Source organism: Amphiprion ocellaris, chromosome 5 (assembly GCF_022539595.1).
Source record: "Amphiprion ocellaris isolate individual 3 ecotype Okinawa chromosome 5, ASM2253959v1, whole genome shotgun sequence".
In the NCBI taxonomy this organism is placed as follows: domain Eukaryota; kingdom Metazoa; phylum Chordata; class Actinopteri; family Pomacentridae; genus Amphiprion; species Amphiprion ocellaris.
The window spans coordinates 18,712,180-18,784,268 of NC_072770.1; the positions used below are offsets into that span (position 1 = coordinate 18,712,180).

A 72,089-nucleotide genomic window follows, 5' to 3' on the forward strand; every position below is an offset into this window, starting at 1 on the left:
GTTTTCCATCCCGACTTTTTCAACAGGTTTGCTTGAGTTGCCATATTGTGTTATGTGCAGGCCTAATGATGATTTTGTTAGCCTGGAAATGTGGAATTACGTCACTTCTTTTTGGTTTTGCCCTTAGAGCGTCAGAACAGAAAGGCTGATTACAAAGGTTTAAGCTGTGACCAAAGTCATGAGATCACGTCTGAGCCGCCATTTACACTTCAAAACTAAGGAGTTGATACGCAGCCGTTTTTAGTGAGTTCCCCCAACATCTATTTTTTTTCATGAGTATTATTTATTTATCTTCTGCCATTTTCACTGGTATTGCCATATTGGCAGTTAAACCCTGAGCTTTCTGTGTCATTATTTACACCGCGAAGTCTCCCAGATACTGAGTCGATGTACTCCATTATTACCCAAGGCTGATCTTACAGTCATTTCTCTTTGTGCTTTACATGATCATTAGCATAATCTAATTTATCTCATAAGGCAAATATTTCTCACCGCTGAAGTCAGACAGATCAATTACAATGCGCTCATCTTACCTTGGCCACTTTTCCAGGCGTCCCCACACCAGAAAAACGGTGCCTTTCAGGGGGGGATTAATGCAGGAATATCGATCCATGAGGAAGAAATATTCCTCAAGTTATGAACAGATATTTCCCTAATGTTTTTCTCCCATGGGTGACAGTTATTGGGGGAATAATTCCAGATGAGATCTTATAACTCCTGTCCCTGTTACATGACACGCCAAGAGGCCTTCAGCATATACTCTTACCTTTCCCACAATACCGCAATATGTAAGGGCAATTCTGCAACCTTTAACATGCCATTTGTGCTTAGGACGAATGAAAAGAGTGAAATACGTTTTAAAAAACAGATGGCTCTGCGAAAACAACTAGAAGCGTAATAGGAGCTATAAGGCAGGTAAATTAAATTTCACACCGTTTAGCTATGTTCTGAAAAGCGTTTGCATCACATGATGTGGTTTCCTCTGATACTATCTGGCCCCTCTGACGAGGGATAGATCAGATCGGCTGAGTGCAGTGGGCTGTTGCATCCATTAGTTGCCTCACTTTAAGATAAAAGGCCTCCGATCTCCATTGGGACACACAGGTTCAGTACTGTAGATACAAACACTTGCCCGTGCAGACAGGATAAATTATGTTTTATCAACTTTCTGGTGTTTTTCTTCCTTCATATACAGTTTACACAGTTAAACTCTGTCTGCAAACCGGCTGAAGGTGAAGAAAAGCTCATGCAGCGTCTGGCGCTGTCTGTGGTGCTGAAACCAGGATCTTTACTTCATGTTTTTATCTGGATCTCGCAACTAAAAAGCTGCAAGTACCTCACTCCTGGCAAACCTACATCAATGTCTAATCTGTTCTCAGTTCAAAGCCAGACAGATCGATTTGTAATAGATTCAAGCAAAGATTAATCGGCTGAAAACAACATGCTGCACTTTCTCACTCCATGCACAGGTGGCAAAAAAAATGGTCCAAAGGCGTTGAGGGCAGTGCCAGACAAGGATGCTCGAGATTACTCCATGCTGTGGTGCTGGATTCCATTATAGTGCACGGTGCATGACTCTTTTTGAGTTAAAGCCACTTATCTTTGTAACGCTCCCAACAGAAATGCCTCCACTGACACAGAGTCCATCGCATGGGCCGGGAACGCTGGCAACGGGATAGCAAGGAAGACATCTGAACGAATCGGATACCCCTCACCTTGGGTCGTTAGCAGACATCGACCTCCCCTAAGTCTTAACGACTGCAAATACAGCGCAAAGCAATCAATCGCCATCAACACACTAGAATATTCTAGGGATGGAATAATTGATAGGCTGTCTCCTGGTGCGTAACGGAGAGGCTGCGGTGATTAAATTCTGTTTAACGTCTTGGTGGGTTGAGGAGGATGGGATGGGGTGGGGGTGGGGGAGTAGGAGGAGGAAGAAGAGGAGGAGGAGGGTTAGATTTACACCATTCGTGCGTAAAACCGAGCACAGAACGCCAAAGTATTGATATCCACAACAGCACCTGTAACATGACCGAAGTGTAGAGGCAAGGTGGGCTGTTACTTGACGAGGAGGGGGGTCATCGACTCATGCACCTGTCAGTCAGGAACAATGGCAGCCTCCCCAAAACACACACACACACACACGTGCAAACACACACGTGTACACAAATAATGAAGTGGTGATAATTGAAGTGGCAGCTATGACCTCCAGCGCTATTAGGCAAACTCTTGCGAATCAATAATGGGCCTATACTTTCAGAGCAGGTTTTTAAAAGCCTTCCTTTTGGGGTCTATATTGCAAATTTCTCGTTATATAGATAATTATTTTTGTCCCCTTTCAACTTTTATGATCAATATCTATTTGCAGGGAAACTTGTTAAGATTAACTATTTGCAGTCTAAAAACAAGGCTGCCGTTCATTCCATCTCTCCTTGAACCTATAGGTGTTGTTCTGGCTACTTGTAAACTACATGACATCAGTGAGGAGGAAGAAGGGGGTGTACGAGGGGAGCTGCTGAACTGGGCGGGCGCTGGTGCACGTGTTCTGAATGGGGAAGACGGGCTCGCATCGCATCATGTCCAATCGATCCCTGCTCGGGAGGAGCGACGGGAGAGCAACTATCACTCCTGCATCACTACACCATCACTCTCATCAGCATCTCTCCGGCGACTGTAACGCCTCTGTGTGACAGACTCACGCAAAGGGGGGATAAACTTGTGTGGAGTGTTCGCCAAAAACATCAGCCCGCTGCCGTTTTGGGGGGAATTACGCACTTCTGATCACTTTCTCCTCAGTCTGATTTTCAGATGGGACTCAGCGAGATCATGACAAATAGGACCACGTCGCTATTGCGCGAACCCTGTTTTCTCACCCGGTTCCGGAGGGCTGGTTCTCCGGCGTGGCAGTAGCCCTCCTCACTCCTGGTGGTGCTCTGGCTCCGGGACCTGGACGAGGAGGCTCTAAAGGATTTGCCCCGTTTAGTCTGGAAAACAAACCAAAAATCCGTGGAGTTGGAACAGAGTGTGGCAAAGCGCTCCATTATCTCACCTGGATCCTTTACAGTTGCCAGTAATCATGCCATCGATGTTATAGATTTGGGTAAGGGGCTGTTTCGTTCTTCAGATTCAGTCAGTGTAAATGCATGTTTTAATTCTTCATGTGATTTCGTGGCACACGGTCAATACATATGGGGTCAGAGGGGGACTTTGTAAGTATGTGGAACATTTTTCCATGGGCAGCAGGGAGAGAAGGGGTGGTGACTGGTTGACTGACTCACTAAATGACTGGCGAACTGAAAGCAACTTTGATGTTCTTGGCTCAGAGCGCAGCGCACACATTTGTTTTATGCTGAGGAACGCTTTCCTAAAAGAACAGTGAAGATTTCCAGAGAGATCTCCAAGTGGCTCCTCTCAGTGCGTGATTGCTTTGCGTAAAGAAAAACGGAACACATGATGAGCCGATTGAAACGGCCGTCGGTTCCGCTGACCGTGTGCCGCCACTGAAAGCACGGAAGATTGAGGTGAGATTGATGCGGTGTTTCATCATTGTGAGGTTAAATAAGCGATCGGTCGGAGCTCGCCGCTGCTTAGCACCTATTGAGTGATCTGATGCGCTGACCGGGCTCTTTTCACGCACCTTCTAATCGCTTTGCATGGACTGCGATCGGCTGGGGAAACACGGAGAGGAGAGCGCACAGAGCTCTGACATATGGGAGAGAGAGATGAGGTGCCGCCGGGTTCTCCGGGCAGATTGCGCACGGAGTCAGGGAGGTGTGTTGCAGAACCTAATGGCCACACTCCATTGGGCACTTGCACGCACTGGAGCACTCTCTCTCTCTCTCTCTCTCTCGCACACACACACACACACACACACACACACACACACACACACACACACACACACACTGAGAGAGGGGCGAAAATTACTTGGTGCATGTTAATGGGTGCAGTAATGAGACCCAGCCCCTATCGTGTTGTAATTGTTAGTCATCCTTGTCTCCACCCCTCCCTCTCCCACTCCCCTCGCCTCCCCTCTCCCTCCTCGCTTATATCTCTCGCCGTCCCGCAGCTCGGCTCTGTAATTTGTACTGTATTGAGAGAGTGTAATTATTTCCCCATTGTTTTTTAGCGCGCGGCGCAGGCACTCCACAGAAAGTGGTGTCATTAGTGTGACAGGGCGGACAGGAGAGGAGAGGGGAGGCAGGGGGGGAGAGCCCAGCGGAGGGGATCGGTCCAGGGGACTTAATTCTCATTGACAGTCACATTAACACAGGAGCAGCACTCTTAATCCTGGGGAGATTACTCTGTCCAGCCTGACCCCCTGTCACCCAGCCGTCCTCCTCACCCACTGTGACAAACACCTGTATGAGGGTGGTACTCTGATATCTGTGCTGCGTTTCCTGTCCGCAGTAGATGGCTTCTCCTCTGTCTTTGTCACCCCCTTTTCCCCCCTCCTCGGCCCCCACCTCACTTTTTCACAGATCCAAACACACACACTTTGCAATTACTCTTCACTCCAGGCTTTCTCTCTCGTCTGAACCCTTCGTCTTTCAGCCCCCAGTCCTCCTATAGCAACTCCCAGTGGTGGGGCAGCCGGTATCCTCAGAAGGCTATTCGGCTCTACATGTCTCAACAGCCTCCTATCTACTTACCCCACAGAGGGCTGTTCGGGATGACTGGCTGTGAATGAGGAGGGGGAACGGATTGTGTGCATTTGTGATTGTGCATGAGGACACAGCCAAGCAAGACAGGCGACGGACGGCAGTCAGGAGGAAAAAGGGAGAGCAAGGGGAGGCGAGAGAAATGAGCTGGAGAGACAGAATATTTGAAAGGTGTGTGTGTGTGTGTGAGAGAGAGAGAAACCGACAGCCTATATGTGAAATGAGGTGTTTGTCTGTGTAAGTAATAGCTGGAACTCTGCACAATGGAATCTTGTTCCTCTGCATGTGCTTGTTTGAAATAACACTGCACATGTGAGATGATGAGAATTTGTTTCTGGGTGGTATGAATAAGCAGGAATTAAACTTGTGGGACTGGTGAGGTGACAGCTGCGTGGCAGATTGGAGATCACCTCCACACACACACACACACACACACACACACTGGTATTAACAGACTGACTGTGATGAGTGGATACTTCCCATCTAAGAGGAGGAGGAGGAGCGAGAAAAAAAAGCGACCAGAGAGGAACGAGAGGAGAGGCATTCTTTCATGTCATGGGCAGAAGAGATGGAGAAAGGCCTCTCTCATTTGTAAACGACAGTGTCCTGGACAGCTTTTCATCTCGGGGAGCTTCTGGGTGTATCGAGTCAGAGAGCATGAATAGGCTTCACGCAGCAGCGGATAACACCTTCACTCATCCTCATGAAGCCAGGCTGAGAGAAAACCCACACTGGGACTGGTGTGTCTTCTCAAACTGGAGCTCCATGACTCTAATGGAGGACGGAGAGATATTAGATCAGGGAGTTTGAGCGTAGTGTGTATCTCTTTCTAGCCTCAGCTACAAAACCACAATTGGACAGAGGTCATGACCTGTGTGAGTGAGAGTAAAGTTCAGTGGTTGCTGACAGGCCAGAGTGGTATCATACCTTATTAACTGTGTGTGAATGTTGGGACTATATACACAGAGTTTTAGCCTCTGTGAATATAATATCCATCCATCCATCCATCCATCCATCATTATATAATATCGACAATTTAATTGCCCCTTACACTAAAATAACTAAAACCACACAAGAGTTCTTGTAATTAAAAAAGCTTATATAAATATTCCTTCATGTATTTTTTTTACAATGGCTTTCTAGTGTTTTACAGTATTTTTGTGCACGCCAGCTGCTAGAATACTACCTTTATTCTTTCTTTCTTTTTTTTTTTTACTGAGTACCAGTGTAAAACCGTGAGAGTGGTATATCACTTCTCATCATACAATCATTTAATTTAATTTAATTTAATTTCAGTTCAACTTCATTACTCAACCACTACACCTCTACGAGAGTTGTTCCTGTCTCCATTAGTTCGTAGAAGCAGTCCCCAGGTGTTCATGTCTTGGTAAACAATCTACTCATTTCTAACTTTTTCTTCCAAGCAACATTTTACAGTAGCAGGTAACTAGAACTCTCATGTTGGATCTCCACACCTGTGGGCTCTGTCCTCCATTCTCTCTTTTGTCAGTCAGTCATTCAGTCAGTGGCAGCAAGGCATCAGTTTCCCATGTGCCGCTGTTCCATCTAACAGGTCTTTCTCTGACTGACAGCTCAGACTTCCACATGGCCTCCTCCTGGTCCATCCTGAGCAGACCCAGCAGCACGTATCACGCTGCTCCTGTGTCTTGAAAATAGCCAGCAGATTGAGGGTTAGTGGATTATTGTTCATTATGTGTCAAGTGCTTTTAAAGGATCAGTCGTGTACCATTGAGGGATTATTTTTTTTTGAAACATCTGCTGGAGCCTTAGAGTAATTAATTTACATTCAATCTGAGTCATTTCCAATCGGAGGGGAGTTTTGAGGATGTCGTAATCCTTTTGCGAAAACTGAAAATAACACCACTTCACAGGCCTCAAGGTGATTTTCTCCGCAGCTCCGACTCACTTTGACCATGACAAATCTCCCTAAGTGATAGTAATGATTGTAATTGAACAGGCACAGTTCCTTCCCACAGTGCTCTATCTATCACCTTGGACGCAGTCTGCCGCTTCCACTTGTGTGTGTGTGTGTGTGTTCCTTTTTTTTAAGTGTGTGTGTGTCTCTTCAACAGACAGTATGTCCCCCGTTCACGCCCCTCTGGCAGCTGGCAGATGTGCCGTTACCCGTGAGTGACAGTGTGAGTGTGTTTGTGGGATTATGAGAAGCTCCCACCGTGCTCTGCTGTGTGGGTCCACTGTGAAGCCGTGGTGCAGTGGTGCCAGAGCCTGGGGCGGCCATCACAGCAGCCCTCAAACAACGCTGCAGCTCATGAGGTGGGGGGGGGTTTAACCCTGCGGGATGCAGAGCATAAAAGAAGGGACGTTTGTGGACAGACAGAGAAGGAAGGGACTGAAGAAAAAAAACACAACAGAGAGTGGAAGGAGAGGAAGTCGGGGCCTGATGTGGGGAAAAGGCTTCAGCAGGGAGCAGTGTTCAGGGCTGAGGTGGAATCTGTCAGAGCAGTGAGTGAGTGTGTGTGAATGTGTGTGTCCGTACACACAGTTTATGTGTGTGTGCTGCAGGTGATGGCTTTGTAATGAAAACAGCAGGCAGCCAGCGGTCAAGGGTCCCTCTTGGCGGCTGACTGATGTCAGTCACCAGCAGACAATAGCCTCCCTCAGGGATGGCTGCTCTGATGAGGATGAATGATTGTTATCTGTATATGTGAGTACGAACCCTAAATCGATTCAACTTAACTGTAATTTACAGTAAATCATCCAGGAAGTGCATTAGATTTTTTGATTTTTTTGCACAAGTCTGTTGCAAAAATGACATATTCATTATGAGTATTACTATGAAGCAGTTATTTACATTTCAGTTAAACTTAATATATTCTTGTGTAAATTGGATTCACTTAATCACATTTTCTCGGCTCATTTTCACTTTGAGAACAAAAAGCTAAACACCACAAAGAAAACTCATTAAATTTTCTGTCAATATTTGTTTGTTTTCTTTCTTCTTTTCGGTCATGATTATATTTAGGATTCAGGTAAGTCATATAGAGGTAAGTTAGGATGAGTATCGAAGTAGCAAATAGATAGATGTTCCTTGTTGACCATAAAGGTAAAGTCATTCTGCTTTGGTCAGTGCTAAATAAGTAAATAAATAAACACCAGAATACAAATTCTCTTCCCAATAGACAAGATTGTAGAAAACTTGTAAAAGTAGAGCGATGCCTTTTACTAATTCTGTCAATGTGTGTGTGTGTGTGTGTGTGTGAGAGTTAATCTAAATTCCTCCCAACTGATAAAGAAGTGATCTGTGTGTATGGTGGAACTATGCATCTACAAGCAGCCCTGGAATAATTGTATGAAAATGTTTCTGTGTCAGCAGATCTGTTCCTGATACCTGTGTATGATCCCCGTATGGAGCGGCTTTGTCGGAGTGTGTTAGAAGGTTAGAGGCCCTGCTTGTCTCAGGGGAGCCGAGTGATATGGTGTCATGCTCCGGAGACTCACAGACAAATTAATTCACTTATTGACACTGCTGACACGTCTCAGTGACTTTGTAAAATGAACAATTGATCAGGCATCCCTTCTCTCCCCGCTCTCTGTCTTTGTCTCTCTCTTGCTCACTCACACTCCATTTTCCTGACATCTTTCTTTCTTTTCTTTCTCCTTTCCCTTCTTTTCTCTGCAGTTTCCCCTCTCTGTCCACCATCTTCAACTCTTTCAGGTTTCTTCCTTTCCCTTCCTTTCCCGTTTCTGCTTGCATCAAGCTCTCATTTTCATTTGACTGGCCAATTGACAGGCGTGGCACGTACGGTAATTAATATAATTACGCGCAAGCTGGTCATTAGCAGCAGAGGGGACTGATATAATCAAGACGTCAGTTTGTCTGCATATATGAGTTTCTGTGGATGTGCAGAGACAGCAAAAGAGAGACAGTGTGTGTGTCTGTGTGTGTGTGTGTGTGTGACAGAAAGTGAAGAAGACAGTGTGTTTCTTAACCTGTGTGTGTGTTAAACTAAAGCAGCTGTGCAAAAATGTCATTAGGCCCAGAGTTGGGCTTCAGAGAGTTTGTCCACTGCTTTTGTCTGGGTCAAAGGAGTAGCTACAACTATAGAGCTCATAGAAAATCAAAGCAGGCTTCACATCAAGGTTGTTTATTTTCCATTAATCATAATTTGGGCACAAAACAAAATGAATGGCTGCTGCTCTCTGGAGACTTTCTGTCAGGGCCTTGGTCTGTTTTTGTTTGGCTTCAGGCCGCCATTCGATACCAGCAGCTGCGAAAGGAAGGGTCCAGTCAGAATTGGCAATAGACTTCTGCACACACACACACACACACACACACACACACACACACACACACACACACTGACTGTTTCTTTTGCTTTTCCTTTGTACAGAAAGGTGGACAGATCACTTGCAGGGTGTGTAGAAACAATATTTTATTACTGGGCTGGGTTGTGCTGTCTCTCTCCTGCCCTGCTGTGGTTCACCAGTTCTCTCCTCCATACATGTCCTTGTTTTGATCCTTTGACAGGTTGGGAAGTGGAACTGGAGAGAAGAACCAATGCTCACAGTGAAAGACTTGAAAGAGATAGAAAAAAAGCACACTCAAGACAAAACAATCGGCTTCCAATCACTTCGATAATGTTCCCTTATGTTACAAAAAAAACCATTACATTCTGCTTTATTGTTCTGTTCTAATCCTCACACTACATGTACGATTAGTGTTTTGGTCCTGGTAACAAATAACAACAAGATGTGAAAAGTGACTTTGCATTTGTTTATGCGCATGATAGTGTGGATAAAATGCGTAAGTGTGCATGTGCTGGTGTGCACATGGGTTAGCATGAAATCAGTCAAGCGGGAGAGTGAATCAGTAGCGGAGATGGAGAGCTGAGTGAGTGAGCAGAACAGCGCATAAAGAGTGCGCCTCACCATTCTAAATCACAGTGTTTACTTGTTCTTTTTTTTTTTATCATAAAAGCAAGCTACAACCAGCGAGAATAAAAGAGTAACAACAGGAGACAGACATCAATATTGTAGATACCTAGTTTGTCTGGAGTGCAGGAGGGAAGAAAACCTGCCAAAACGCAAGTGGGTGTGTACAGTCATCTAAAAGTACCTCTTTTTCTTTCCATCTCTCCATCCATCTTCCATTGCTGAGGGACACTGACTTTTAATGGCCTTTTATTGCTTTATTAGAGTGCGGCAGATTTACGGGCCGGGTCGGGTCGGGCCTCTGTCTGTCAGCGGCTCTGAGGAGGGTTTCTCTGATCTATGTCTGACCAAGCTGGCTGTCTGGGTTGTAAACGACGAACTTGTAAAGAGGAAGCCAGGGACTTGGCCTCGGCTGCAGACTTGTGTTAGCGAACTAACGTTTTTTAGCCTGTTAGTGCCTGTATTTTTTCCCCCTTCATAAAACAGCCTACACCTCCCTCTTCCCCTCCTCCTCAGCTTTAGTGGAAGAGGTTGTTAAAGCACTTTAATAAGACTTGCTAGCAATGTTTGAATGTGGCAGGTACATTCAGCAAAGCCCAGCCATTCATCAAACACTCCTGTTCAGCCTATATCAACTGTATAACACCTACAGTATGCAGTGATCTGTGTGGGTAAGTGGCAGTTTGTGTCTATACAGGCAGACGAAACTGAACTGTATGTGTGAATGGACTCTGCTATTGTGTTTGCATGTGTGTAGCAGCTGAAGAGGTGAATACAGACTCCCTGGAGTGACCGGTCGCCTGCTTCGACACATGAAACATGCATTGGCGCTCTGATCATTTCTGATTTTTATCTATGAAAGTGTGAGAGGAGAAGAGAGATGGATGGTGTAGAAATGTTGAGAAAAGCCAGCGGAGGGAAGCTTGATAGAGAGACAAGGAGAGGAGTGACAAAGTGCAACCTCGGAAAAGACCAAAAAATAGACACACAAAAATAGAGACATTTTCTAGGCTGCTGCCCATGCTGCCTCCCCCACCTCTCTAAAACACACATATATTTCTTGGTCACCGGATCCTGAGACGATGGCTTGTGCAACAAGGTGGGATTTAGACTTAAGTGCAGGCCGATCAATTGAGCTGTAATGGTACCTTAGTGCCAAGGCCATTCTCTGAACTCTGCAGTCAATACCAGAGCCAGGTAATGGTCCTGAATTCTGACTTTCCCTCACAACTCTCTTTCCTCTCTTTCTCCCCACCTGGCCATTTCAGCAAACAGAGGATCTTCCACTTAATTGCTATTTGGTTTATGGAAGGAAACACTACAGTGAAGGAGGTGTGACGGTCCGTATGAAAGGTGGTAAACAGGCCCACTGTTGTTTCTCGCTTAACTTCTGACCTCTTTCTCATCTAAAACACATAAATATTTTTGACATTTTTTTGGCATTCTACCTTTCTTTTACAGTGAGAAGAAACAGGAAATCTTGAGATGGAGAATTAGCCAGTAATATGCAACATATTGCAGTCGGCCGAGTCTTAAACTGGGGACTTGATGCAAAGACCGAGTGCTCCCATGTGTTCCGAACACTTGGCTATTGGGTTGTTCCATTAAAAAATATTAACGTAAAGTTGCTATGTTGCTATGCTGAGAACACAAGACAGCTTCTTTTTTTTTAACAGAATCGTGTCACTTGCAATTGATTGTACCAATATATTATACATAAATATTTGTTTATAATAACTTAAGAGTACATGTTGAAGGCATGCATGTCAGTAAAAATACCAAAGTGCAACCAAACCATCATGAGCAGCGATAAGTGGTAAGAAGTGTTAGTATAATGTTGTATGATAGCAGAAAAACCGTCATAACCATATGCATAAAATACACTAAAACACAGGATTCTATGTTAAATGTAGGAATCATTTAAAGTAAATTTTTGTGTTGCATGCAACAGCTCAAATTTTTAAGATATTCTACTCCCACATTGAACTGTGGTTTGGTTTTATGCCTGTCATGAGTCTGATTCCATGAAGTGTGTCTTCTTTGTTTCTAAGTTGAAAAATTGTTGGGATGTGATTAGAATTTGCTATTGGGGGTATTGGCTTTGTAGCAGACAGAAAACAGTAGGAGAAGAAGAGAGAGCAGAGATACATATCTACACACTGACAGAGGACCGACACAGAGACATAAATGCACACACAGATGTATGGAGGTGTGGAAACTGTAGAGAGCAATAGTGAGAGACATAAGGAGGAGCAAACAAGTACCAGGAAAATAGCAGGATGGACATAAGGGGATAGAGAAATGTAAGGGGCCTTATGAATACATACCGCTGTGTTAATTTACCTTTGTACACTGTGTCTCTGTTTGTAATACAGAGCATTTGTGTGTGGGCACACACCCGCTCCGTCTGCCCGGCAACCCAAAGGGAAAGACAAGGAGCAACATGCTCTACTGCTTTGGAGCTGGAAGCAGGCAAATATACACAAGCAGAACATTACACACCCTAACTGAATGTTAATACTGTGCATATCGGCAGAAATATGAAACGCTTCACAAAAGATTCCATTGGGCTTTGTGCTTTTGCCCGTTTCATTTTCAGTATCTTTCCGCCTTGGGGAGATGCACTTTGTTTTACACTGATATGCTTTTTGTCTGCTTGGTCTCTGTCTGGGCCGAGAAAATCAGCATACTGACATACTGGTGTGATGCTTGTGCGCTCTTCAATCTCACCGATTCTTTCTTTTTTTTCACACATGCACTCTGGAGTTCATCTAGAGACAATCTTGCATGTGTCTCGGATCTATACATGCCTTTCTTGCTTGATTTTATTTCAGTTGTTTTATTTTCTAATTTAAATTAAGTCACCTTTATTTATATAGTGAATTTAAAACAACAGAAATTGACCCAGCGAGCTTTCCATTCACACTTTACATGTTAAGGCAGACACCATAGAATATGATAGAAAGAAGCCCAAAGATTCCCTATGAGGAAACACAGTGGGAATGAAAAACTCAATTTTAACTTAAGAAACCTCCAGCATAACCAGGCTCAAGGTGTTTCAGCTGTCTGCCTCAGCTGGTCGGTGTGAGGAGAGGGCAGAGAGAAAAAAAAATGAGAGAAACACCAACAAGATTACAATAGATCCTGTGCAGGTTGGTGAGGTCAGTAACTGCAGATCAGAAATGCAGAGAGGTAGAAGGGGAGAGGAGACAGAGGAGACAAAATAAACTACAGGAGAGAGAAGATACTCAGTACATGACCTGCAATAGTGCTTAAAAATGCATTAGATTGAAAGATTATATGAAATATATACTATGGTAACTATATATCATTACTAATGAAGTAAGAAGAACGAGACAAAAGCACATAAGACAACCACACGAACAGCACAGCCAAGGTAAAGCATACTGGTCAAAATTAAATGAAAAATGAATTAAACTTTTAAATCAAAGTTATAATAATGGTAAACAATTAAAAGAGGAAACTGAGGAAAACCACCAACAGATCAATGCAAAATAACGGACTGTTAGGAAGAAACTAAGAGTAGACTTGAGCCTCAGGCTGAACCAAAAACAAGGCAAGGAAAGATAAGTCTTTCATTTTGAGGAAAATTATCAATGATGAGATGATTTATTGTGGAACCAGAAAAGCCCATTTGTTTTTTGAGGTGTGAGTAGGAGAAGAAAGAAATAATTGACCAAAATGACCAAGAGGCAGAGAACGGCGGTAACATATCAGTAGAGCTAAACCATTAAAGGCTTTTAAAACAAATACAAGGATTTAAAAATCAGTTCTGTATTTTACTGTACCTGTGAAAATGAGCCAAAGTCCAAATAAAACCATCAGTATTCAGCACAGAAACCTGGTGCTGTCCAATTAAAAAGAATCCTAAACAGCATTTAGAGTCTGACAACACAGACTTAGCTCCGGTTCCGGGTAGATGCTCCACTGCGTTGGTTTAATAATAGTAGAAAATAGGCATAACATTGTGTTTGGTTAATTAATTCATAATCATTAACAAGATTACTATGAAAAACTAAAATTAAAATGCCCAGCGAAGATTTTTGCAGGTTTACTGAAGCGTCTCAGTCATGACATGACCCAGCTTTGCAGTAAGACAGCGTTAAATATCAACATTATCAGCCTAATAAAGCCAAAGTATCAGTCTGACTGTTAAACATATTCATAGAAGGAGAGTGCGTGACACAGACAAAGCATCGAAGCCTATAGGAGTACAGTGTCAGAAGCATCCCACAGTGTTGGGCAGAGAAACAGCAGAAGATGTGCTCTCGGAGCTGCGTCAGTACTGGAACTACAAATGTTTTCAGCGAAGCACAAGAGGAACGGCCCCGGGGTCATAAAAATTTAAAAGAGCTCATTATAATGTGAGTGTAAATATGCTCAGTTAATTTTTATGTTAATTTCATCCTGCTCATTTTGACTGTGTTCTTTTTTTGTGTGTCAGTGAAATATGTGAAACAATGGGAAAGCCCAGTAGATCACGAATGACTACAAGGACTGTAGTAATTTGGCCTGTAGCGTGTTGTGAATCAAAGTGTTGAATGGATCATCACTGTCGTAGGTTGACTGGACTGTCTTGTCGAACAATCTGGCTTTAACAGATACGAATCCCATTCTTATTTTTCACATCAAATCTGATAATCAGCACTTTTTCCATTTGAGAGAGAGAGATATTCACAAAAAGCCTGGTGAAAAACACTGACACTGAGGTTATGAAGTAATGGCATAGTTTCTATTCCTCGCAGTTCTACTGAACAGGATCTTCCTGTGCTTCCCTGACAAATGATATAATCTCTGTGAGTGACAAACAGAACAGTGTCAGTAACGGCCCCATCATGCAGAAACCGTCTCCCTGTTTTATTCCTGATGCACAGCAAACATGTTTCCTGATGCGGCAGACGAGGTCAGACACTGTTTGCACAAGTCTAATTTTGCAAATTCACCTGTGTGTGTGTGTGTTTGCGATGGTGCGTGTGCGCTCGGCAAGTGCTGGCAGATGATGCTGTTTGGATGCAGGGCACACAGATATATTTGTGGCAGAGGTGGGATTGTCTCGTTGCATGTCAATGAGGCCCTGTGTCGCCGCTGTGTGATTACTGCAAGAAATGACACGACTCAGCCCTTCAGCCCACAGAGACACACAAGTGAGAGAGGAGGTGGAGAGGGTGATATTGAAGGAGGGATAATTTTAGAAAGACTGAGACTTGATGTTCTCAGATAATCTTGAGCATGTCCGTGCACTATTTGCTAATATGTGTGTGTGTTTGTGTGTATGTGAGTGTCCTTACTGCTGCCAATGACTCCTCACAGCCATGATGACCAGCTGAGGCCCCCACACACCTCTGCTTCTCTCAACACTATGCCCCCAGGGAGTTGTGCCTTTCTGGTGATCTTTTGAATCGAAATGTGTATGTATGAGATTGTGTCTTTATGAACGTTAGCACAGACTGTTATTCTTTTTTTTTCTTATTTTACATATTTATTACTCTGCTATCCGGCCACAATCTGTGACATGTGTGAGACCCGGTAAAGGTGACAATGCTGCAGTGAATGATGGGGCATTTTGTCCCCGGAGTCCAAATGAGCTGCATCTGGAGACCACACACACACACACACACACACACACACACACACACACACACACACACACACACACACACGCACACACACACGCACAATTGTGCTCTTTTAATGAGGGTATCAGAGAACAAAGCTGATAAAAATGCATGCCATGGCCCAGCCTTTAAAAAGGGAATAAGAAATGGGCTTCTGTGCAGCCATGCAGCATGCCTAATCACTCCACGCAGCACATGCTTCCATGCATACTTTCACATACTGTACTGGAATGAAACACACATACTCACTAACACATACATTAACACCCATCTACGCTTTGCATAGATTCGAGTAAGCAAATCTAAAACACACAAATATGTAAATATTGTTCATGTTAATGTGGGTGCAACGGTCAGTTACTGTACAGGAGTGTTTCTGTGTTTGCGTTGCACTTCTCGCTGCAGACTTATGAGCAGAGAGGCCTTCACAAAATATATCTGGTAACAATATAGTTACAGTATATGCTTATATTTCCTTACCACCTGTAACATTCTCTATTTTTTTACATGAACTGTCTGTTTTCTAGCCTCTCAATCTCTCTTCTTTTCTCCGTTTCACTCTGTCTTCCTCCCACTTGAAGGATTATTTATCTTTGTTAATAGACACAAACATTAACATCGTCTCACTTTCACTGCCCTGCTCATTTCTGTAGAAAAAGTTCTTGTTCCTGGGGTGTCTTTTCCCGATCTCCGACAAGATTTGTGGCACTTGCTGTTGGCTTCTTCCCCACTAGGGGGCAGTGGAGCTACACAGATGGATGAGGAGAGGTATCAGGTTTGGTGGGAGCTCAAACCTTCCCTGGAAGTTTCTCAGTATATTAGCAGACTGAGCTGCATATCAATGAGTTCTGATGAATAATGGAGGTTCGAGGAGGGGAGAACATTTTGCTATTAATGTGAATCTGTTGTCTTTCATTTAGATTGCACAGTTAGTCCCTTTGTAAAGAGAGGTGTGTTGACACACTCTTACAGTGGGATGGTAATTTACTCTGTGTGTGTGTGAGAGTGTGTAGAAGTGCACATGCATCAGAAGCTGTCACTCTGCTGTAATTAGGGAGAGTCTCTCCAGCTGTCCCCCGATAGGCTTTGAGTTTACCTTGCAAACACTGTGCAAATGTACCGTACGTGTGTGTTTGTGTGTGCAGTGGCAACTTGTGTTTATGGCTTGTTTGATCATCTGATTTGTTTCTGGTGACTGATTTAGCTGAGAGGCTATTCTGTGGGTTTCTCTTACATACACCCATTTTGGAGTCAGTTTAATTTTTTTGTTTGTTGCGTGCACACTGTTGTGTAGTGTGTCCATCTGTGTGTCTGTCTGTCTGTGTGTGTGTGTGTGTGTGTGTGTGTGTGTGTGTGTGTGTGTGTGTGTGTGTGTGTGTGTGTGTGTGTGTGTGTGTGTGTGTGTGTGTGTGTGTGTGTCCGTCCATGACAGAGTGTGTGAGTGTTTGTGTGAGAGAGGGGGAGAGTTATGTGTGATGTCTAGAGTGGGGATCACATTCAGCCTGGGGGTAGGTGAACCTATTGTAAACAATGGATCTGACAGAATCTAGGCCTTCACATCTCCACCCCTCTCTCTCTCTCTGTGTGTGTGTGTGTGTGTGTGTGTGTATTTTGTGTGTAGACCTTCATACAAGGCCATCGGAGGCCACTGAGGAAGCGTAGGGCAGACTGGCCTCCCTGACAGAGTGTCTTTGTACCTCCTTTCTCCAGAGGCTTCTTCTGTTTGAGGTGAGGAAGAGGAGAAGCAGAAGGAAGACGAGGAGGTGTGTGTGAATGCAACCATGGCCTGTGCCCTCTGTCCATAAAGAAGCTGCACATCGGAGAAGACACCAAAGGAGACAGAGACGACCAACAGGTGCAATGACCTCCTATGTAGCTGCACATGAAAGCAAGAGAAAAAAATACAGGAAAAAAAAACATCTAATCATGCAACTAATTATCGATTTCATCATTTGTTACTGTTTTGTCTGTTTGTTTTTCATTGTGTTTCATCTATAAAACAACAATTTGGTGTCTCCAAGTGGCTTGATTTATCCAAACAGCAGATTAAAACCAAAAGATTTTGGATTTGTAATAATATAAAACAGGAAATTCACATTTTTAGATCTGGAATCAGTGAACCAAAAATAATTAACTGATTATCACAATCTTTTAATTTTTATATGAAGGATAGAGAAATAATCGTTGCCACTCTGTCTAGCTTTTTCTCTTCTTTGTATCAATCAATCAATCAATCAATCAATCAATCAATCAATCAATCAATCAATCAATCAATCAATCAATCAATCAATCAATCAATCAATCAATCAATCAATCAATCAATCAATCAATCAATCAATCAATCAATCAATCAGTCAGTCATTCAGACTTTTTGTAGCACTTTTTGTATAAAGACAAATAGAAATACACAAAGTGTAACAGAAACAGAACAAAAGCGAAAAATAATTGAATGAATACAAAGGACTAAGACCCTTAAGAGTTTTATAAACTAATTAAAGGATCTTATAATCAATTGTAGAAATATATGACGTCATCTTTTAGATGTTTGAACTGTTGGTCGGAGAAAACAAGCACTTTTGTGATAGATGTTTTTTACTTTTATCTGACATTAAGATTTCTCAATTAATGAAGAAGTAATGATCAGAATCACTGAAAATGAAAACAATGATTAGTGAAGTCCATTACCATATGTTATTATGTTTGCCATGTTATATTTACCAGTAGGGTCAACTCTTTGGTGATTTGGTAACTTGAGGAGTTAATCCCAATGCAATACTATTAAAGAAGGCTGATGAGTTAACTGTACCTCCTACTCCTGCTGTGTATGTGCATACTGCAAGATTTTTCCTCATCTGTTCCTCATTTCCTTCTGTTGACCTTTGCCTGGTCGCCCCTCACATTGTTTCTGCTTGCTATAAAAGCAATATTGTTAGTTTGCTGTGCTGTCCTGCCTTTTGTTTTTCTCTGCGTGTTTGTGCTGGTGGTTTGTGCTGGGGTTCTAACCTCTCCTCATGCCCTCTCTCGGCCCCTCTCCCTTCTTTGCTCCCTCTTGCCTCTCTCTCCCTCTCCCAGGATGAAACTGTGGGGGAGGTCAGCTTGGCCTTGGCAGGTGGCCTTTCTTGTTACCTTGGTGATGCTCTGCGTTGACCCGGCGTCTGCCGCCAACCGTAACCATCGGGGACCGACAGGTACACTAAGCCTTGCTCCGAAACTCCCCTTCCAACACCACGAGAGGTTAATTACACTGTCACTTCAGAGGTGTAACACATGTTCCCCGAGCATGTCCCTGACTGAGCCATCCACATCCTGCAGGAGGGGGCTGAGTGGGGACAATTTGCTCTGTTCCTCAGTATGACAGAATGTAATCTAGACAAGACCTCGTTTTGGGCCTGGATGCAAACACACCTCTGTCTGAGTGATCCCGCCCGTACAGATACAAATGGCACTTAAGCTGTCAGGAGCTGTCAACACAAATGGATCAGTGTGGCTGAGATCGGATCTGTTCAGAGTGCAAACATCCAGAATTTCAGGGCCGATGCTGTTGCTCTCCAGCGGCCTGACTCTTAGTAGTTTAGTGTTGCTGTAAAATAGGGTCTGTGTCCCCTATAGAAAAGGCCACAGGCTCATGACTTCTAATCCTCAGACTCATAATTGTCATTAATATGCATAGCTCTACAGCCACCCCTTTGAACTGAAACAGCACATTGGTTATTCTCCACAAGAAATCCGCGAGAAAAGATAGAAACCGTATCTGGCACTGACTTAATTCAGGCCTGCGAGCTAAATCTATTCACTGTTTTTAATTTCCATAAGTCATGCAGACAAAACACCCGCAGCCAAAACTCACCAACACGGTCTTATTAATATTTCATTAAGGCTGACCACAGGGACAGTTGTGCTGAGTCACAGCTTCTCGCGCAACAACTTGTTGGTGGCAGCCTCCCATGTCACCTCTTCCTCGCACTTCATTAAGACAATTTCCTTAATTATCTCTCAGTTTCTTCACTTCTTTACTGCTCATGTTTTGCAAAGTGACCTTTATGTGCCACAGGAATGCTACCAGCATCCAGCCTGTTCAGAGAGTGATGGTATTAGTTTCCTTTTGGAAGAGAGGAGGCTGCTTGCTTACGGCAGGGACATTACTAATTGCAGGCGCCGTGTATTGTGAAGGTCAGCTTAGCTGGCTGCCCCCTTCTTATTTCAGTCTCACTGTGAAACAAGATGTCTCCCTCCCAAACTGACTGGTGCTTTTTATTTGAGGGTTTACTCTAATTGGTGGAAGTTTAGGAGTTGTCGCCTGTGAATACGAACAACACAAACACACACATGTGAGGCAGTTTGAGGCTGAAAAATAATTGGGTGTATGTGGTTTCTTCTTAAGTGCTGTTACTGCTGTTTTGTTGGCTGGTCAGACAGACAATTGTCTGATCAGTGTTTCTGGTGATGTACCATTTTCTACCACATGGTGGCTCTATAGGTCAAAAAATACTGCACTGGAAGCATGTGTGTGTGTGTGTGTGTGTGTGTGTGTGTGTGTGTGTGTGTGTGTGTGTGTGTGTGTGTGTGTGTGTGTTTTAAATCCTAATTTCATTTACTCAAAGTCATTCTCAGAGGCAGGCTGTAATTTTACAACAAACCACCTTAAAAATAAATCTATAAGGGGAATTAATGGAATGAATGCCAAATAAGCCTGCAGACCTTAACCTGTGCACATCTCATCTGGGAATAAAGTGTTCCTCATTCCACAAAGTTACCGTGTCTCAGTAATCTCTGCAGTGACCCACTTGGCAGGTGTTGTATAAACTGTCTAACAACCAGTTTATGTCAGGATATGTTGCTTTGCTTCTGTTATGTAGGAATCCATTGCACAGGACATAATAGTCCCTGTTTGTTCATCTCTTTCAGTCAGACTGCCCACATAACAGCAGTTAATAGCACAAAGTGCATATCATTACCTTGGCCCAGGTAGGAGTCAAATCTGACTGAAACATTCAGCCCACTAATGTATTTATCATTCTCCCTGCCGTTCTCACTGTTTGCCCTCTCACAAACAGAACACGGCTGCATAGAAGATTATTAAACCTATTGTGAAACATGGAGCAACAAATATTACAACACACCCATCAGATCTTTAATGTTATTCATTTAGTCCTGTATTGTTTTTCATAACAGCGAGGCTACACGAAGTAATTCATAAGCAGGTCGTACAATAAATTGCATTCCGGGAGCTGTCAAGGTAATCCAGCGTTATGTATTCTTGAAACATCAGACTCTGTTGCTGGTTAGAAATCATAGACTGTGCTTTCACAGCTCTGCATCCCACCAAGTTATTCCTGTGTTCTGACGATGAAATATGCGGAACTGAAATTCTCATATGCCCCTTTGCTTTTCTTGTTTGAATGCTTGAAATTAGATTATTTGAAATTAAATACAGTCAACACCTTCCAGAGCTGCAATCTTTTCACAGCTCGTTATTGCATGCTTGGCAAACCGAACATGTTGGTGTCTCGGAACAATCACTAATCTCGTCCCACATAATTGTAATAACATTTATTTTGACAAATTCATGGAATGTTTGAGGGCTCTTGCTTGCCCTCCTTTGTTCACGTGAGAGCATGTAGTTGATATTTTTGTGCATACTTGACAAAGCTTGCACCGCCTTGCACTGTTTTTCCGTTTATTTGAGCAAGCTATACACCAGTTTCCGTCCTCCTCCACGGCTGCTTGTAATATGTCCCCTTTAAAAGACAGAGCTGGCAAGGTCAAGTGAACAGCTTTTATTGGGGACAGATTTGTTGCTCAGCAGCACTCAGCTGTGCCAGAGACCTGCTATGATAATTAGCATAAATCTGGGTGAGGTCTGATGTGGGCCTGTAAAACACTGATAAGACGGGAGGATTGATGGGCTGTGCAGGACCAGGGTGAGGAGGAGCTGGAGCAACGAAGAGTAATGAGTGATCAAAGGGCTTGAAGAGGGCAAATGGATATTTTTAAAGGAAAGAAAAGTCAGAAATAAAAAGAAAACAGCATTAGGAGATTTGCTGTAATGTAAATATAAAGTAGATTTTGGACACGAGAAGATGTTTGACATTGCTCTCACCTTGTTTCAGGCCGCTGATAATTGTAATCTTGCTCTCTTAGAACTTTCCCGTGTGTTCCTACAGAGATACACAGTAAGTCACCTCTACGGCGACTTTGCTCCCTCTGACAGATTTGCTAGATACCTGCTCTTTCATAGCGATGGACATGCTTGTCAGGTATTGACAGGGGAAAGACACAGCTTTTTGATGAATTGTACAATGCTCCTGCTTGCCTGTGTCTGTCAGAATACATCAATCGCCTGGCTAACCCATCAGTTCAAGGTATCGTGGATTGTTGGCTGCCCAGCTACTGTTGCCTCCCTCCTTCTCCTCTTCCACCACCACCCCACCTCCACCTCCCGTCTGCCTGCCGCAGGAATAGAAGCATTTAGCCATGCTTGAGAAGTCTTTTCATCTCAGCGTGTGTTGGGCTCTATTACACCGAGATGGCCATAACAGAAATGGTTTAAAAGTCAACATTGAGACATTAGATACACTGTTATTATGTGTATATAGCCAGAAGTCGACTGCTCAACACATGAATCTTAAGCAGATGAAGGCCGAGAGGCAACAGAGCTGTGAACAACAGCTGATAGAGAAGCAAAAACTGTTTGGGCTCACAGAAGAGCTGCGGTGCTTTTCTCATGTCTGGGGTTTGTTTTGTACTTTTTCAATTCAGACTTCCTGGTTTTTTGGCCCAACTTTATTCTGTTTACTTCTGAAACCCTGAATACCCTCTGAACATCTACTTCTCGGTGACTTTCCACTACAGAAAATAACATCTTCTTTAAAGGAAAACTGTGTTCTTTGTGGCTAGTAGAGTTGCATTAAACATGAAACAGCATAGGTGGTTTTCTTTTCTCAAATTAAGGAAATAAATATGGCCTATGCAGCAATGTAGTAACATTTACACAAATTACATAGATTCCAGTTAAACATGAGCATGTTTGCATTGTCAGTGTGAGCTTGGAAATTTACATTTACTCAAGTCCTGTACTTTATTTGAATATTTTTACTTCATGCTATTTCCACTTCACTACATTTCAGAGGGAAATATTCTACTTTTTACCCCACTACATTTATCTGACAGCTTAAGTTACTTTTAACATGAGGATTTAACACAGTTAATAATAGAATAAGCTTTTAAAATGTGACACATTGTTAAAGATTAAACCTGTGGTTTCCAACCTTTTTGACTTCTTCCAGAAAGCAGCGTGTAGCCAGGCTCACATTTCAGATGTCTATGAATTGTTAACAGCTCCATCACACAGTGGCTTTACCCTCTAAACTTCTCACATGGTTTCATTTCAATAAATGTTCATATAATCCAGTATCTCACTAAAGATTCAAGAAACCTGAAGCAGATTTGTGTGTGTTTTTTCTCCTGTAAGTCATCTGATGATTCATCTGCTATCTCTCTCTGTATATAACTGTATATAACTGTATATAAAGTAGTTCAAACTTCCAGCAACTCCAACAATAAGTTTGCGTCAATACTTTAACACATTTAGCTGCTAACTCTAATATATGTCTACCACTTCATGCAGGACTTTTATGTGTAATGAAGTACTTTTACTTTGTTTTTTGGGTGCTTTACTTCTTCTACCACTACATGCTACATTGAAAGTGAAAGTGTTTCCTGTACCTCACCACAGACATTATATGGACATATATTTAATATTACACTATATGAACTATGGGAGATCGAAAACGAGATTGCTTGCTATGAAAATAATAAAAAACTTAACACCTCTATGTCTAGGCAACAGAAGTGGATGCTTTTGAGTTGATTTCTCCCACGTTAGAGTTGGGTGTTAAAATCTATGTGACTTCACCCCTATTATTGATTAAATACCTTGAGGTCTCACCTGCAACACTCACAAGCTCACAAACATATCAGACAAACGTACCCATAAATTCATGTATGTATTGACTCATCTGCCTACTTTTATTGTATTTTTCAGAAATCTGTTTAGTAGTTTGCCCTTTCCCAGCCAGCATGAAAAAAAAAAACTTTCCTCTGCATGGGAGAAAATGCCAGCTGTCCATTATTAAAACAGAAAACTATTTTACAAGGCAGCCAGGGTGCTACTGATAGAAAAGACTGTTAAAACTAATAATTCTATAACTACCATTATTTTGAACCAGGCTTAATTCAATTTTTCACATAAAATTCCTTTAATATCCTTTTTGTTCTTTTTTTGTATCCTTTAGTCCGCAGATTGTAGTTTATTAGCACTGATCAGGCTGATATTAATTATAATGACAATGAGTTACAACAAACCAGTATCACTGTAAAAAAAAAAAAAAAAAAAAAGCATTTCTGCATGCAGTATGTTGTGCGTTTCCCCGATGAAGGCTGCACTGGCAACATCTGAAACATACTGAAGTGTCCTTTTGAGCCGGCCATGAAAGAAAGCCTTTTAAAGTATTTGGTTGAAGAGCACCTTGGTCTCTATTTTTTCATTTAGCTGCATCTGAAAACCCAATGAAGGCTCTCTGTGCTGTCTTCATTAAATAACAAAAATCCCTTTCAGAGAAGCATGTGGGCCGTCCTCATACCTTGCACCAGCCTGAACTTACCTCACTTTGTATTAATATATACTTTTTATTAGATTTAATTAGGTACAAACCATGGACAGTCTCAAAAAATGGTGCATCGATGAAGTTCAAGTGAGTTTATCATCCATTGCTCACACACATCCTCAAAGCTTTCCAGTTTTAAAATACAAACATCCTCTGCCCAGGTCTGATATGGGAAATAAAGAGAGGAGAGCAGTGCACCTTCTGACCTCATTATGCCAGCGGAAGGCGAGCTGCTCTTGGTTCTCTCAGCTACCTGTGACACCACTTTTCCTTCTCGTGGTTGACTCTCTCTCACTCCTTCTTTCTTCCTTTCTCGCTAACAAGCTGCTTTTTTTCTGAGATGGGGCCAGCAGATTGAGCAATTTCACCCAGTTACACCTTGGCAATAGTACTGGAACTAATTTCCAATACATAGCAATTATAATGAGGGATTAAACAAGGGAACCTGATTGTGCCAGAATTAGACTTTTATTTATTTTTTTTACATTACAGCCTTGTGCTTTTAATTGCGGTTATTACTGTTGTAATTATGGCTGCGCTCAAAGTTCTCATCCCATTCGGTCCTGTCCAATTTTATTTTTCTATTCTCGATTTCTACCAGTAGATAGAGGCTGTATGTGTTGGTGTGCACGAGTGCATGTGTGTGCACGGGGGTAATCCGGCAGCTGCTCCAGCCTCAGGAGAGCCTGAGACAGAGGAGTGAGGGAAATGAAAGTGGAGGGATGATAGCGGAGGGGTGCCCTTAGAGAGCCAGGGATCATTGATGGGGCTCTCTGGAGAAGAGAACAAACAAACTTTAAATCAGAAAGGATGAGAGGGGCCATGGCCTGCAGAAATGGAAGCCTCTACAGCGTGTGTGTGTGTGTGTGTGTGCGTAGGTCTGCTGTGTGTGTGTCTGCTGTGTGTGCGTAGGTCTGCTGTGTGTGTGTCTGCTGTGTGTGCGTAGGTCTGCTGTGTGTGTGCGCGCACTTTTGTGTCTGCCTGCAAAGCTCATTCAGCTGAGCATGAAAACTTTTTGAGTCTGGGTAAAATCACGTACATAAATGAAATCTGGGCTTATGGTACAGTATAACCAAGGTTTTTCCAGGGCTGTAAAGAGGCTTATAGGTAGTAATGTCGCCAGCAGGGTTTGCTGTGCTCGGGAAATGGTGCCAGAGGCTCTCAAGAGTGCACAACAAGCTTTGGGAGGGAAGATAAGGCAGCTGGAATCCATTCAGAAGCCATAAGCAAAGATTAGATTCACTAAACATTTTTCCCAACAGTTGTAGTCGGCATATTTTCCTTTAGGTGGGCGCAGAAGCCCTCCTCTTGAGGGATTCATGGTTTAATGTAGTGAGTGAAATGTAACATTAACGCACCTCTAAACATTAGCATACAACGTAAGCCTGTTTACATATTAACCTTGCAGCTTTGTGACATACATGTGGTAGATGTAATGAAGTTAGGATATAAACTGCTTACATGACTGTCCTTGTACATGTTTATATGCAATGAAGCCATCTTTTAGCACGTAGAGACGGCTGATCTGTTGAACTAAACACCATTTCTGTGTATCATCGGGGGATAGATTTGTATCTATTTGCCTGAACAGATTGATTTCTGTTTAAAAATGTAACATCACACACACACCTAGCGACACATTTTGCCACGAGGCAAGACGATGTTACAATTAAGGAAACTAAGGGAGGTGTGAAGATAATCAGGAGAGATGAGATGCTGTTTGTGTGCTGGAGGTGTCAGGTAAAAAGCAATTATCCTCATATAAATCATGACTTTCAGGAACACACACAAAGACATAAACATGAATGCAGATGCAGACTTAACAGTGATGGCCAGAACTAATGATTTTACCTGTCAGTGGGGTCAGTCCATCACACGACTCCCTCGTGAAATGTGCATGTCTGAACTTTGATCAAGTGGTTTATTTTGTCTGAAGGGAGTCAAAGGAAACTATTATTTTTTCAGTGTTTCCTGCTCTCTCTCTCTCTCTCTCTCTCTCTCTCTAAATTATTTTTTATTCCTGCACCCAGTGACAACAACAGAGCCACCTCTGTGACAAAGTTAATGAGGGCACAGGGCTGAGAATAAAAGCAAAGTATCACTAAAGAGTGTTTATTCATGAATCAAACACAGCGAGACTGGAATAAATTGAGGAGTTTAAACAAAAGCAAATTATTCAGCAGATTTGTTTAATCCTCAGAGAAAGCTGCTGTATATTTGCTATTTGCAGCACAAATTTATTAGAATTTAAACTCGATTATTTGCAACAATAAACCAATAAAATGCCCTTTAAAGTCTATGAATTTTTAGCGAATAAATCCCCTCTTTCTCTCTCTCTTTCTCAGTATCCTACCAGGTGAAGCAGGGGACATGTGAGGTGGTGGCTGTTCATCGCTGCTGCAATAAGAATAAGATCGAGGAGCGCTCTCAAACCGTCAAGTGTTCCTGTTTCCCAGGGCAGGTCGCCGGCACCACCAGAGCCAGACCCTCCTGTGTGGAAGGTAAAAAGCCATTGTCTAAAAGCTTGTGTGAGTCTATGACTTCAATCAGCTTTTCCGAATGCTGAAAAGGTTTCCACGCAACCAGACGTCACAATGTCCTCAAAAAGAAATGGAGCCAGCATGTGGGTTCATTTTATGTAAAAAATAAAAAAGCAATTTGTATAAATCAGTTTCCCACTGATTCTTGTAGAGCTCAGACGTCAGAGTCATTCAGCTGATTTGTTACTGTACAAAAACTTTATTGTATTTAGTGAAGCCATGGAAAGTTTTACCTTCATATTACAAATATTTTCAGAGTTACAGTCCCTCAAAGTACTCAAGGGTGAGTTGAAATTTTGTTCTTTTTGATTTATTGTATCTTTTTCCAGCCTTTTTGAACCCTAAAGGAGATAGAGACATAAAAATTTGGAGAATGAAAAAACACATTTAAGTTCTGTTAGAAACTGCAACCATATCCATTTGACCTCCACTCCAGGTGTTACAATCTAAAGACAAAATGTTGTTTTTGTTCAACATGATTTTTTTCTGTAACCCACGTTAAGCATCAGTATCATGGGAAATACCATAGTTCCAGCAGCAAAACTTCAAAACTATTAAGTCTATTAATAAGAGTCATAGAAACAAGCATTGGTACTCTGGATGTGTTAGCTTTTTTCTGATGATTCACTGCACTAAACTTTAAAAAGTGCCTTTTTTCAAGTGTCATATCACCATGTGGGATAAGTGGTTGGTCAAATAAATATAAAGTACCTATGAAAGATCTCTTCTGTAATTAAATTTTGATATCAACCTACCCAGCTTTCTATACACAGTTCCGTCTCTGACAACCTAATTTGTGTATTTTTCTTTTAATTTTATCATGTGAAGGAACAGAAGGTATATTAAAGTCATTGTGCAATAAAAAAAATCTGCTGATTCTGAGTGGGTCAGATGGGACCTTTTTTGATTTGGTTGATTTTTATAAGTTACAACCCCTGTGTTAAAACAGCACAAATGGTCAACTGTGCCATCTTGTTAATCTGCAGCTCCAGTCATCTCTTGAACCCATAATTTCTCCCTGAGTGCATCCTTAAGTAACTGTAAAGCTAATTTCCAGACTGTATGGAAGTATGCTGCATATTCTATATGCTTTATTTAAGTGATCTGACACTTAGAGTCAGGAGAACATTCAACCAAGCATGCAGCAAAGTAGTGAGTCTTTCCCTTGTGCATCATTTTGTAGACATCTCCCCCCAACACTTCAGCAGGGCCGTTTCTGCCAGACTTATTTGGTATCTATCAGAAACCCTAGGAACATGACTGGAATTCCAAATTAAGGTTTTGTAGGTTTGGACAGTGCTTGGCTGCACAACATGTTTTTTGTAATAATTGACGCACTGCTGAATCTGACAGGGTCACGGATGCTCAAAATGTTTTTAATCATCGTGCATCATTAAAGTTGCTACATGAAGCTTCTCACCTAAAACAAATCATTACCAGAATCATTTTGAAATATTAGGAACATAAATAAATGAGTCAGTTGCAGCAAAGATTAATAGGTTGTGCTTTATTTTAAATTGCCGCCAGGTTGGATTCTGTGTGAAAATTACTTTTTTATGGCACACTGCTGCTGCATTGAAGCCACTGCTCTTCTTCTAACACAGAGCTACATCTTTCAAACGTAGTTGAAAGCATGAAAGGCTGATTGAAAAATGGCATTGTGTCTTCCTATTCTCCTTTGTAAAGCCACACAATGAAGAAAAATATGGAGTGAAACCAGGAACAAATCTCCACTGTAGTCTCTTTTGCTTACAGAAACCAATAATTGAAAGCTGAGGGAAGTTATTATAATGTTTCATATACACTGGAGAGCTGTTAAAATGGTGTTAAATAATCTGTTTTTCAGTGTGTAATGGGGGAAAGTAAAACTGCACATCTCAGTGCGCCAACAGTTGTGGTTCATTTTGTCCCAAGGAGATTGTGTAAAATGAATGGTTTAAGCCACTAATAAGGTAATCCAAGTCACCAGTGTCTCCTTGCCATTCTTATTCCTTTTTATTCTTACGAAAGGAAAAGCAAATATATGACATCAGACTGTAAATTTAATTTTCAGTTTTAAAGTTCTAATATTATTTGGGACAGCGTTCCATTTTATATCTAGTGAGGCCACTCGAGTATACGACAGATGGTGATAGAGAAAGTATTTTCTTCTGGTGTGTTTCATGGTTCCAGACATAACATTTGGGTGATTAGCAAGAGAGAAGTTCTGGGAATGAAAGGCGGATAAAATCAAGACAATAAGTCATTATGTTGGTCTTGACAGTGAGTCAGTCATTAAAAAACAAACAAACATGTATTCGGAGTCAAAACGTCTAGCTAATTAATAATCCATAGGATGCTGCTCACACATACGCAACAAGCATGTTCATGTTTAACTGTGCCTGTTTATACATGCTGTGTATGCGTGCTTGTAGAGATGACAGACATATGAAAGCTCTTGTTTTCATAGACCTCTGTTGCACCCGTTTGTCCGCTCCGAGAGCTTCAACCCAGCAAGAAACAAGCAGTGTCACCGACCCCTATCATCCGCAGACGCTCCGCTGAGATCAAATACACACACACAGTGTCAGCCAAGCTGATCCAATCACGCTGTATTAGCCCTCCACCAGAAGGAAATACATGGCTGTCTCATACGTGAGCAGAGCCAGTGACTCTCCAAAGCATGCGGGTTAACTGTTGAGGTCATGCTGGGGGTTGGAAAATGAATCCACACTCACATGCGAATGACTAATAAATCTGCAGAAAAATAGACTTTGATGTGAGATCTGTGAACAAAACATGTTTCTCTGACTTGGATATAGATCAGATGTTTAGTTTTTGGTTTGTTTATTTGCCATGAAAATAGAGTATCAGCACATTATTGTTCTAATGCGGTAAATGAACGAGTCCAAAAGACACCTCATTCACCCCGACCTGCTGTTTGTTGAGTTCTTTTGATAGATAATATAATACACTAAGAGAAAGTAATTAACTCACCTGGTTTGGTAAATCAAACATTTTAGTAAAATACAGGACATTCTGACACTCAAGAAGCACATCCTTTGTGTATTCAAACTTTTTTTGTTGACATTGGATTTACTGCCGCATTGTTCCTACCTACTGCTGTGTGTGTCTAATAAATAATAGCGAGAATTTCTAGATTATACTGAAAATAAGCAAAATTCTTCTGATGCCACTAAAAGCCAATATGTGGAAAAGCACTGCAATAGTATTCCTTTTCTTTGCCACATCTGTACACATTTCTATGGGAGACAAAATACAGAAAATAACAAACATAGTTAATAAGGACAAATAAGGACATATTTAAAAATAAGTGCTTTTTATGAACTATGTGGGAAAAATATATAGTTCTTTAATCAAAGTCAAAGACAAGACATTTAATGAGATCGAAACATTGCTCACATCTGATTATCTGAGAGGTTTAACTCCCCGTTAAACTTCTTACAAATAGCTTATTACAAATCAAAGGATAAGAATATGGCAGAAACATTAGGGTTAATGAGCTTCTGTTTGGTCTTGTTTTTCGTTGGTGTCTTAATTTGCTTGCTATTGCTTGCTTATTAGTTTTGTAATTTTATTCCTTGGTTAAACAAATACAAAAAACAAGTCCGCTTTGTTCATATTTCCATGTGCTTTACATCTGGCTTCCTGTGCTGCACGCAAATGTTGTAAATCCCAACCAAACACCATCCACATTTATTAATCTTTACTGTCTGCATTGCTGATCTTCAACCTGAAGTGTTGCTGTTGCTGCATGTGACCAGTAGACGGTGCTTTTCCCATTGAAATGACTCCGTCACAAACATACCTGCTACTTCATTTCAGCACTACTTTCACCCAATAAAAAAGTAGATTTGTTTTCTAACCTCTTTGATGAGTTCCTAGATGGGAACTATTGGTTGATAATGATAAAATCAGGCAACCATAGCAAAGATGATTGGCTTTGTAATGGAAATCAGGATAAATAAGGAATCATGTGAAACTTTGCTAACCTTTTGGAATAGGCACTGCCCTGATGTCTTGCTTTTATTTGCTCACATCAAAGGCTTGGTATAGTTTACCAAAAGGAAGAAATGATACTGATGAGGAGCTGATAGACTGATTGTGTGACTTAAAGTCGTTCAATAATGACTTTGTTTTTTTTTAAATTGTCTTATTCACTTATTTGTCCTTCTAACTCACAAAACACGCACGCACACAACACACAGTTCCACGTTCACACCAGTCATGAGGTTTCTAATTTCCTATTCACATCTCACCTCCGAGTCTCACCACCTCTCACTTCCAAATCCCGCTCTTAGCAGCACTTATCTCATGAGTCATGCTTGACCTCTGATTCACAGTTACAAAAGATCTCACCTCATCCAAGATTTTCACACACACACATACATACACAGACACACGCACGCACGCACATCCGCACACGCTGCTGTCACCTTTTTAGGCTTGAGCACAGATGGATGAAGAGGTAAGCCCCTTCTCAGTAGACAGCCTTTGTAGAAAAGCCATAGTGTAAATGGAGTTACATTATTGATGCTGACTGAAAGAGGAGTAAATGGTTAGAAGTCCCATTACTGGCTGCTGCACAGCGGGGCACGCTTTTTTAAGTGAACTCTATTCTTCACAGTAACCCTGAAACCTGTGTGTTTTTGTTCTTATTTCTATTAGAATTAGTAGTGCCGATGGCGGTGTGTGAGAATGAAGAGTGTGTGCTGTGAATGGGGAGGTCATTCGGAAATGTCTAAGGAGTGTGTAGAGGTAGAATTGATAACTGACAATAAACTGAGGTCAAGAGGTTCATCTGCTCTCTATGAGAGAAATGTGCTGGGTCCAGGTGCTTGCCTGCATCTCACAGGTATTATGTTTTGGGGAAGGAGAGAAAACTCTCGCCTGTCTAAGTGAAGACAACATGTGGAGCAGCATTCAGAATAAATAAAATGCTATTTTTCTTTTATCTCAGCTGAGGTTCTGCCAAATTTAGTTAAGCTCATAAGCTCGCGGGGTTAGTTAGGGAAGCACTGGGCATGATTTGAGGTTGTTTGCACCATCAGGGAGTAAACGCAAGTCGGTGTAATATCCTAAAAGAAAGCTATATTCAAACACAACATGTGGGTAATCCCTCTTGGGTTGTTGTACACCTGTGCAGCATCGCACATATATCCTTTGCAAAAGTCAGTGTCAATAGAATCGTCTAAGAAAAAGACTCAAGTAATAGTCCTGCATTCACATTTTCTGTGAAAGTGAAAAAATAATGGAAGCATTGGGATCATAGCAATCAAAAGGAAAGGTACTCATTATGAGGTATGACCCCTTACAGCATGTCAATGACTAATGCATTAACATGTAAGGAGCATTTAAATACTACAGCTGATACATGCAGAGCTAAATGGAACCAGAGTAGTAATCATAACCATCCGATTGTTATAATGAGGTAAAAATGATAATATTATCTGTAAAATCCAGTCGAGTAAAAGTAAAAAACACTCAAATAAACTGTATTTGTGTGACAGGGAGGCTTATTTTTCTTTGGTGCCAAAAACTAGGACTTCAAATCTCTCCACAGCCACTGTCATTAAAAGTGTGTTTGCTGGTGGAGAAAGAAAGAGAGCACGGTGACCTGATAAAAACGGTGGATGAGTGGATTTTGTTTGGTGTGTGATATGGTGTCAGACAAACTGGGTTTCATTTCTGCACCACGAAATTTAGTTTAGTGTTTCAGCACACATCCACCTGCTGTTGTTTACTATAATATCTGCCTCGTAATGTCATGCTTTTGTCATTTTATCTGCCTGTTCCCTGCGTATATGCGCAACTCTTCGGCATGTATAATCTTTTTTTTGACAGTTTTTTTTTCTCAGTGCACTTTCCACTTGTGTTTTGGCATCATGCATGCCTGGGTGTGCTGGCGTGGCTGCGTGAGCTGGGCCAAGAGAGATACAGTGTGTTAGTAAATCATTGCAAAAAGAGACGGATGCCGTTCTCCAACTGCGTCGGCACGCCAGGATCACTGAGTGGAACAGTTACAAAGCCTGAGGGTATTCATACCTCTGGGTGCATCCCCAACCTCTCTGTGTGTGTGTGTGTTTGCGTGCATATGTGTGTGTGTGTGTGTGTGTGTGTGTGTGTGTGTGTGTGTGTGTGTGTGTGTGTGTGTGTGTGTGTGTGTGTGTGTGTGGAGGTACATCATATTCCCTTTAAATAGTAATGACCTGGGAGCGAGGCCTGCTTGTGATTGTGTATTACGTCTTACACTTCCTGCACTGTGGGGACTGCATACATGTGCATATATATATAAAAAAAACACACACACACACACACACACACAAAGACATTTCTAGCATACAAAAGGCATACCCACCCAGCGATGCACACGTAGACACAAAGTAAAACTCCCTGTTGGAGTTTCTACTCCCAGCTGCTCCACTGAGTGAGTTCAGGCGGTGCCTTTGTAAAGTATTAATGGGGAAACACTCCAACAGCCTGAGTGCACATATTGTATTAGCATGCCCTGCCTTACATCAAACAGACCACACTGGAATCATACAATGGGATGTGTAGTGATTGAATTAGTTTTGTTATATCAAAGGCTAATCTATTATTCCTTGTCATGTGACTTAGATGACTTTGGATGAAAGGGTTACACATGAAGGAAGTCCCTTTGAACTTATAGTTCATTTCATGAAATACGTTTTTCTATTGTAGCGTGGTGGAGTAAATTGAACTCATGTCATGTTTTCTACTTATAGTGATTCCTAAGAAAAAATTATGTGAAAACAATGAATAACGAGATAAAGTAGAATGTATATTATATATGCATATATGCACATGTATGAACTATAAATGCCTTGTTTTGTTCTTATTTCCTAGGAGTATTTTTTAACTATTGGTGAAAATCAGAGCAGTTTCTTCCAGCCAGAGCAACGCTACATATCAAGTTTTGGCATGGTGCTCCCTGTTTGTCAGTAAACACATTTGTTAAATACCTGCAGAGGTGGAGCTCCACATTTCAACGTCTTAACTGGCAAGTCACATGTTACTGCCTACAATAATTGAGCATTTAAAAAAACAAACAAACAAGTTGACCACAGGAATCTGACTTCAGTTTTGTTTCCATGTGAAGCCGGGAACCTGCAATTTCAACTTTGTCCACTTGATGTCACAAACATTACAATGACAATGCAAGCGGTGGAACAGGAAGAAATGAGCAGAAGCTGTGAAGGGATCAATGATCATACAGCAGGCACACTTGTTCACACACGCAAAAAATGAACCTAATGTTGAGTGACATTTATCAAGTCTGTGCTGGAGTGATGTGTTGTGATCAGTAGGAGGAGAGACGGAGCTGTAGGCTGCCTCATAGCGTGAAACCTCCACAGACCCTATTTAGAGAACCCCAAAGACTAGGCGAGAACATTGGGAATAACATGGCCTCAGTGCCTTGTGTTGCCTAATCACCTGCACCTTGAGCAAAGCACTGTCTAGACGTTTGCCCTCAGCCGATCCCGTGCTGAAAGTTTGCAAGAGAACTTGAAAGGGAGCCATTTTGAGTGCAGATGCCATTGTAATGAGCTGAGAGGAACTGTGATGAAATGTATGCCTGAGCTGAAAACCTTTTTAATTATCATAGGCACCTGTTTTGAATTCAAATCTCAACTCACAGTGAGACGAATGCAATCAGTATAGGTAATCTCACAGGAACTCTGTGTTATACTCACCTCAGCTGAAAAGTATATGTCTTCTTTTGTACTTCAACAACTTGACAGAGATTAGTTTTCACTCTGATGTGTCATATGTTCCAAGAATAATGTGACGGGATCGTGTGTAAAATGTTGTCAATGTCAAATTAGCACAATCACTTTTAAAAACAATAGTTTTTTTTTTTTTTTTTTGAAAGTCAGCCAGTGTGACTGTACGAGGAGCTAACTGTGAAACCAAAGAAACTTCTGCATATGAGTCGTGGCAAAGTGTTGGTGAGATCACACAGAATAATTGGCATATGTATGTTTAAAGAAAGTTCGACTCTATTTGTATATCTCTGTACAGTAAAGTGACGCTACGAGCAGCTGGTTAGCTTGGCTTAGCATATCAACATATATAGTGCATGCAAAAGGGTGAGAAACAGCTACACTCAGCTCTGTTTGGGTTCATCAAGCTTACATGTTGTATTGTATTTGTTGTACAGATAACAAAATGCTAAAAATATGTATTGTTTCACAGGACAGTTATGAGGAGGCTCTGCTGTTTTCTTGGAGCTCTGAAGTCACCACAGTGGAGCTAGAAGTTAACCAGAGTCCAATGTTAAATTACAGTGTTATAATCTTGGCTGAGAAATAGTCCAGTACAGTACACAATACATTATGGGCTTTGTACAGATACAACAACGTTATAATAAAGCATAACAACATAGGAAGTTAATTGGAGATTTTTGCATATTCTAGTAAATGGAGTTTGTTACTTCTGGACTTACAATCTGTTACACCCTGTTTCTGACCTTTATGTTAAGCTTGAATTTAAGTTCGGCAGCTTTTAAAGAAACAAGAAAATTCTTTTCATGTCAATTTTTTTTTAAAATTATCTCTAAAAAATCATGATTGTTCACAGACTCTGAATAAGAAAGGTTTAACTGCTAAGTAAGTTTTCACATACAAGGAATATGACTTGGTGTTTTATTGCATAAACATAGACAATAACATACAGATTAAACAGTGCTGCCAGTCGTTGACATAAAAACACTTTAATGGCCACAATTACATGTTTGTAGCATTACTCAACATTAGACGTGTAAATTCACAGTCTGTTTTTTATTGATGTTTTTGTTCTTGTTTAAAAATCTAAAAAAAAGTTTAAAAAATAGTTTAAAAAAATTTAAAATTCCAGATTTTTTATTTTTTCTGTCTTCCAGTGTAGTTGGTGACTGGGTGTGGCTTCACATTTACTGTACAGACAGGAGAACTGGTACTACTGTTTTCCTTTGACTCCAAACAAGTCAGCAAATTTGCTAATTTTCCCAAAAACTAAAGTAAAATTCAAGATGTTCATAAGAAGAAAAATATGGTTTTAATGTGAATTGAGAATTTATTGGCCATCCATGCACTACACATGCACGGAAGGAAAAATGTGGTCCCAGAGGTGATGATCACAGTGGTGTACTTGTCTAATCTTTTTTATCACTGACCTGGTGAGTCCCATCCAACATGTGAATCATCCCTGACATCACAGGCCATGTTGCTGCCACTGTCCATTTTCTGACTTGACAGCCGGGCTCTTAAGTGTCACGCCTGCCCCACCCTCCTAATGATAGCATGAGATAAGGTGCGGGGAATGCTAACTCCATAATAGCACTCAAAGGCCATGCCTATTAGCTCCATATAACACTCTAACAGTGCAAGGCAGTGTCGCCGATACTGTAATGGCCACATTAACGAGCATTACACAGCCATTGGTTTTTAGAACCGCTTGCTGCCACTGAACTCATGCATCATAATAGTGTGTTCAACATTATGCCCAGTTATTGCTGTGAGTTTTTTTTTTTTTTTTTTTGTGGTGACTTGGCAGCTTGGATTTGTTGCTCTCCTTCTTTGTGTTTTCTGCGTTTAATCTGCGCCTTTCACTGCTCGACTCAGTGATAGTCATCCTCAAACAGCCGCTTTCCTTCCCACCCTTCTCTCTGCTTCTCTGAGTTCCTCTCACTGCTCATTTTCCCACTATAAAGATGTTTTCTCAGTGAACACCTATTATTTAGCCTTGTCTTCCTCCCTCCTCTCTCTTTCTCTTAGACACAGTATTTTCTTCTTACAAGATGCTTGAGAGGATTTTTCTATGCTCCTTTGCATTATGCAGTTGAAAGCCCATTTTCCTGACAGTCCCACCATATCTCCTTCCTTTGCTGGAAACAAGTCATCACAGATCAGAACTTCTCTCTAGACATCATCGGCCCAGCACTGTAATGAAGTTAGAAAATAGGTGTGTCCTTTGATCCCTCTCACCATGCACACTTGAAGCAGGAGGATGGATGGATGATGAGTTAGGAGAGAAGGAATTGAGTTATTCTCAGCTGACAAGCTGCCTCCCGTCTAGACAGTGGATCAGATGATCTGGAAGATTTGAGTGTCAGCTGTTAAGACATGAGAAAACTTTGGGTTTTGACACTAGATTAACTATAGATCAGGCCAAACTTTATTTTCTTGCACATACAGTGGGGTCCAAAAGTCTGAGACCACATTAAAAATCTGTTATATTTCCATGTAAACCTGGAAAAAAAAGTAGACAGTTGAGGATGTAGGAACATTTAAAAATGTGTACAATGAAGATGAAATACTTAGGGTTTGCACTACTTCCAGGTGACCATTCAAGCAGATGTTTTCTTTTCTATAAAAACACATACCCAGATGGCTCTCAGATGAGTTTGATCGACTCGTCAGAGGCTTGTTCATGAAAATCAGCTTCACCTGTTTTAAACATTGCTGTGCTTATCCATCAGAACATTGCTCACTATATAGCATTGTGCTGGTGAGAAACATGGCATCAGAACTAAGTGAAAGTGTCAGAGGTCATTTTGCAGCAAAGAGCAGCCTTTCTCAGCATCAAATCATAGCTAGATTTGATGCTGAGGGTTTCTAATGGTCCTGTGCACAGCATTTTAAATCACTCTACGGAAACTACAGTTTCATCACAGATACAGAATTTGCTAAACAGAGAACACAAGTCTCCAATCAACAAAAGAACTGTCAAAAGGAGGCTTTGTAGTGGTGGTCTCAGAGGATGAGCAGCAGTCTCTAAAGCATTTCTCAGGAGGGGAACAAGGCTAAATGCTCAGGGTGGGCTGAGACGCAGAAGCATTTCAGACGGAAGACTGGAAAAAAAAGTCCTATTTACTCAACTGATGAATCCAAGTTTGAGATTTTGCAACAGTAACAGAAGGGTGTACGTAAGGAGACCAACAGGAGATTGAGAATGATCCCACCATGGATCAAACTGTGAAACATGGTGGAGAGGATATTTTGGTCAAAGGGTGCGTGACTACTGCACCGAATCGAGGAGTGCTGACTGTCATTTATGGGACACTTGAAGACAAAAAAGTCAAGCATTCCTGACATCTCAAGAAGCTCTCTGGAATGCTGTCAGATAATGTGAAATTATCAGATCCAGCATAAATATATGAGATTCAAGTGCGGCTATCCTTAAAGAAAAAGTCAGATTAACATTGTCTGAAATTCATTTTCAGAGATTTCATTTTTATTTATTCAAACTGTTAAGCTGATATTGTCATTTGAAATGAAAAATTGTGTGTGTAGTCAATTAAATAAAAGCCCTTGCCATTTTGTTTTCCACAGCTTTGCCTGAAATGCAGGAGAAATGTTTCACAGAGCTCTTTCATACCTGCAAAAATCCTGAAATAGATCATAAACAGCAGTGTTTTGTCTGAAATACAAGAGAGAGAGCAGACTGTTTTAACGGATGGCAGTTCATCATGATCCTGTTTTCTTTCTCTATTATGCAACAGGAATACTACTCTTTGGCTCATTGTCTAAATGTGCCTTGAGATTTTGCTGATTTTACCAGAAACAAAAGGCAAGTAAGATTAGAAACAATCATTTCATTTGAGTTATAGGAAGCATCTTTCAGTACCACACACATGCAAAATGCATCTGCACAAACGCACACAAATAAACATTAGCAGCATTACCGGAAGTTCAACTCCATCACATTTTTCATTACTGAGTGGTAATGACAGGAAGATTTTGTGCCATATTTCCCCTGTGCTACTTGTTTTTTTTCTTTTGTGGATGTACCTTGTGGACGCCTTGTTGATGGATTACATTAATCTCATTACAAAACTATACAGCTATACATTTTAGCTGCTGTGAAAATAAAATAACAAACACTTGACTTCAGATAGATAAAGGCTTGTTTTGTGCAGAACCTCAAGTGCTGTCCATGGTGCTGATTTAACTGTGGTTCCTGCAGTGGCATCGGCATCGTGAACAGTGCTTGCGACTTTTACTCTATAAAAATACAGCTTTCTGTTTCTGTTGATATTATTTCTGCTAGTCTGAAATGCAGCTTTTGCCAGCTGCAGCTATACAGCAAATACTGACAGTGCATTACTACTGTATTTTGAGGTGATAAATATTACAGTTTAGGATGCAGGTGAGCTGTGTTTTGCTGTAAATACTGCGGTATGCTCCTCATATCATCCATCCAGTACCCTGCTGTCTGTGTTTTCCTCCCCTCGCTGCTGCAGCCTCCATTGTAGCCCAGAAGTGGTGGTGCCAGATGCAGCCGTGTATGGATGGAGAGGAGTGTAAAGTCCTACCTGACCTGACTGGCTGGTCCTGCAGCACCGGCAACAAAGTCAAAACCACCAAGGTGAGAATAATGCCTGTCTGTGTTTGTATGTTTCTATACATGCCTGCCTCTTTTTTTTCTTCTTCACTCCAGCGTCTACTCATCAACTGTGTGCACCTTTTCATGTATGTCACCTCAAACATGCTGCTCATTTCCTTGAATTTATTGCCTCTGCTGTTTTTTTTCTTCAGTCAGCTCAGTTTCACAGAACCAGCTCTAATAATCACAGAGTTTATTATGTCATCTTACATGGCAACAAAGCGTGGAAAGTTAGCAGTGCTCACATAAAATAGCCACATGGGAAACATATAATGCACAACAATAATAAGTAAATTTATTACTTTGAGTTTCCCGGCTTGACTAACATTTGATGTAGATGGAATTAACCTTGATCCTGAATTCAAATGTGTTTTGTTTTTTTGTCCGTGAAACTTCTTGCCTTAATTAGTGCCTGGTAAACACACTTTCAACTTGATGACTGTTGCTATTTTCACAGTATATATAGCTGTATATTAAAAGAAATACCTCAGAAGGGCTTACTAAGGAAATTAAAGATAATCTTGTAAACAAAGGTTGTTTGCATCTTCAAGACACCCACAAAAGAGTGAAGTCTAATTTAATGACTAATTTTAAACATCAATAATAAAAATTACAAAGAAAATATAGAGCCAGTCAGGAAGCAAGACCCCAGATGAGCATTATTTGTGAAGCTGCTGTAACTTAATCTCTTTAGGCAAGGATGAGAAACAAAACAAAAACAACAAGACCTCTGTACACGGCGCACCTCACACAACCACTGCGTGATGCCATGTAAACTGATGTCGTTCAGATGAGATAAATTGATTTAAATGAGGGTCCTTCATGGCCCTTTGTAAGCTGGTGGAGTGTGAAAGTTAATTTGCGGGACTGACGACCGGCGTGCGTGTACGTATGTGCCAGAGTGCGTGTCATGGGATGGAGCAGGTGCAGTTTATTTACAGGTGAAATATAAAAAGAGAAACAGTTGGAAGGGAACGCGGTGCAGACGCCATAAGAGTAATTGCTCGAGAGATGGCAGAACAGCACAACATCTGTCGCATTCATTAGAATGCATTATGGCTGGGGCCTTCCACAGAGGCTTTACAATTAAGAGTCATAATTAAATTGGTGAGTGGGGTAGACTGAGGAACAGAGGCACTGCTGGGCTCAGTCACAGGCGCTGGAATTAATGACCCTGGGTCTAACACCAACTCTGGGACTGATAGGTGCAATTATCCTCATTCTGTTGCATGTTGCCATCTCTCTTCTTCCTTTCTTTCCGTTTTGTTCCTCCTACCCCTGTCTGACTGGCCGATCAGCTGACCGCATCAGTGGACATTAATTGTGCATTTGCAGGTGCTTTGGGAGCAGGGAGCAGTTACTTGGAGACTTGGTGGCAGATGTCACTGAAGATAGTTGCAATGAGACATCGATTCCCCGGCAACTGCTCACATGGCCACGATCTCTCGCTTTTTCTGCGTCACTCTTCTTTATACTGGGTCTCTTTTTCTACCCATGACCTCCTTTCACCACCTCAGCATCTTATTCACCATGATCGTCTGTATCTGTCCATCTTTCTTTCACTCCCACACAGCGTCGGCGTGCTGTAGAAAAGATGCATAGATTGCCTGACCGAGGCATCAGAACATTGTTAAGAAGGAACAGCAGCAACGCTACACCACAAAATCCATATTTTCACATGTCCAATTTCATATATCTAACTTTGTGATCTAACTTGTACAGCATTTGCAGGGCAGAACTGCAGTTTTTAATACATGAGAATATCTGTTTATTGCAAATGCACTCAGGATAGGCTTTGCTGATGGAAAACAAGTTCTTTACATCTCCAATTATACGCCTTCAACTTACTGCCCAAGTGTAAACAAACCATTACAGCTCCAAGACATGTGAAATCCAGCTCCGGGAGTCGAGACAGTGTTGGTCCCTACAATCAGTCAAGCAGCTACACTGCAAACAAGCATTTTCAATCCAATGAAAAGGACACAAATAGGGGGGAAACGGGGGGAAATTGTTTGATTTTAAATATGCTCCTCTGACCTCTGATCGTCTCTTTCAAATGGAAACATTCATTCAGTGAGCGTGAAGCCGGACACAGAGTCATTTCATGTAATTACATGTCTCCATGATACTGATCCTCTTTTCTTTTCTGTGCCATTGTTTCTTTTTTAGGTCACACGATAGCAAGAGAGCCACTTAGCCACGAGGAAACCTGAAACTTTCCATGTGGAAAGGATGGATGACTCACACATATTTACTGTACGATGGGGAAAACTATCAAGGAAGGGACTGCTGTCAAGATATCCATCTCAAAGCTATGGGATAAAATGTACTCATCGTAAACTGTGTACACTCGGCCAAGTGGAGCCAAACATACAGCATATTTACTATGCTGGTTGTTGAGACCAATGGACTGCAATCAGGGTACATCTGGACAACAAAGGGACTCTTATTTTCCAATAATGGACAGTGTGGATTGATCCAAAATGGTTGAATCCAAACGTCGATTAAGCATTTCAAAGTATATATTTCAACAAAGCATTTGTGGATGAGTGCGAGGTATGAACTGAAAGCTGTGCTGACAGTGTTGCTGGACACAATCCAGACCTGTTGTCGATGTGTAGAAGTTATACTGGAAACAGTGGAGATGATTTGGGAGGAGTGAAACAGCAGCTCATAACTAGCAAATAGCAAATTAGCATCAAATAGCTCTTGTGGGTCAAGTCACTACCATGAAGACTGTTTTGCGGGAGTCATTTTGCAGTTCTAATTAGGAATTGCAGTAGGATCATAACAACATATTAAAAATTCATGTAAGATATTTGCACTAGTCGAAACCATTGGGGAATGTTTTGTTTTTCTAGATATCTCCCATGTTTTGCTGTGGATGTCACATGAAATTGAAGGTGAGCATTTTGTAAAATGTCTGACACTTGAAGTAGATAAATATGTATATCACAATCCAGTAAATCTGAGTAGTTATTGATTAAAAATGACTCAGACTATCGAGCTTCGCTTGCATACAGCTTGGAACAATATGAACTAGCAAATTGTGATTCATCATTCGTCTGTCTCGCTCTTTTTTTTTTTTTTTTTTTTAGCCCAGAGACATTTCCAAGCTCAGCCTTCAAAGTTATATATCTTTGATCTATTATATTCAGTCTGTGACATCTCTTATGTTAACTGTTAAAAGGAGGCCCATAAATATTCAAACAAGGAGGATGAAGTTGTCTTTATGTTGTTCTTTCACTTCATTGGAAAATCTCTTCTACTTTCGTTCCCTAAATTTCCTGGTTCCTAATCTTTAAAAGCACTGTAAATAGTAAACATACAAATGAATAGGTTTCTTTTCAGGAGATGCATGTTTTTCTATTTGCACATTGCCTATTGATTGTCTCCAGAATTCCCCTCCACATTGCTGCTTCAGTGAGATATACTGAAATAATTGCCACGGATAATGGCAGTTCAACCCTTTGCAAACATGTTTTTTTTCTCTACATGCCGCAATCATTACTGCACTGAACACAATAGCATAGCGCCCTGAACCACCATCATACATCTCTCCATTATTTCTGTCCAGTCTCCCTCTCACACTCCCCTTTCCTTTGAATCTTCCTGTGCCTCTCTTGTGCCTCTGACTCTTTTTTTTCTGCCATAATGCTTATCATACTAAAGATGGCATAGTTAAAGTAGTTTTCGTGCAATCTGTCCCACACACTGTATCTTAATTTCTCAGCTGTTTGAACTAGTATGCAGCTTTTTTGCTTTCATGCTTTCCAAATCGATTTTTTTCCTCTTACGGACACACATCCAAATGCAAGTCTCTCTAAAACTCTATCAGTCTGCCTCTGTGATATGTGAATGTGTCGGGTCAGTGTGCCCAGGGGTTAGCCTGCTGGGGGCTGCTCCTCTGTGAATGAGAGCCTCTGCTTTCAGACATGCTGCCTTGCGAGCTATGATAAATCTGTGGGAGCTCAGCCACTAACTCTGCGGCTCCAACGCTGAGCTCTGAGCCAGAGGGAGCTTGGGGACAGCAGGGCTACCAGTGGCAGGCAGCTTCACTCTCTCATTACTGAGAGGCCTGGATAGCGCTGGGCTTCTCTCGGGACCACTGACATGGAATATTTTTAGGCTTACGGTGCAGCACTGCAGTTAGGCCGGTCACACCACACTGCTCTCTTTCCATGAGCAGCGTCACAGGAACAATAGTCCATTTAGAGTGGAAATACAATGACATTCTGCAGCCGCATTCACGCTCAAGAATACACTCACACCCTAGTCACATAAACTCACCTTTTCAGACTTTCACCGGCTTCCCACTCTTTCACACCCACACATGTACACTGATGTGGAAGAACAGGAATCAGCAGACAAGTCTTAATTACTGCAAACACAGGGCAAAATATCTCTAGGAGTATGCAACATCAACTGATTTGAAGGATCTATTTCCTTCTCCTCCCCTCCTTTCCCTCACCCCCAGAGATTTCATGTTCTGTAGATGAGCCTGGCGCCTTGCTCCTTCTGTCCTACATGGTTCTCTGCAGCAGAATCAATATTTGAGGACTATTTGCACCGCGCTGCTCCCTGGTGGCTGGGGTTTGACGCTGCAGCTCCACCCTCGGCTTCAACCATTTTTAGAAAGGTAGGGAAGATTCACACTTGGTCTCCAGTCACCAGTATTTAAGAATAAAGTCTGCAGAGTGCACAGCATATACATTTAATACCGCTGTGCAGGCTAGCCAGCCCTGCAGCAGAGCAGACGCACGCTCCTCCGCCTTTGCCAATTTATAAGAAGGAAATTGACTGAACTTGCAAAGAGGCCTCAAGGTATCTTGGAGGAATTTAAATTACCATATTCCCCCTTAATGAGATGTTACATAGCATGCAAATTTAACAGACATCAGTGCCTATCCAAGGGTGCATACGGTGTCCATCCTTTGTGTAAAAAATAAAAACAAACTCTGCTTACAACCCCCTTGTTATCAACTAAGTTTCAAACATAGTCAAAGAGACCTATTTATTGTATGAACTGTGCTTATAGACCACATTATCCAGTGTGAAAAATAATCTTATTTTTAACTGGGAGGAGATGTGTCTGTAGTGTGTCAGTGGGGGTCTAACCTCAAACGCCCCATCAACACTGCATGCTTTCATCTCCACGGGTTAGCAACTGGTGCAACCCAGAGGGCAGCATCCACAGACGCAAACAAGCAGCGTGGAGGAAATGACTGCAGAATTTCATACTAATGAGAGAATAGGCAGTTTGAGTGAGAACGGAAAACTGAAGAACAATGAGCTACCTAGAAGAAAAAGCAGAGATAAAGAGGTATAGCTATAGTGTTTGAGCGAGGGGGAGTGTGTGAAGAGTATTTTAAGTACGTCTTTGTTTATGCACTAAGCCTGGGTGGCTCCCAAGAGGACACTTGCATCGTCAAACCAAACGCCTCCAATAGTCCATCATCACACTCGTTGGCAATTCACACAATCAGTACCTGGAGAGGGAGGAAATAAAGGGGATGAAACACTGTTGTCTTGGCTTATGCATCATCTTTTGTCAAGTCCAATTTGTATTAGCCTCCAGCCATATCCTGGAAATATGGGTTCAGGATTCATGTTCAGTGAGAATGGTAATCTTCAGATGAAGTGAGTCTGTCAGAGGCAGAGAGATGTGTGACAACTTGAGTCGGCTCTAGTAAAAGAGAGGTTTGCCATTGTAGCGGAAACAGGCTCCAATTCCTGCTGTCTGGAAGTGACGTTGATTTAATGTAAGTCGGAGGCAGATTAGCTGATGAAGAACATCTGATCAGTGTTATCGGTGCCGGATGGCAGTCGCTGGTCTTGTCATTGTCACTTCAGAGGGAAATAATCAACTCAAGCCAAAACGTTTCCTTCAAGAGATGAAATTATTGTGGCTCCAAAAACTGACATATAATTACTGAAATGTGCTCAGATGTGTTGTCAAAAAGCTCTTGAAAATACATCATTTATACCACATCTAATTGTATTCGGGCCTTTTATCATCACTTAGCTCACTTGGAGAGCACAACGCAGTAAGTGCCCTTCATTTAGTATTAGGGTGTAGAATAGTGCAACATGCTCTCATTGGCTACCACAGCTGGTTAGCCGTCAGGTGATGGTGTGGGGATTAATTGCATTAGCTACAGTCTCTTACCCAGCATAGAATATGTGACAAAAACACCCTTACACAACCCATTAAAATTCAATGAAACCAAGCAAAAAAAAAAAGACAAACAATCAAAACCGTCTTTAATATTCATTTTGCGGCAGGCCTGCAACAGACAGATATTGACGGTGGAGTGAGCGAGGGATTCATTAACATCTTCTCCCTCACTGCTTCCTCTTGCTGAGCCGCCGCTTGCTGCGTCGTCAAACTCACTTATCTCTCTGAAGCAATTAGCCACTGGAGGCTCCACTGACCTGAGCCTTTGTTAGACGAACGGGTTACATTAGCATGGCCGTAGCCTGGCAGTCTTGGCAATGCGTGTGTCGTTGCCAACGTGAGCTGCACAGATAAAGAGGGGCCCAGTGGTGTGAACTTGCATGTGTGTTTGGGAGGCTTCAGGAGCTACATACATATTAACATATTAGGTGGACACTACCATTGTGCCTCTTGCACTGAACACCTATATACTCTTTATGCATGAGTGTATGTTACCGCTGGTGTGTGTGTGTGTGTGTGTGTGTGTGTGTGTGTGTGTGTGTGTGTGTGTGTGTGTGCTGTTTGCATAAGGAGGGTGTGAATAACTGCAGTCAAAGGAAGCAATTCATATCTGTGACTAAATTTGATTTTGCCTGACTTTATGCTATAACAAGCAAAAAATTCAAGTGGCTGAATGCACAATATCACCGATAATGTACACAGCTGCTCCAGCAATATACATTCTGATACACAATATCTCCATTGTATAATGTGATATGAGGCGCGTACATGTGACACAAGTTACAGATTTAATTTTGCTTACTGACACTCTAAGATTACACACACATGCGCATGACAATACGATGAGTTGCTGTGCTTGCAGGGGGGGAAAAAGCATTGTTTGCTGTCTCGGGAGAATAAATAACTACAGCGACCATAGTGTGGTGAGTGGCCTGTGGAACTTTGCAAGCGAATATGGGCAACAATGCTATTTAAAGCCTGTTTCTAAGCTGTAGAAACTGCATTTACTTTACTGTCACTTTGTATGACTGTCAACCATGTAGCGAACTCTACATTAAGTCCACATTAAGATGACATATAAATATGAAATTAACTGTCAGATAAACAGCCCCCATTTGTGCCATGTAGAGGAAAACCCTACTGGTAAGCATAAATGTGTTTACACCAATGACAACAAAAGCAAAATATGCATGCATTATTCATAATTAATTATCCAAATGTGCTACTCCTTCCTTATTTGCCAAATTAATGGTTTGTTTTCCTGAGAAATGTCTCCTGTCTTGTACGTTGGGTGGAGAAACAGCGTCCTCATAAATTTCCCTGGCAGGTGAGGTATGGAGAGAGTGATGAGACAGAACAAGGGAGGATCAAACACACAGAATCCATTAGTTCCGCTGGTTCTGTGGTCCTCTGCTGATTTTTACAACTTTAAAATCATTACATGCAGACCTCACAAGTTCTACCATGCTCTGGTACTTGTATTATGATACAAAGTCAAACGCCTGGACCATCTGCTCACTAGCCTCAGTTCCACTTGCTTTTGTAACTAAGTGAGTTTTTTAATTCATTTTTATGCAAAGCTGAAAGATGCTGCTGTGGGTTTTCATCCAGATTTGAAGGCAAATTGGTGTTTTCTGCTGCAATGGATAGTCAAGCACCTTGCCATTTTTACATTATGCTTAAGCCAACACTTTGCTGATGTTTTTCTTGTTGCTATTGTTACCTTTCAACTACTGCAACTCACTTTGGGAGTAAAAGTGAAGCCGATGTTGTGCTGTCTATGCACTAACCTGAGCAGAAGCATCATAGTTAGGGATCGGATGGAGTGAGTGAGGTGTTTCTGCAGCAAGAAAACCTAATTCAAAATAACAGCAACAGTAATGAAATCAAAGAAATAATAATCGTAATAATATAAACATTAGAAATAAAAAAAATAGTTTATTTCTAAAAATCTAATTTTGGAATAACTTGCTCAACGTGATGTCATGGGTTTCATTTAATTTGCTTGGACGGGAGTAGTAGATTTACAAAATGAACAAACAAAAAGTCATGTAATGAAAATGCTAACGTAATATTTGTGTTTTCAGTGGCCTTTAACAAACATGCTGAGGCTGGTCTAGTGAGTAGCTGTGAGGACAGACTGGGCCATGACGGGATTAAAGCAAACTGAGCCACTCCAGACCTCCAGGAGCCAAAACATCCTGAAGTCTGGAAGGATTTCAGTTATTTTATTAACTGCAAATTTGCCTCAGAGTCTGCATTACTTTAGTACAAGGTTGGGAAATGTGGCTAAAAAAATAAACCACTGAAAAATGTGCATTTGAGCTGTAGTTGCAATGAAGGAAAGTAGAGAATGAAACTATCTGCTTTGGTGAGGGCAGTTTACTTTTCTGGATTTATTTGCTTGTCCCTTTAAATCGGTATTCTATATAATTAGGTTTTACAACTCCTTTAGCATTGTGCATCTGATGTCATACTGTCTGCTTCAACTTAACTACTGTTTATTTTACTTTTGGTAAAGAAAATACTTAAATTGGAAAAGTTTGTAACTTAAAGCTGACGTTCCAAAAAATGAAGATGCAGCAGCCCAAACTGTTCATCTGAGAAAAATCACATTTTTCATTTGTTCTTTCGTTCAACCTTGGCTGAAACTCATTGAGTTAGAAAATAAAACATGTCATCACACAAATAAACTGAGATAGCAATAAAATAATAAAAGTCCAAATTAGTAGAAATAAAAAAGCAATTAGTGCATTTAAGTTTTAAAAACAAATTAGTTTAAACAAGAGAAGTTGGAAGCTAAATGGGATGAAATTAAAATCTTGAATTGGCCAAAAGATTAAAAAAAATTAAGTACATTTAACCTAAACCATTGGCACTAAAAACACTCATTAGTTGAATTGGACTTAATTGGATTGCATATCATCAATTGAAGTAATAATTTAATCTAATAATTGTCATTTTTTATAGGGTGTGTGCGTTAGAAGCAAATGCCATTTAGCAGAGGAAACTTTTTCAGAAAGACTGATGAAAAAAATTGCTCCATTTGAAAATCATTGACATACAGGAGCCGTAGGAGCTGCAGGTCGACTGGACGGAACGTCATCATAAAGTAAATACCTGAATTGAGAAATAGTGCTTCACGTCCACCTGCTACACCAGTGTGGTGCTACTGTAGAGCAGCCTGTTATTCAGACACATATTTTCAGAGCCTCTTGAGCGTGGCTGCACATCTGCTGGGACTGGCATCCAGATGCTGTGCCCCCAGCCAGACCTCAGCCCAGACGACAAGCTCCGCAGGCGGCGACTGGCATCTCTCATCGCTGCTCTACCCTGTTCACCCTCGAAGCTCAGGGTTTATTCTGCCTCTTTGGCTGCCTGCGTGCCAGCCTGACAGATGCCCCGTCAGCGGCGATGTGAGCGGCGTGGAAGTGCTGCTGGACGGCAGAATAGAGCTACATCACTGTGTAATCAACGTGTGTGGTTGGGAGGTGATGGGGGCTCAGCGGGCACGCAAACATTTACAATTGGCCAGGCAGTCCTTGTAAACAGGAGTGGTTGTACAAAAGAGGCAGGTTGAATAATTGATAGGATGTAAGAGGATCTGGCTTTGGGGGATTTTGGAGCATTGATTGTGGCTGAGAGGGAGTGAGCAGGGGAGAAAGTGAAAGGCTTTCCTGGTGCCATCCGTTATAAATGCTTCTCTCTTTCCCTTAGCCCTCACCTCGCCCAGCCCCAGTGATTATATGCTTGCCAGGTATAGTTTTTACTGTCTGCCTCTTTCTTTTTTGCACAGCTTTTCTATAGGAAATGGTGGGTGAGCCATCATGCCAAAGCCTGACAACAGCATCGCCAGAAAGAAACAAAAGAGCAGATGGCTGCAGGGAGCAAGACAGAGAAACAAAGAAAGAAAAGAAAGAAATGATGGAATAAGAGAGATGCAGGATAAATTACAAAAGAAAAAGAAAGGGGAAACAACACAAACAGGAAGAGGATGGAGAGATGAGAGAGGAGCAAAAGTGATAGTGTCAGTAGAAGGGTAGAGAGAGCAACACTGCCATTGCAAAATATTTCATTCTGTCTGCCTCTAGCACAAAATGCCAGAAAAAACTGATATAAGTGTGAGATTTCCCCATTTTACCTGGATGAAAGTCATTAATAATTCGCTCTCATGCGTACCAAAACATACATGCATGCACTACATGCTGCGGTAACCCTTTCATCTCATCGGCTGCAGGGCTCATAAAATGAGCTGATATAAATAAATTCACCAGCTTGGTTTCAAGCCCTGCTCTTAGTCTTCCAGCACACACACACACACACACACACACACACACACACACACACACACACACACACACACACACACACACACACACACACACACACACACACACACACACACACGCACACACACACACACAAACACACACACACAGCACACACTGTTTCACAGCCTCTTTTGACTTTGCACAATTCACATTCCCATCATGTCCGCAGACTGAGAAACAAGCTTATCTGTGGTTGTTTCACTCGGTCTGTACTTTGCAGAAGTAGGAGAAAATGTCTTGAAGTCTTATTCTTGTCTCATCAAACAGAATAGGTATCAAGATGTGGCATTTTCACAACACTGGTCACCGGTAAAAGCGCTTCTGCCTTGTTATTGCTGTGCAAGTGATGGGCACTCGCTCCATTCAAATGCAAATTCCTCTTTGAACAAAGTCACACAGCTGTACCATCAGGTGCTTTGACTGTATATTGGCTGTTTTTTATCAGAATACATCACAAACATTGCACTTGAATATTGTACGGTACGACATGAGAATAATTTCTACTTCAAAGACCAATACATTCACATTATTTTTCTCCACAGCCATAGACTGCAATTGTTGCCATAATTTAAAGGCCTGGTCTTGCCTCACTGTAACTTCTTACAATTAGCTACGATGGCTATGGTAATGCTTTCTCTGCTCTTGGCAGCTATCTTTGGTTTCCAACAGAGCTCATGTGTCTGGGGCAAGTGAATAGAAACATTGCCTTTTTTTTGGACTTTGCCTTGCTCCAGGATTTGCTTTATCTTTACTTCAAATGAGGCCCTTTCTTGCATGAAGTAACTGAGAACAGTGGGTGGCTTCTCCCAGACAAGAGACATGTGTTTGTTTGGCGTTGGGTGGGTGGGTTACATCATCTAGCTGTCCGCCTCATGGCCATGCGCTCCTCTGTGCCGACACAAAGACAACGCGCTAAGACCATCATCAGAGGAAATTAGCTCAGTAGCGTTGAAAGCGCTCGCTTCTCACAATAGCCAGTGGCCATGCTAAATCATTAGCCTGTCACTTCGTTGGGGTTGAGTCCAATTATTCTCTCAATCCGCCTCCAAACCAAATTGCATTATTGCAATTATATCCATTGCATGACATATTGTTGTAGCGAGGGTGTATGAGATGGGGAAAGGAGGAGAGGGACTGAAAAAAATGAAGGAGATGGAGGGGGAAAATAATTTTGGTGACATTATCAAACACCAGGGAATGTCTCACTGTTTGCTTGCTGGCTCTATGAAAGGCCACATTGATTATGTTTTCCCCTTTAATAGATGTTTGTATTCACCACGTAAGCTTCCCTCCCAATCAACCCTTCCTTTCACTTTTTTTTTCATTGATTAAGATGCTTCTGTGTAAGACTTTATGGGACATATCCTCACAACTTGCTACAGACATTTTCCATGGCTCCCCTCCTCATCACTCTCGCTGTGTGTCTACACACTCTCCCTCCTGACTTTCTGTCACACGTCTCTCAACAGCTTTTGCTGTCACAGCAATCTTGTCATCAGGCTGTCAGTGCTAATCAGGGCACGGAGCTCCTGATCATTGTGCATCAGATCATTATCGAGACCTTCCGCTCTGATCAAGTCCGAGGTGTAATACAGTGCCGTCCTGTCAAAACCCACCGCCAGTTCTGTTGGCGTCACCTGCTTGAACTGCAGATCATAGCTGCTGCCAGGAGAGTCAGCGCTGCCACTGGGATGTGTGAGCATCACGCTGAGGTGTTGAGCAGTTATAATGACTGACTTCATATTGCTGCACTCCACTCTCAAGCCTGATACGACTATTAGCTCCCAGTTGCCACGGTGGACTCCAAATGATGCCAGAAAGTCACATTTCTGCTAGCTCACTGCAAGATTAAGATCAGTACTCTAAATACAAGATTATATTTGCAGCAACACCATTACTGTGCAGACTGTTTTAGCCATTGTTTTAGTGTAGTCAAGGCTGTTTTTACTGCCGTGTCACTCCCTATTTCTTGCACTGGACAGCTTTGTGTTTGTTAGTGTGTCCTTGTGTGTGAGGTTCTGTGTCTGTCTGCACTGAGACCTTGGACGCAGATGTAATTAGACTTGGTAATGATGTGGCCTGTTTACAGCTTAAGTCCTCTGCTAATGATAAATGTACTTGATGTATGTAGTCCAGACAAAAAAGTGGGCATGGGGTGAGCTCCATGTCAGTTAGTCAGCCATCAGTAATGTATCATTCATTTACATCCTGGACCTTGTGGACACAGACCTATGTCCACAGAGAAGCTTGGACTGACCACAGCTGTGACAGCTGACTAAGCTTGCTGGAATTATATCTTGGTGATTAATCTTTTTTAAATAATACAGCGAATGTGTTGCACAGCTGTTTGTTTAAGCTAGAATGGTTTTATTGTGTAAGACTGTACTCGTCCAGTTGATGAAAATGCTCTTTAAATTGTACATATAATTATTCTCTCAGAAATGTCCTGCAGACAGCTGTGGAAATGGACTATGCATTTAACACTGGCAGAAGGCCAGGGGCTTGACATCATGAAAGAAGGAGATGCTACGCAGCTAAGACCCCTAACCACCTGCTCTTGCTCCTTACTCGCCATCCTGCCTGAGGGTCACCGTGGACGAACTCAGCAGACCTCCAGCTACACTCCTTGGAATCTGACTCAAATACACCTTCCCCCTTATTAATCCACTTAGCGTGTGTGTGTGTGTGTGTGTGTGTGTGTGTGTGTGTGTGTGTGTGTGTGCAGCATTGTGTGCATTTACACGTGTGTTGCCAGGAGTGCACAGTCCCTTGTGTCCTTGTGTGTGTGTGAATACACCGACCCTGGCCCCCCAGGGGGTGAGAAGGTTGGGGCTGGATGTGGGGTGATATGACAGCGCTGGGGCAGAGCAGGGCCATCCGGTGCTGCTCCATCTGTGGCCCTTCTGTTCCTTCACCACCTGACCTTTGACTGTCTTTAGGTGTTACATGACAAGGATATCTGAGCTGTGGCCCTTTAGGACTGCTGGTGCTGCACACTCAGTATACACATAGGTCAGCTCGGTAGTAGGAATGTGCAAAAAGCGACTCCAGAATAAATCCCACCTCCAACCAAAGGTCAAACGACTGTTGATTTTTGTGTCTGTGTAGAAGGGCGTTTCTAGATGAGAGGGGATTTTGAAGAGGCTTTGATTTACACTTGACACTGTGCTAAAGAGAGAAAAAAAAGCTGTCACTTACAGCTTTAATTTGGGTGTAATATCCCAAAGTCAGCCAATCCACTGAGGAGAGGAGAAAGAGAAAATTAAGCATCTGCTTCATTTCCCTAACTGGCCGTAGCCAGACTCATTAACGAGAACTATGCTCATCCAGAGAGGCTCTACGGAAGCCAGAGTCCTCATAGAGACATGCAAACCACCAGTTAAAGATGTAGCAGACTATAAAGCCGACATCACAACTCACGTCCATGTGTGAAGTCACAGAATCCAAATAGGAAAATCACACTGCGGGTGAGTGACAACCAGAGACAGCTACTTTAAGGAATACTTCATAACACCAGTTGTTCCACAAGATGCCGCTTATGTGTGTTTCCAGTGAGTAAGAACCTCCCTCATTAACCTCTTAGGTGATGACAGTGAGCTGCAAGGCCCGCTTAAACAAAACTTCCTGTCAGACCGCTGCTGCCTGGCAAAGTTTCTGGGTCACTGAATGTGAGAGTTGAGCTCATAACAAAATGGTGGAGGCTGTAATCGCAGAACAGATGGAGCACAGAGAGTGTTTGTGGCCGTGGCAATTTCAGAGTTTTCAGCTAAAGAGGTTAGTGGGAGTTAGAGGAATCAATTAGGTTTGGATGGGGCAAAGTTCTTAAAATTCATTAGTGACAGACTAATTACAGAGGAACAATGGGCTGATAATTACATGTGCAATAATTAATACACTTACTGTAACAAAAGGAGCGTTGAGAACACAATCATCAGCTAATAGCTTATTACTGAGTTGATACAATCAGCCATTCTGTAATGAGAGATGACAGAGCAGGAAAAAGCAGAACACGAAGAACGATGGGGCCTGTTGTTAATATCCGAATGCATTCTCAAGAGTTTGAAAGAGTCTGAAACGTAGGCCTGTCAGCGAGGAATGCTAATAAATTGAAGCTTTTCATACAAGTGATGACTGGCATACTTACGTAAGATTAGTTTGTATTTTGCATAAAAGGTGTGGATTGGAATTTTGGATGAATACAAAAGAAACAGTGCTCTCTTACCTTCAATTTGCCAGAGTGATCAGCTCAGTGCGTACTGTAGTGATTCAATTTTGCACCGAACTATAGCGAAAGTTTTGCATAACGAACGGAATTTATAAGGTTTACCCACCGCCGTCATCTAACACACAAGTGCAACAAACAGGTCTCCCAACACAACTCACCTGAGATAAATACACTCATCCAACCTGGAAAATATGTCAGTGACGTCCCTACCAACCCGAGAAGCGTTCATCAATAGACCTCAGAAGGACCTCGGTGCTGAAATCAGATTCCAGGCACGTCATCCAAGGCTATGGCCGGGAGACAAGGTCATCCTTGACTGCAGGTGAGTGATCTTAGATGCTGCTCTTTTAGCTCAAAAACATGGACACCAGATGTTTATGCAGCAGTTCTGTGTGGGGTTTTGGTGAAACTGCTCTGATTAGCAAAATGAGAGCAAGCAAATTGCAGGAGAGTGAGCAGCAGCCCAAAAGAGGAAGTCTGTGGTAGGAGCATTCATTACTCAGATTTCAGTGGTCCTGCTTATATTACGTGCTTGCATTTAGCTCAAATATGTTATTAAAATACATATTTTTTCTTGCAATGTTTGTGTCTTAATAAGGTAAAATTTCAAATAGGTCACTACAAATAGTTACAGCTTTGTGCAATAGTACTATATACCAAAACAGGAATATGCAGAAGATGTCTGATACTGAGTTGCCATTACTTAACTGATACTTACTTATGGCCCAATAGTTCATTTTGCATTCATTTCATATGTAAAGAGCTACAGGATTACATACACTGTAGATGTTTTATATGCAAACCAAAAATGAAATTCAGAACAGTTACCACTACTACTTTTGTAACTTTTGCCACATCTTCATGAATCCTATTCCACAATGCAGTAACCATCGTGTGGGTAATATAAACCCACAAGCAGTGTTTTGTTTTTTTTTAAAAACTGATTGTTGTATATTTGGCAGGTATCACACTGTAAAGCCTGCGTTATGATCAATGGAACGATAACTGCTCATTAAACAGTGTTATGACATAAGATGTCCACAGGGAAAGTTGTAAAGCATCCTCATTATTACTCCTGCACACCTTTGCTTGTGTGAAATGGTGTCAGCCACAGCAGAATAAGTGCAGGAAAAGCCCACAAGATCCGACTGTCTGCCCTGTTCTCAGCTGCCTTGACAGATGTCAACATGTGAACAACTGTCCTTGGGTAAACCTCCAGTGGGTTGGGTGGCGTGTCTATATGATGTAAACGGCAGGAAATGTAGAGTACTGGAGAGAGTTCAAGGCTTTATTTAAAAAAACTTGTCATGTTTGCTTGTGATCACAAATTCTGGTGCAGTTTTGAACATTTAAGAGTAAAAAGCATCAATGTCTAAGATAAAGAATAAAGCTTTTTTTTTTAAAGAAGATAAAAAGAAAAAAATATATATGTAAATGACAGAGGTTAGAGTTTTAATGTGTATGTCGGTATTATGATGTGAGATTGATCTCCAAAGCTTTTCATGTTTTCTGTGTAGTTTATCTCATTGTGTAGGCTACATTATGTGATATTAACAGTATAAACAGCAATAGCTAATTTGCTATCTCACCAGAGAAGAGGTCAGCTGCATAGACATGTTTGTTTACATCATTTGAGTATAGGACAATTAGGTTATTTCTGTGGGCCTCTATGTGAGGCTACTAATGTAGCTCAGGGGTTAAAAGATCTAGTAATAATGAAAATGTTTACACAGTACTTTGGTCCTCACTTCCATGAATACATATTGTGTTGTAAACCCACAAGGACTGCCACAACCTAGTTTTATGCAAGATAGAAATATAAAAATGTTCAGTCAAGTAAAAATATGTTAATAAGACACAAATGCTACTAATTATTCATTCTAAAATCACACGCACACACACACACACACACACACACACACACATACATACATTGACAAGGGAAGATCTTTAAAGTAATGCCAAACATAGCGCTCTTCTCATCTCAGCTTTGTTGAGAACAATAAGAAGCTGCATGTTAGAAGGAACAAGTCTGAACAAGGCATTATTCTAACATGCAGTAGTGTGATGGAGTCAGATCCGTTCTGTTTGTTGTTATTCCGCCCCAGTGGTTGTTTTGTATATTCATTCATTTTTGTTACCTGAGGAAAAGAGGAAGTGAGGTCATGCTCATGAGGTCACTTCCTTCTAATCTCCTTCCTTGCCTTTAAAAGCCAGTCAGTGGCAGTCACACCTGTTTTGCATCTGTTACCATCCACACCTTCACAGTTTGAAAACAGCATCATCTGTAAGTTCTGTTTGTTTCTTATTATGAAAGCAACATGCTTTATTATTATTAGTTTGAAATGTCATTTGCAAATAGGTCATCTAATATATCAGTTGATTTCATTTATAGGCCACGTGTTCTTTGTGATGCTTTTGATTGTGTATGCCTCTTAATCAGTATGTTTGTAAGAGATGTTTGTTTGCAGATTCATTAAGTTAAGAAATATTATTTTGGTGTTTTGTGAACACGTGGTCTGTTTATATACGTTATACTGATGCAATGTTTTGTTTATCTCTGGTTTTGTTTGTAGTTTCACACTTTATCCTGATTAAACTACCCAACTCGACACATGGCCTGTTCCTTGGAGTTTGATTAGGAGAGTGTTTAGCTGGCTGTATAGCTGAGTAAACGTTCATGGGGACAACACTTAGCGAGGACAGAACAAATAGTTTACAGATCATGATTGAAAGGTGCAATACAAGATACTCAAAGGGTTCTTTGACAGTTTGACAGAAAACACCTCTGAATGAGGATGAATTATTATAGTTCAAGTTACACTTGCACTGGTTGATTGGCACCAATAGTTTTCAATGTGCTTTACAAGGATTGACTCATTTGCAGTGGTTGCATCCTGTTTATATTCATCCCAGCATATTGTGCAGAAATGACAATCTGATGGGTGATCTGACCAGTATTGCCCTCGTGACTGTGCTGTTTCTGACCAAGCAACAAGCTCTGAGATGAAAAATGAAGCTAATATAAATAGAAGAGCCAAAAAATTGCATTTATTTGAATGGCCACTTGAGGTTTACTCAAAAACCGAGTCAGTCTCCATAGACCTCCATGTTAAAATGTCAAATTTTACAGCAGAAATAAAGATGTTTGCAACCTGGTATAAGAAATAGGTTGACCTTGATACTTGATATCCCCATTTATGCCAACTGTATGGAGGTGAATTTTTTATATAACTCACTCATTAAGTTGAAAAATGACTTTTAATACTTTAAATACTTTAAAACCACTGTTCGTGATTTCATGGTGATATCTTGGAGGGTTTGACCATCTCTATATACAGTTAATGAGTTTGACACAGTCTGCACCAAGAAAACCTGACTAAAAACAAAATATTTATCTAGAAGGCATGATAGAAACCAAGATTTCCTGAGTTTGTTTACAACTCTGCCGGAGCCCTATTTGCTGGACATCAAATTCTATAATTTAGAGGAGAGTAGGCCATGCTTGCATGAAAGCATTTGTTTCTGTACATAGATTAGGTACATGTGGGGCTATGCAGTGGCGTGGTGATTAGCACTTTCACCTTGCAGCTAGAAGATCCAGGATCTTTCTGCATGGAGTTTGCATGTTCTCCTTGTGCATGCGTGGGTTTTCTCCGTGTACTCCAGCTTCCTCCCAAAAATATGCTGAGGTTAATTGATTATTCTAATTTGCCTATAGGTGTGAATGCGAGTGTGATTGTTTATCTATTATGTAGCCCCATGATAGACTGGTGACCTGTTCAGTGTCCCCTACCTTCGCCCCAAGTCAGCTGGGGTAGACTCCAGCCCCCGACAACCCTAAAGACGATTAGGCATTGTATAGATAATGGATGGATGGATGGATTAGGTACATGTTAGTTGTAGAATATTTCAGTTGTATACAGGTATCACTGGTATCTTGCATATTCTCACCAGAGAGTAATCAGTCACACAAGCATTCAAGGGAAATTACAACATAGGTCAGACACATTTAGTTTTGAATACTTCTGGATTTTTTTGCCATCTTGCTACATGTTTATCCAAAATATGTTGCCTTGTCTACATCTCAAATGAGAAGGGCTTTGCTAGTAATCAGGGAGACTTGCAGCACGCTTCATTTCCAGGACCAGGTTGCTTTGTTATGCTGTGTGGAACATTTTGCTGGCCTTATCTGGGTCCACTTGACCACTTAGAGGTACATTTCACTGCAGATCAACTGGAAGTTGCTTTGATTGATCACCTTTATATGATGAAATATTTCTATCCTGATGGGAGTGGTCACTTCCAGCATGACAGTGCCTTCATGCATATGTCATGAAGAGTCACTGAATGGGCTGATGAGTATGAACATAATGGGAATTATACGCTATAGCATTCACACTCATTAGATTTCAACCTAATTGAACACCTATGGGAGATTTTGGGATCCATCACCATCATCAAAACAGAAAATGTGGGAATACCTTTTGAAAAATTATATTTTTCTTCAAATGAATTGAGAAGGGATTTGGAGAGTCCATGCAAAGGTATACTAAAGCTGTCTGGACTGCATGTGGTGACCCAATACCATACTACAGAAGTTTATGTAGATTTTTCCTTTAATTCGTCGCTCATCTGTGTATTTCAGATTATGCTATTAGCATCTGACTTGCCATATGTTCATCTGACAGTAATCTGTATTATTAAATTTTCTTGGATGAGAATGACACACTATCATTCAAGTGAAATTGCAACAAGCTCCTGCTTCACGTCATTTAATTGGGTCATAGTTTGGGCTATTTTTATTGAATCAGTTTGTGTGAATGCAGTCAGACTGTTATCTGAGCTACATTAGAAGGGCCTGCTACCATTGAAGAGAATAAACATGCATGTTGTATAGAGTCAGAATAACAGATCACAGTACCTGTGTTGTTTTGGGGGCTTTAATGGGATTCTTGATAATACTTTTAAAATAGGAAGCAATAACTCCATTTTGGATGGATGTCTGTCTCAGCAGAATCCTCTTGTGGGTAACCTCTGAGTAGTGGTGGATATTTTCGTCTCCACAGCAAAGTGTGAATGCTGAATATTTCAATCAAGGACACTTACATTGTCAAGTTCATTTCAATGATGGTTACTGACTCAAAGGCTTTCACAGGTGGGCATTGGACATGGAAACAAAATCATAGTCCCCTTACTAAGGGAAGAAAAACAAGTCAAAATGATTTTGAAAACACTTATGTATGAGAACTAAATTGGGGACATAGTTACACTTCAAAAAATGTGCACTGGGTGAAGAGCAGAACAAAATAGCAAAAGAGATATAAGATGACAGTGTAGCAGATCAGAAAATTTATAGAGCAAGAAGCCATTATCCTGAATAACACTGTGATGATGCACAATCTGGCAGAGGATGAGGACTTCTGTACACATCAGTGAGGGCAACACCTGCAGCTGCTTCTGCAAGAGCACTGTGTTGGTGAAGAGCCTCAGCAAGCAGCAGCGACCAAAGAGTCAATGACAACATCTGCATGCACTACCAAGCAGCAGCCCCAGCGTCTGACATCTGGGAGAGAGAAAAAAACAGACAGAAGAGGCATTGTCACATTCAGCCCTGTGCACAGTGACTGCAGACAGCCGCTGAATGTAGAGATATAGCAGCACGGAAGATGCTTACCGTCAAACGGATTCAAACTGGTGATTTGCTTTTGAATTATGGCCCCTCACATCATGAAGGGCTATAATTCAAACCACACAGCCTTATTTGAAGCATCAGAGCTCTTCGCAGCACTAAAAGGAGTAGACGTCATTACTTATGTCGACCTTTTAGTGTCTGCTGGCACATCTTGTGCATCACCACAGGAAGCTGTTGGAGGCAGTGGACTGAGTCATGACTTGATCGGACTGTGTGTCTGCCAGTCCGTCTGTCTAACAGACAGGTATATTGACTTTCATTCATAAGACATATCTCTCCGTTTGCTCAGGGTAAATGTTAGAGCTATGACTATGCTTGACTGATGCTGTAGATCTGCCTCTAACTAAAGTAAATAGTCCCTGCTTGAGAAAGACAGGCTAGGTAGGTGCTGGCTGTCAGCAGGACATTCATACTTCTATTACAACTGGCAGGGCACGACACAACTCAGCCAGATAGCCCGGCCGCTATTTACACCTACTCACCTTGTGCATTCTGTATTTCTGACAGCTTGGCCTATTCCACCTCCAACTTCATCCATTTTTTGTGTAGAATATGTGTACAGACTTATGATATGCATCACCATGTCTAGTTAATACAGTTAACCATGTTCATAATGTTTTTCATAACCTCACCCTTATCTTTGATAGTTCTGTCATCATTCCCAGCCTGTCAAAGCACACCCACACTCTACAAGGCCACCGATAAATTACCTTGAGATGAATATAATTTCAAATGATTTGTCTAACAGCTAAATGGCACTTTCTACTTTCACACAGACATCACCTTGAACCCTTCCTACATCTGTTTGGATGAATAGGCTTTAATGAATTCTTGTATCCGATGTGCAAACTGGAAATTCCATGTATTTCTGCTCTGGTATCGTTGTCAAATTACTTCTGAAGTGTCCATCAAAGACCGTTTTTGAATAAGCAGAGAAAAGACACGGACAGTTTCAGAATCTATTTTTGAGTGCACAAGACTCAAACCTTGCAGGGGAGACTGAACCCACAAGATAACATCTGGCTTTGTGAAGGCACAACATTCATGCTCATGATAACATTTCCTTGTTAGCTTAACCACTGAAGTATGCAAAGAAGACACAGACACAGATTTACAACCGAGTGGATATGAGATCATAAACCAATGTATGAAATTCGTCTCTTTGTGCTTTAGTAAAAGGCTTTTGGATAAGAGGTGAAATGTCTTTAAGAATATAAAAAACAAGTACAGTTGCTTTTTGCCGAGGTTCTTAGGATTAGCATGACCTGCATGACTGAGAATCTACACAGATGCATCGTGCTTTCTTCTGTAACACAGTCTTTAGTGGCATTATGGTGCCACAATATTTTCAAGTCAATGTATAAAATGTTTTTATAAGCGATAGGAATTATAACACAAAAGCACGAATAAAGACCACAAAATTAATCCTTCAACTCCTTAAAATAAGGATAAATGTATTCAGGCTAAACAAGAATTGTATTATCCAGTGTCTGTATTGCTGAACACGCATGTTCAGCTGCAATGAAGGCACTGAATTTATTAATATCAGCAACAATTTATGTGAACATGATGAAACAGTATAAAGTACATATATGTATATATATATATATATATATATATATATATATATATATATATATATATATATAGTGAAACTTCAAGGGGGAGGAAAAAGTTCTCTTGAAGCAAAAAATGAATAATAAAAATAATCAGTTTATCTATCCATCTATCTATCTATCTATCTATCTATCTATCTATCCATCTATCCATCTATCCATCTATCTATCTATCTATCTATCTATCTATCTATCTATCTATCTATCTATCTATCTATCTATCTATCTATCTATCCATATATCCATATTTGTATCGATATATACATACACACACACACACACATATATATACATATATATATATATATATATTTGGATACTCACCACCATTACTATACATATTCTGGATCGCTGAAGGCTTTCTTCTTTCTATAAATACCTATGAATATGCAACAACAAAAACAACACTGTCTCAGCACGCACATGATTTCCTATATATAAAAGAGCTTAGAAGTTGGCGTTGATGTGCATAGTGCTTCCTGTTTATGACATGTTAATCAGTAGCATCTGCACTCAATTACAGCACTTAAGTATGTGTGACAAACTCCCTAAGCCATCGCAGTCTACTGGGACTTGGTTCTAAAGGCTGTTAACTGTTCCTTCTTCTGTGGCTGGTCTCACTTCAGAGGGTGATTTCTACACCCCCAGGTCAGGCCACGGCCCTGTCAAGCCTACACGCCTGTGAGATTAAACATAGAAGGAGACTAGTCATTTGGTAACTATGGCAGCACTCTGGAGGTTACATCTACGCCTTGTGTTTTCGTGTGCCTGTAAGCAGTTAAATGCATATTGCACGCATGCTGTAATTCATTGCTTGTTAATCTAAATGACCTTGCAGTCATTTCTTTGGGCACATGCAGCAGCAGACACAATAACTGTGGCATGTGTACTACACAGTGCAATACAAAACCACCACTATAACTTCAAACATTACAGTGACACTTAACACCTCAACACCTCTATGGTGATAGGGACATTGGCTGTTCAGTATCTGAGGGGGTTGAGCCTTAAAAATAAAAAAAAATAACAATAATGTTTTTAAGATCAAATTTAATGCAGTCGTATTATACAGATGTTCATATTATTATTTCTACTTTCTGCAGTGATATACGCAATAACAAACAATAAATACACATTCCCTCCCCCTACCTGTCCCTCCAAATATAGCATAGATCAATTAGATTACACTTGAGAAATGAATTTCATTCTGTTTGCTCACCTCCAGCATCACATTGAGAGAGCAGGAGGTGAACTGTATCATATTATCATAGCAGCATGGCAATCCACAGGCCAAACTCTTCTTTTTAAAAATGATTTAGGGTGTGTCTAATCGAAATGTTGGATGATTGGACTGCCTTTCTGACTTCAGATAGTGGTGTCTCTGTTGGCCATCATCTCAACATTGCAAAACTAGTGACCTGACATTCACACCTACCTCAAGACACGTGTGTACAAACCACTTCAACACTGTCAGTGTGTAAATGTAGAGATCATCTGAAAATCTGTACATTCATCTCTTTTTAAAATGGTACAGAGTTTCTGTTCTCCATCCCTCTCTCTATGATGACTCATTTTCAGCTGGAACATCTTTCAACACATTTGATTTCCGATGAGGTTGGACAGCACCGTCTTAAGATCTGAGGGACCAAAACTTGGCTCTTAAACTCTATGCTAGATGTAGATGTCCTGTGATTTGCAAACTTTTGAGCCACAGTGAGGCTGTGTGTCTCAGAAGGAGAGCTGCACTACCTGTCCTCCATTTCAGTGGCTCAGTGATTAATGCTCTGCCCTCACCTTTTATTCTTTTACAGCTTGGATCTGTCACACAGTGTTCCTAGCTTCTTAAAAAGTTCCCATTATGTCTGGAATGTACCTTACCTCCACTTCCAGAAGAGAATATTTTGGTCAAAACCTGCTGCTTTCTATGAAGGTGTTAAGCCCAATTATTCAGTGATAACAATAATGTCACATCAGAGGCTTCGATTAAATTCTACTCACTCCCCTGTCAGTGACTTTGTCACAAGGCTATCTATCCAAAGTCCTCTTTAATCTGATTGCTTCATGTGGATCACAAGTAGATTTTTGTTCCTCTCTGAGCCCCCACTATTCATGTTTTATTAATGTCATATGCTGTTGAGTTGGGCTCTCCTAACTGACTTACCAAGTCATCCCTTTCCTTGTCACAAATCAAATTAGCCCAGGCTGTGATTAATCATCAGGCAGAGCACCCAGTGAAAGGGGGCTGACACCTTATTAATTTCCTTAATTACATCTTGTATTAGGTTTCAGAATCGTCCCGTCTAATTATGCCGCCTTTGACTCCCAACTCTTTCAACCTGGCTACACAAATAATTTGTGCAACCAGGGGTATTTAAATGGATTTCATTTAATATAGGCATGTGTGATTAATGTAATAAAGATGGGGGTTGGTTCAGGTGGAAGCTTTTCACTTCTTTCATTTGCTATGCAGTCAGGGGTAAGCTTGAGAGTTACACACCGTGTTAGACACCATGTCGGAATCAGCATTACATCATATTGTAAAGTTTGAAGATGTATTATCTGTAATTACTGATTACTGTGGCACAGATTTGTTTGCTATATTGAAGTGAATAAATTGTTTTAATAATAGTAGAATGTTCTCTTCACAGCAGACGGTACAATTTTTTGAGCAACAGGATACCTGGCTGGACGTGAAAAAAGGCAAAGATGATGTATTTTGGGCTTGCAAATTGTGTTACATTAGTGCCTCCACACTGTGACAAAATATGTTTTTAAAGGGCGTCATTTCTTTCAGATGTAATCTGGGAAATACTAGTATAGTACTATTTAGCATGCAGTAAAACAAATATGTGCCTGCCGCAGCACAGAGCTGTGCTTTCGGGTAGTGAAAAAATTATGAATCAGCTAAATGATCAACACATTTCACATGAGCTCATGGATAGGCTCGCAGAGCTTTGCTGCCACTGTCATTATTTGTGTTTAGAAGGCAATTCTGGAGGTGCTGAAATGAAAAAGAGAGATTATGTGGCTGAGTGGACACACTCTGCCTATGAATCATAGGCGAAGGACTGTGCTGTTTAATCGATGACACAGTCCAGGCATTCATTTACTAAGTTGTTCATATGGGGAACGAGTTTAAATAGTTTTGCTCTGAGCACTTCAGGAAAATGCACTGCCAGTGTTACATGAAATGAGAGCAGAGGCAGGGGACATCCCTGAACCGGCCGCTGGTGTACTGTGCTGGGGAATCACATTCTCTCTCCATCACAACCTTCTTCATTACGGCTTCCCTATACTGAAAATTGCCTCATGTAAAACACATATAGCTGCGTATGGCTTCACTGAAACTCATCTGATGCTGTCGAACATTTTATATTGATATTATGCACATTCTGACAGTGATTTGAGGGTACAGCTCAATATATAGGTGGTCATTTATAGTTAAAGATGAGCACCACACAACAGTGTGTTTTTGGCACAGGCACATACAGTAGGTAAGGTTGATTATGCAAATATATAACATTGGAATACATCATAAATGTAAGTCTTTGGTTACTGGACAAAGTCTCAGTTTTTCTGCTTGACATTATCATTGTTAAATTCTGTGTTTTATTACATTCACTTTTAATTAAGTTACAAAGAACAGTTCCTTGTTGAGAAAGCTGGTTACTGTAAAACTAAACCTGTATCAAATAATTCAAATTATCACCGTTTTAAATACATACTCCCGCACACTGCCTAACTTTTAAAGATACATTTATTGGTGCAACATTTCGGTGCTCCCTCATCTAGCAAATAGGGACAATTTGCACAGAAAGCTTTTGGATACACGCTCCATTTCCAAAAGGTTTGAACCTTGATGGCCATCCCTCTCCTGAGTACCTGACTCATGAAATAGATCTATGAAGAGCCCCTTTGGTTTGTAACTGTGATGGATGGAGGAGGTTCCTCCAAGTCCTGGTGCTGTGGAAGGAATCATCAGGCAGGATTGCTCACACCTGGAAGGAAGTGGGTGTGGCTCCTGGTCTGGGACTGCAAAGCACTGCTCAGGGCAGTCAGTCTGTCTCTGGCTTCCCACCTGGCTGGATCTCCCACACCTGGTGTAGTTTAGGTTTTTTCTTTTGTTTAGAGAAGTATGTTTGGTTCATCATCTGTTTAGTGGACTATGTTTGATTGATTCTTAATTCTTTGTTTTGTTATATCCATTTATTTATTAAATAAATTACTTTCTATTTAGTATAGTCTTCTCATGTTTTGTTCTTTGCCACAGAATGTAACAAAATGGGGGCTCGTCCGAAGCCAATTTGTTGTAGCACTAGTTTTTGTGATAGTGTGATTATTAGTGGAAAGATACGGATATATGGTGGGACCAGAGTTTGCCAGAGTTTAGTATGTTGCAGATTTGTCTAAATTGGAGATGGACTGGGTGTTGTACTGTCGTGAAGTTTTCACTGGTATTCCCCTCTGGTAGGTGTAGCGGCAGTCGCTAATAGAGGGGCTGCTGCAGTTTCTTTTTGCCTTTTATGGTTTTGGGTGGTACTCCGGGAGGGCTCCTGGTGAACTCGGCAATGCCACTGAAGACTAGGGCTGAGTTTATTTAGTGTCTTGGATAGGCAGTTAGTAGGGAGTGAACCAGTGTTTCAGTGACTTGTGTTTTTTATCTCCATTGAGTGTTTGAACTATCAGGTTTGGATTAAGTTATGGCTACTGTTGTCGATGAGTTTGTTGAGGCTCCATCCAGTGAAGCTTTGGAATTACTTACAAAGGAACAGTTGCTCAAACTAGCACAACATTATGCAATTGATGTGGATGGCAGATGCACAAAGCATAAAATCAAGAATATTCTGAAAGCAAACCTCAAAGAGGAAGGAGTTCTGGAAACAGAGGAAGGTAAGAGTGATATTTCTTTACCTGGTTTAACCTTTGAACAACAAAAAGAATTGTTATTGTTAAAGTTAGAACATGAACAGAAGTTGGAGAGAATGAAATTGAAAGTGGAAGAAATGAAATTAGAAGTTGAGCAATAGAAATTGGGGCTGATTAAAGCAGGGACACTGCCTATGGATACTGGTGAGGATGCAACACTTACTCATTTTGATGTTACAAAAAATTTAAGGTTGATGCCTCAATTTGATGAAAGAGATGTTGATACATTTTTTGCACCGTTTGAACGTGTGGCTAATGCTAGAGGTTGGCCTGATGAAGAACGAACATTAATGTTACAGTGTGTCTTTACAGGAAAAGCACAAGAGGTTTATTCTTCTTTGTCAGCAGAGGAATGCAAAAGCTACATAAAGGTAAGAGAGGCTATTCTGAAAGCTTATGAGCTGGTCGCTGAAACGTACAATATATAGGTGGTCATTTATAGTTAAAGATGAGCACCACACAACAGTGTGTTTTTGGCACAGGCACATACAGTAGGTAAGGTTGATTATGCAAATATATAACATTGGAATACATCATAAATGTAAGTCTTTGGTTACTGGACAAAGTCTCAGTTTTTCTGCTTGACATTATCATTGTTAAATTCTGTGTTTTATTACATTCACTTTTAATTAAGTTACAAAGAACAGTTCCTTGTTGAGAAAGCTGGTTACTGTAAAACTAAACCTGTATCAAATAATTCAAATTATCACCGTTTTAAATACATACTCCCACACACTGCCTAACTTTTAAAGATACATTTATTGGTGCAACATTTCGGTGCTCCCTCATCTAGCAAATAGGGACAATTTGCACAGAAAGCTTTTGGATACACGCTCCATTTCCAAAAGGTTTGAACCTTGATGGCCATCCCTCTCCTGAGTACCTGACTCATGAAATAGATCTATGAAGAGCCCCTTTGGTTTGTAACTGTGATGGATGGAGGAGGTTCCTCCAAGTCCTGGTGCTGTGGAAGGAATCATCAGGCAGGATTGCTCACACCTGGAAGGAAGTGGGTGTGGCTCCTGGTCTGGGACTGCAAAGCACTGCTCAGGGCAGTCAGTCTGTCTCTGGCTTCCCACCTGGCTGGATCTCCCACACCTGGTGTAGTTTAGGTTTTTTCTTTTGTTAGAGAAGTATGTTTGGTTCATCATCTGTTTAGTGGACTATGTTTGATTGATTCTTAATTCTTTGTTTTGTTATATCCATTTATTTGTTAAATAAATTACTTTCTATTTAGTATAGTCTTCTCATGTTTTGTTCTTTGCCACAGAATGTAACAAAATGGGGGCTCGTCCGAAGCCAATTTGTTGTAGCACTAGTTTTTGTGATAGTGTGATTATTAGTGGAAAGATACGGATATATGGTGGGACCAGAGTTTGCCAGAGTTTAGTATATTGCAGATTTGTCTAAATTGGAGATGGACTGGGTGTTGTACTGTCGTGAAGTTTTCACTGGTATTCCCCTCTGGTAGGTGTAGCGGCAGTCGCTAATAGAGGGGCTGCTGCAGTTTCTTTTTGCCTTTTATGGTTTTGGGTGGTACTCCGGGAGGGCTCCTGGTGAACTCGGCAATGCCACTGAAGACTAGGGCTGAGTTTATTTAGTGTCTTGGATAGGCAGTTAGTAGGGAGTGAACCAGTGTTTCAGTGACTTGTGTTTTTTATCTCCATTGAGTGTTTGAACTATCAGGTTTGGATTAAGTTATGGCTACTGTTGTCGATGAGTTTGTTGAGGCTCCATCCAGTGAAGCTTTGGAATTACTTACAAAGGAACAGTTGCTCAAACTAGCACAACATTATGCAATTGATGTGGATGGCAGATGCACAAAGCATAAAATCAAGAATATTCTGAAAGCAAACCTCAAAGAGGAAGGAGTTCTGGAAACAGAGGAAGGTAAGAGTGATATTTCTTTACCTGGTTTAACCTTTGAACAACAAAAAGAATTGTTATTGTTAAAGTTAGAACATGAACAGAAGTTGGAGAGAATGAAATTGAAAGTGGAAGAAATGATTGATTAAAGCAGGGACACTGCCTATGGATACTGGTGAAGGTGCAACACTTACTCATTTGATGTTACAAAAAATTTAAGGTTGATGCCTCAATTTGATGAAAGAGATGTTGATACATTTTTTGCACTGTTTGAACGTGTGGCTAATGCTAAAGGTTGGCCTGATGAAGAACGAACATTAATGTCACAGTCTGTCTTTACAGGAAAAAGCACAAGAGGTTTATTCTTTGTCGGCAGAGGAATGCAAAAGCTACATAAAGGTAAAGGAGACTATTCTGAAAGCTTATGAGCTGGTCGCTGAAGTGTACCGACAAAAGTTCAGAGGCTGGAAGAAAACGGGAAAATGTGGAATTTGCAAGAGATTTGGAACTGCATTTTATTCGTTGGTGTAAGGCAGCTGAGGTAGATACTTTTCCAATGTTATGTGAGCTGATGCTGGTGGAACAGTTTAAACAGGCTGTACCAGATCACATTGCCACTTACATCACTGAACGTAAGGTTACCACTCTGGGTGAAGCAGCAGTATTAGCTGATGAGTATTTATTAACTCACAAGCGTGTCTGTGGGGAGCACTCTCATTGCGTCAAACCTCACTCTAATGGGGATAAAAGTCAGAGACAGGGTGGACCTCCGAGAGTGGAACCACAGTTTCCCAGTAAAGGGGGGTCTGATGTGTGTCATTACTGTCATCAAAAGGGCCACTGGAAAAAAAAAATTGTCCCATGCTGGCTGGGAAAGGCAAATTGATGCAGGTTAAATCCGCTGTTTTAGTGGCACCAGTACGCAAAAACATGCCTTCAGACTTAGTTGAACCCTCTGGTTTTACAGTTCAAACAAACAGCATCTCTGAGATTGATTCATGCTATCAGATCTTCATCTCTGATGGAGTTGTAAGATTAAGGGATGGAGACCAGCAAAACTCAGTCAAAATTTTGAGGGATTCAGGAGCCATGCACTCTTTTGTAAAGGCAGCTGTTTTGCCTTTTTCTTCACGGTCAGACACCGGGGGCTGTGTGCCCTGTAGAGGTTTGGCGCTCCAGACACTTTATGTTCCGTTGCATAAAATGTTTTTATCATGTGGTTTCTTCCAGAAGGAGGTGGAGATTCGGGAAGAACTTCCAGTCTGGGGAGTTGATATCATCTTAGGTAAGGTACCTGATGGTCGTATGTGGCCCGACGATAAAAGACCTGTATGTGCATCTCAAAATCCCACCTTGGTACAAATTGAGCAGCAACAGCTACCATGTCATCCGGTAGCAGCGCCTCTAGGGGGCGTGGTTGAAACTCCTGTATCCATGCAGACTGATCTCTCATGTTCTTTAGATCCTGTACAGGTCACTGTTCTAGGTCCTGCGGTGCCACCTGGTGGGGGCACAGCAGCCAGATGAGGGGAAAGACGTTTCGTCTGCTGTGTGTGCTGTAACTCGTGCGATGGCAGCAGCATTGCCCTATGGTGGTATATCTAAGCAACAAGGCAAAGTCTATTCCTTTACTGTGCAAAATAATCTTTGTGTTTCTTGTGCAGACCTGGTGCAAGAACAGAAAAAGGATTCATCCTTGAAAGATCTGTATGCGTTGGTGGTGCCATTCAATCAGGTGGAAAATATGAGACAAGGTTATGTACTACAGGATGACCTTCTGTTGAGGATTTGGACTCCTCATAGGAATGAGATTAGTGGAGATCCCATTCTGCAAGTGGTACTGCCTCAGAAATTTAGAAAATCAGTGATTCAGACGGCACATGATAATATTGCAGGTCATAAGGGGGTCAAAAAGACTTACCATTGTGTGTTGCAACATTTTTTCTGGCCTCGTGTAAAACGTGATGTTGCTGGCTACATAAAGACATGTCATACTTGTCAGGTTGCCAGTAAACCAAATCAGTCTCTGAAACCAGTGCCTTTGAGTCCAATTCCTGCAGAGAGTAAGCCATTTGATCATTTAATAATAGATTGTGTTGGACCTCTTCCCCGATCTAAATCTGGTTGTTCGTACTTACTAACAATTATGTGCCTGTCTACCCGATATCCGGCTGCTTTTCCATTGCGGTCCTTTACTACAAAGTCTGTGCTGAAGGCTATCAGTGAGTTCATGTCTGTGTTTGGCATTCCAAGAGTTATACAAACGGACCGAGGGTCGAATTTTACCTCTTGAATGTTTTCTCAGGTCCTTGCACAACTCAACGTGAAGCATAATATAATGTCCTCGGCCTATCATCCATAAAGTCAAGGGGCACTTGAACGTTTCCATCGGCATTTGAAATTGTAGCTGCACACTTATTGTATTGAGTTAAAGGCTGATTGGCAAGAGGGGTTGCCATGGCTTTTGTTGGCAACCAGAGAAGTAGTGCAAGTGAGTACAGGATTCAGCCCCAATGAGCTTGTCTTTGCTCATAAGGTGTGGGTTCCACTATCTGTAATTCGAGATCAGTGGCTCAATTCTGATCCACCAAAAAACCTGATCTCTTATGTAAATGGGTTTAGACAACGGCTTCAGGAGGCAGGGGAGTTAGCCAAACAAAACTGGAAGATGGCTCAGAAAAAAATGAAAAAAATGTACCACCGAAAAGTAGAGCGGCGTGAATTTTGTGCAGGTGACCAGGTTTTAGTTTTACAGCCGCTGATTAATTCTCCATTCCAGGCTAAATTTTTTTGGTCCCTGTAATGTAGCTCAATGAGTTTCAGAGCAGAATTACACGGTTGAGATGCCAAATAAGAAATCTGTCAAAGTGTGTCATGTTAATTCTCTGAAACCTTACTTTGCCTGTGGTGACACTCTTGTTTCAGATAGATCTGTTTTGGTGGCTGGGACTGGTCCAGAGGAGGAGATGTACGACAAGGTGGTGTTACAACCCCGGCTAAAACATTCTGAGTCTTTGGCCAAGTTAGACTCACTACTGGAGCAACTTGATGAGACCAAATGAAAACAACTAATTGAGATAATCCAAGCATATCCAAGGCTGTTTTCGGATATCCCTACATGCACCAACTTAATAGAGCATGATGTTGATGTGGGGGATGCTAAGCCCATCAGTCAAAGGTTTTATCGGGTTAATCCGGAAAAGCAGCAGATACTGGATTCAGAAGTATATTATATACTTGAAAATGGCCTTGTTATTCCCTCCACCTCCAACTGGTCGTCTCCTTGTATCCTGGTACAAAAGCCAGATTCTACTTTTAGACCATGCACTGACTTTAGAAAGGTCAATGCAATAACGAAGCCTGATTCCTTTCCTCTTCCCCGTATGGATGACTGTATAGATCTCGTGGGGTCTGCCAAGTATGTCAGTAAGTTTGACCTTCTTAAAGGCTACTGGCAGGTTCCACTCTCTGCCCGAGCCCGAGAAATTTGTTCCTTTGTGACCCCATCTGGTTTATATTCATATACAGTTATGCTATTTGGGCTGCGCAACGCTCCTGCAACCTTTCAGAGGTTAATGAACAAGGTAGTGCGGGGACTTGAGGGTTGTGCAGTTTATTTAGATGAGGTTGTCATATTTAGTGAAATGTGGGAAGATCATTTGGTGCGTGTAAAAGCCTTGTTTGACAAACTTCTTTGGGCACAGTTGACCGTCAATCTGGCAAAATGTGAATTTGCCAAGGCCACTGTGACTTATCTGGGCAGGGTGGTTGGACAAGGTGAAGTGCGTCCCCTGCAGGACAAGGTCCGGGCTGTACAAGAATTTCCTGTTCCAACCACAAAACGGGAATTGTTGCGTTACCTAGGAATGGCTGGGTATTATAGGACGTTTCTTCCTAATTTTGCTTCAGTGTGTGCTCCTTTAACTGATTTGTTGAATGATGATGTTAAATATGTCTGGTCTCCCATCTGTCAACAGGCGTTTACCCAGGTGAAGGAGCTGTTGTCCTCAGCTCCAGTTCTTGCATCCTCGGTTGGACTGTTCCTTCACACTGCAGGTGGATGCCAGTGATGTAGGGGCTGGTGCTGTATTGTTGCAGGCAGATGAAAAGGGTGTTGAGAAACCTGCAGCATTTTGATGTTTATGTTGGGTCAGGGTTCAAGCTGATTGTTTATACTGACCATAATCCATTAGTTTTTTGAAGTCATTACAGAATCCAAACCAAAGACTGATGTGGTGGGCATTATTCTTGCAACCGTATCATCTAGATATCCATCACATTAAGGGCAGAGACAACAAGGTGGCAGATGCGTTGTCTCGTGCACCTGTACAGTGAAGCACAGTCGGCTTCTATGTTCTTCTCCTATCCTGTTTGCATCTCATGGTCTCGTTCCTGTGTTCTCTTAAAGGTGCTTCTTCTGGATCCAAAGTTGCTGGGTCATAGGA

At 41.4% G+C, this 72,089-nt stretch overlaps 1 protein-coding gene across 3 annotated transcripts; it reads left to right on the forward strand.

Annotated features, from left to right (window-relative positions):
• Positions 1–2,547: 2,547 nt before the first annotated feature.
• tafa4b (TAFA chemokine like family member 4b) lies at positions 2,548–44,333 on the forward strand. 3 transcript variants are annotated; one of them, XM_055010447.1, is made up of 6 exons: positions 2,548–3,103; positions 16,836–17,069; positions 18,287–18,402; positions 26,226–26,381; positions 38,665–38,789; positions 40,977–44,333. In XM_055010447.1, the coding sequence occupies exons 3-6, from the start codon at positions 18,288–18,290 to the stop codon at positions 40,986–40,988; spliced, it is 408 nt and encodes a 135-aa protein (XP_054866422.1). In that variant the 5' UTR covers positions 2,548–3,103; positions 16,836–17,069; position 18,287; the 3' UTR covers positions 40,989–44,333. The 3 variants fall into 3 exon arrangements, with proteins under 3 accessions (XP_054866422.1, XP_023155103.1, XP_035799327.1); XM_023299335.3 differs by having other exon boundaries at positions 16,925–17,069; XM_035943434.2 differs by lacking the exon at positions 2,548–3,103 and adding an exon at positions 3,223–3,524 and having other exon boundaries at positions 16,925–17,069.
• The last annotated feature ends 27,756 nt before the right edge of the window (positions 44,334–72,089 follow it).

What these genes read in the sequence shown, in the direction of transcription:
- tafa4b (XM_055010447.1), top strand. Translation starts at nt 18,288, where the DNA reads ATGAAACTGTGGGGGAGGTCAGCTTGGCCTTGGCAGGTGGCCTTTCTT. An exon ending in TAACCATCGGGGACCGACAG is followed by an intron (nt 18,403 to 26,225) that starts GTACACTAAGCC and finishes TCTCTTTCTCAG; the next exon opens with TATCCTACCAGGTGAAGCAG. An exon ending in CAGACCCTCCTGTGTGGAAG is followed by an intron (nt 26,382 to 38,664) that starts GTAAAAAGCCAT and finishes TCGCTGCTGCAG; the next exon opens with CCTCCATTGTAGCCCAGAAG.